The sequence below is a fragment of the Felis catus genome, chromosome C2, assembly GCF_018350175.1.
Source record: "Felis catus isolate Fca126 chromosome C2, F.catus_Fca126_mat1.0, whole genome shotgun sequence".
Taxonomy (NCBI): Eukaryota; Metazoa; Chordata; class Mammalia; order Carnivora; family Felidae; genus Felis; species Felis catus.
In genome coordinates this window covers 158424127-158496215 of record NC_058376.1, presented here as the reverse complement: position 1 = coordinate 158496215, position 72089 = coordinate 158424127, and the positions used below count along the sequence as shown (strand labels likewise).

Below are 72089 nucleotides of genomic sequence, written 5' to 3'. Positions count from 1 at the left end.
TCAAGGTTAAGCTTTTCAGCATACCACGCTAGAATCTTGTCACCTGCTCGCTACTGCCTCAGGTCTTAGACCCAGCTTCAGCCTCCTAGAGAGGAAAATGATGATAATCTGCAGTAGGAAAAAGAGTAGAGTGAAGATCTGTTATCTCAGGTGAAGCTGTTATAACCATTAAATTCACTATCCCTTTAAGGTACTGTTATCAATAACATTTGCCTTTATTCCAACATAAAGGGAAGAACACAATATAATTCTGAGGTCAAAAATTAAAAAAAAAAAAGAAAGAAAACCTACTTTCAAAAAGTCAAAAATATTGAAGCACAAAATTTCTTTCTAATTTGCAAATTTTTCAAACTCTACATCTTCTTAATCTATTAGAAAACTACTTAGGATCTTCCTGCAATTAAAATTCATTTGCTATTTACTTGGAAATAGTTACCTAACACAGAAAGGATGTAGTAGATCACAGTAACATATGAGAACTGCAGATGAAAGGTACTCAACACCAGTAAAGTAACATGTGAGATGCAAAAAAAGTCATGAACTCCATGATTCAGTGAGAACATATCAAGAACATTCATCACGAACATATCCAAATTTAATTAAGTGTATTCACTTGGAAGTTGCCAATAAAAAGGTATATAATATACATGTGTGTATATATTGTGCAAAAAAGTGAACATTCTGATTCTTCAAAATGTGTTGAAATAGTTTTAATCTCGATATTATGACAGAAGTGCAATTCGAAAAACGGTAACTTTTTAAAACTATTACAAAAATAATAGAAGCTGAAGGTCTGCATGATCTAAGTGGGGTTGGAGGAAGCAACCAGCACAATTAAGAGATTAGAACACAATTCTAGAAATGACACCTGTCCCTAACTGGGTATGTATGCCAATGTCACCTTGCACAGCACCTCTAGAAAGCTCATCTACATATTTTGAGGTCCAAGGTGGCAAGCTGTACAAATCTCGAGGGCCAAGGGTGTCAAAATTTGTAGAAGGAGAACAGAATAAAAGTAATACTGTTCTCAGGAGTCTCAGAGTGAAAAGATGCCCTGATGGAAAAAGTGCTGTCTACCTCAAGGCTGTAAGCTTCCCCAGATGTTTCCTTGAGTCCCAATTTAGCCCCAGACTTTGAGCAAATCGAGTTAGAGTCAATTCAGATTCCATGGACCTAAGTTGCCATGAAATCCATCCAGGATACAGACAACAAATTCTCTTGATGTTTCCAATGTTTCTTATGTGAATTTCCTTCACAGCAAACTTTACAAGACTCAGCCTGTTTCACTACTATCCTGCCACCCATGGGTCTGTGCTGGGGCTTGGGGATGCTGGCCTGCACCTAGGTTGTAACTCAAGGACTCTGAGGTCTATTACTGTTTTCATTGGCAGGACAGTAGTGGTGATTGTGGTCGGAATCACACCTCTGGCCCTTTCACACACATGGCTGCCTGCAGCATGGGAATTTGTGTTTACCTGGGGTGTGCCCTAGAACACCCCACACTACCTGCTCCTTCCACAGCACCATCAGTACTTGTTTCTTTATCATTACTCCCTGCTCAGCCTCCAGATCACCTCTCCTACTGGCTGACCAACTGAGAATATTGTGTACGTTGACAGGAGTATAGGTTACATAGGTGTATGCGTTTGTCAAAATGCACTGAACTATATATTTGAGATCATTGTCCATGTTCAATCAACAGTTAATGTATACATAATTCTATGCATTTTCCAGAACTTATAAAACTGTATACAACAAAGATGGAATATTACAGTGTTAGAAAATAGAAAAAAAATTCCATTTAGTGTGGTGAATGCAAAATGGAATACATACAAAATAAACCTAGCTGTATGACAAATGAACATAACTATATAGGAGGTAAAGAGAAACCCAAATTTACTTTGGAAAACTATATTTTGAACAAGTAAGGCTGAATTTTTAAAAAAATTCTTTTCTACACTATTTCAAAGATGTGTTCTTCATAAGGGTATTGATTACCAGTTCTGAAACTATGTTATGTGTATACTAAGGTTGATAAACTATATAAAATGTAATGAAAGCCAGTTTCTAAAATCAAATAAATATAGTACACCAAGGAAAGAGAGAAGAGTAGCATGAACATTGTTGTATTGGATTGGAATCCAAGGTATCAGTATAAATTTGTGCTTTCTGATGGATGGACAGATATAAAGACAGTGATAACATGATTGATAAATGATAAACACATACATACATACATACATAGATGTGTGTGTGTGTGTGTGCATAGGATTGCATGTTTTGAAGGCCAGTCAGTGCACAAAACCTAGAAATAATGACACTTCAGTAGCAATATGTATTGCCTTATAGATAATGGCAGTTCAGTAGCAATAAGAATATGTATTGCCTTACCAGATCTTGGTTTTTAAACAAATTTATTTTTTTTCTTAATTTTTTTTAATGTTTATGTTTTTTGAAACAGAGAGAGAAAGAGAAACTGACTGTGAACAGAAAAGGGGGAGACACAGAATCTGAAGCAGGTTCCAGACTCCAGGCTGTCAGTACAGAGCCTGATGTGGGGCTTGAACTCATGGACCATGAGATCATGACCTGAGCTTAAGTTGGACACTCAAACAACTGAACCACCCACCCCTTAAAATTTTTTTTTTTTTTTTTTTTAATGAACCAGTATTCTTTGGAGAAACAGTTGATGCTAGGGTTAGAGTAGGGAAAATACAACCTGATCCTGAAATATCTCAGGAGAAATTTCTAATGTAAGATAAAAATTCACAATGAAGAATCATTTAGAATATGCTTAAAAGTTCTCCTCAGGTCCTTACAGAACACCTAAGGTGTGTGTGGGGAACGACTAAGAAGCTTAGAAGAGGGGGGAGGAGTTAAGATGGTGGAGGAGCAAGGAGAGCTCCTAAGCTTGTCTCATCCCTTGAATACAGCTAGTTATCAAACCATTCTGAACACCACTCTGGCAAAGACAGGGGCCTCGAGAGGGGTGATTAATTGCTCTTTTGTGAGGTTTCCTTTAAGAGTGGGTGGGTCGGGGGCGAACATTTAGCTCCTTGGCTGTGGAGTGGGGAGCAGCCATATTCATTCTACCCTTCAGAGCTGAAAGCCTTCTGGGAGCAAAACAGCACCACCTAGTATAGACTGGAGCCACTTACACCAAGCCCCACCCTCTTCACTCCAGAGGTGCATTTCCACCAAAAGTCAGCCTGAGAATCAGCACAGCAAGCTCCTCCCCCAAAAGACCAGCATAAACAACTCCTTTGCACCAAGTCTGTGGATCGAAGTGTCACAAAGCTTCAACTCTAGGGGAAATAGGACCTAAATTCCGTTTTAGTTTTATTCTTTATTTCTTATTTTTTATTTTATTTTGTTCAAAACCTTTCCTTTTTACTGCTGTATGTTTTATTTTTACATATACACTTTTAAAAGAATAAGCAATAGAACTCGTAGTCAGGGATTTAATCAGACATAAGATGTCAGAACTAGAATTTAAAACCACGATTATAAGAACACTAGCTGGGCTTGGGGAGGAGGGGGGAGCATACAAGACCCCAGAAAATCCCTTTCTGCAGAGATAAAAGAACTACAGTGTAAGTGAAACAAAATTGAAAATGTTATAAACAAGATGCAACCTTGAATGGATGCCATAACTGCAAGGATGGATGAAGCAGAGGAGCGAATCAGTGATACGGAAGATAAAATTATGGAAAATAATGAAGCTGGAAAGAAAAGAGATACAAAGGCCAAAGATCATGATACAAGACTTAGAGAACTCAGTGACTTACTAAAGAAGAATAACATTTGTATCACAGGAGTCCCAGAAGATGAAGAGAAAAAAGGGAGCAGAAGGTTTATGTGAGCAAATTATAGCTGAAAAATCCCCATCTAGGGAGGGCACAGACATTAAAATCCAAGAAGCACAGAGAACTTGCCATTAAATTCAACAGCAGCTGTCCATCACCAAGGCTTTTCATGGTCAAGCTCACAAAATACTCAGACGAAAGAATCCTGAAAGTGACAAGGAAAAAAAAAAAAAAAAAAGGTCCTTAACCTACAAGGAAGAGAAATCAGGTTTGCAGCAGATCTGTCCACAGAAACTGGACAGGCCAGAAGGGAGTGGCAGGAAATAGTCAATGTGCTGAATGGGAAAAATGTGTAACCAAGAATTCTTTATCTAGCAAGGCTGTCATTCAGAATAGGAGAGAGAAAGCATTTCCCAAACAAAAAATAGAGCAGTTAATGACCACTAAACCAGACTGCAAGACATTAAAAAAAATTTTTTTAATGTTTATTTTTGAGACAGAGAGAGACAGAGCATGAACGGGGGAGGGTCAGAGACAGAGGGGGACAAAGAATCCAAAGCAGGCTCCAGGCTCTGAGCTGTCAGCACAGAGCCCAACGCGGGGCTCAAACTCATGGACCATGAGATCATGACCTGAGCTGAAGTCGGACGCTTAACCAAATGAGGCACCCAGGTGCCCTGTTTTTTAACTGGGACTCTATGAGTGGAGAAAAAACAAAACAAAAGACCAAAAGCAACAAGACTAGAAAGGACCAGAGAACATCCCCAGAAACACCAACTCTACAGGCAACACAATGGCACTTAATTCATATCTTTCAATAATCATCAGAATGTAAATGGACTAAATACTCCAATCAAAAGACACAGGGTATCAGAATGCAAAAAAAAAGCAAGATCCATCTATATATTGCCTACAGAAGATTCATCTTAGATATAAAGACATCAGCAGATTGAGAGTGAGGGGATGGAGAACCACCTATCATGGTTTTGCCAAAAGAAAGCTGAAGTAGCCATACATATATCAGACAAACTTGATTTTAACCCAAAGATTGCAATAAGAGATGAAGAAGGGCATTATATCATAATTAAGGGGCTTATCCACCAAGATCTAACAATTGTAAATATTCATGTGCCAAATTTGGGAGTACCCAAATATATAAATCAATTAATAACAAACATAAAGAAACTCGTTGATAATAGTACACTAATTGTAGGGGACTTTAACACCCCACTTACAACAATGGAAACAGAACATCAACAAGGAAAATCAACAAGGAAACAATGGTTTTAAATGACATGCTGGACCAGATGGACTTAACAAATACCTTCAGAACATTTCATCCTAAAGCAGCAGAATACACATTCTCTTTTCAAGTGAACACGGAACATTCTCCAGAATAGATCAAATACTGGATCACAAATCAGCCCTCAACAAGTACAAAAAGACTGAGATCATACCATGCATACTTTCAGACCAACATGCTTTGAAACTTGAAGTCCACAAGAAAAATTTTAGAAAGACCACAATTACGTTGAGGTTAAAGAGTGTCCTACTGAAAAACGAACGGGTTAACCAGAAAATTAAAGATGAAATTTAAAAGTACATGAAATAAAATGAAAATACAACAGTCCAAACCCTTTGGGATGCAGCAAAGGCAGTCCTAAGATGAAACTCTATTACAATTCAGGCCTATCTCAAGAAGCAAGAATGGTCCCAAATACACAACTTAATTTTACTCCTAGAGGAGTTAGAAAAGGAACAGCAAATAAAGCCTAAAGTCAGAAGAAGGGAAATAATGAAGATTAGAGCAAAAATAAATGATATAGAAACAACAACAAACCTGAGAACAGATCAATGAAAGTAAGAGATGGGTTTTTTGAAAGAATAAGCAAAATTGACAACCTCCTAGCCAGACTTATCAAAAAGAAAAGAGAAAGGACCCAAATGAATGAAAGGGAAGTGATCACACCAAAACCACAGACATAAAAAACATTTATAACAGAATATTATGAAAAGCTATATGCCAAAAAACTGGGCAATCTGGAAGCAATAGATAAAAAATTCCTAAAACATACAACTACCAAAACTGATACAAGGAGAAATGGAAAATTTGAACAGATCTATAACCAGAAAATATACTGAAACAGTAATCAAAAATCTCCCAACAAACAAAACTCAAGGCCAGATGGCTTCCCAAGGGAATTCCACCAGACATTTAAAGAGTTAATACCTCTTCCCAAACTGTTCCAAAAATAGAAATGAAAAAGAAAACTTCTAAATTCCTTCTATGAGGCATTACCTTGATTCCAAAACCAAAGACCCCACTAAAAAGGAGAATTACTGGTCAATAGCCCTGATGGACATAGATGCAATAATTTCAACAAGATACCAGCCAATGGAACTCAACAGTACATTAAAAGAATTATTCACCATGATCCAGTGACATTTATTCCTGAGCTGCAAGTCTGATTAAATATTCACAAATCAATCAACGTGATACCACATCAATAAAGGGTAAGAACCATGATTCTCTCGTTAGATTCAGAAAAAGCATTTGACAAAAAACAGCATCCATTCCTCATAAAAACCCTCAGAAAAGTAGGGATAGAAGAAACACACATCAACATCATAAAGGCCATATACAAAAGACCCACAGCTAATATCTTCCTCAATGGGGAAATCGGAGAGCATTTCCCCTATGTCAGGAACAGGACAAAGATGCCCACTCTCACCATCACTATTTAACATAGTACTGGATATCTTAGCCTCAGCACTCAGACAACAAAAAGAAATAAAAGGCATTCAAATCAGCAAGGAAGTCAAACTTTCACTAGTTGCAGATGACATGACACCATATGTAGAAAACCTGAAAGACTGTGGGGAATAAGCTTAGGAATTCCCTGAGACTGCACTGATGGGTTAACAAGGCAAAAAGAATTACAAAGCCATAGGATGATCACATCCAAGTTTGGGTAAACAAGACTAGGTAAATAAATATAGAGAGGGCAGGGCAAAGGCCCCAGTATAGAGAGGGCGGGGCAAAGGCCCCAATACAAAGGTATATGAGGTAAATAAGATTAGGTATTCAGGGTAGATATGCTCCCCAATGTAGTACTATAGCAGAAAGCTGCTTTCACAGGAAGGAAGGACCAAATTAGGTAAACAGGTAAACAGGGCTATAGACCACTGTGGGGTGAAGATGCCCAGAGTGGAGCTAATTAGCAAAAGAAAGTGCCTTGTTGACCCTGAGGTCACATGCTCTGTCTTATCCCCTAGACTAGCTAAGATAAACAGACCTGGTGCCTCACTGCCTCATGTCTGCTGTTAACATCCATCTGTCCGGCACCAGGATTTTGGTTTATACTGACCCAAACCCCTAACACCATGTATCTTCAAAACCACCTTTCCCTCATGCCCATGAGTTAAAGTTCACAGACTGTCTCTTTGTACATGCCCATCACGTTTGTAAACCTTCTGATTTTAATACATACGGAGGAAGAACCTTTATTCGTGGCTCTTGTCTTCTCCCAGACATTAGCCAGCCATCTCTCACATTTTAATCCTGCGTCCCTCTTTCTTGCTATATGAGAAAAAAACTCTAGACCCAAAGTCTATAACAAAAGACCACCAAAAAATTGCTAGAATACATGAATTCAGCATTGTCACAGGATATAAAATCAACCTAAAGAAATCTGTTGCATTTCTATACACCAATAATGAAGCAGCAGAAAGAAAAATGATGGAATCGATCCCATGTACAAGTGCACCAAAAAACAAGATACCTAGAACAGTTCATGCAATCCCTATCAAAATACCACCAACATTTTTCACAAAGCTAGAACAAACAATCCTAAAATTTGCATGGAACCACAAATGACCCTGAATAACAAAGGCAATCCTAAAAAAGAAAAGCTGGAGGCATCACAATTCCTGACTTCAAGCTATATTACAAAGATGTGTTCATCAAGACAGTATGGTCTGGCACAAAAATAGACACATAGAACAATGGAACAAAATAGAGAACGCAGAAATGGATCCAGACTTCTATGGTCAACTAATCTTCAATAAAGCAGGAAAAGAAAATCCAGTGGGAAAAAAGTCTCTGCAACAAATGGTGTTAAGAAAATCGGACAGCAATATGCAGAAGAATGAAACTGGATCACTTTCTTACACGATACACAAAAATAAACTCAAAATGGATAAACGTCCTAAATGTGAGACAGGAAACCATCAAAATCCTAGAGGAGAATATAGGCAGCCGCAGCAAGTTCTTACTAGATAAGTCTCCTGAAGAAAGGGAAACAAAAGCAAACATGAACTACTGGGACTTCATCAAGATAAAAAGCCTCTGCACAGCAAAGGAAACAATCAACAAAACTAAAAGGCAACCTATGGAATGAGAGAAGATACCTGCAAATGACATATCAGATAAAGGGCTAGTATCCAAAATCTATAAAGAATTTAACAAACTCAATACTTGAAAATAATAAAATAATAATAACCCAGTTATGAAATGGGCAGAAGACATGAACAGACATTTTTCCAAAGAGGACATACAGATGGATAACAGAAACATGAAAAGATGCTCAACATCACTTATAATCAGGGAAATACAAATCAAAATTATGATGAGATACCACCTCAAACCTATCAGAATGGCTAAAATTAAAACACAGGAAACAACAGATGTTGGAGAGGAAGCAAAGAGAAACTCTTTTACATTGTTGGTAGGAATGCAAACTGGCACAGCCACTCTGGAAAACAGTATTGATATTCCTCAAAAAGTTAAAAATAGATGACACAAATGGAAAGCTGTTTCATGCTCATGAATTGGAAGACTTAATATTCTTAAAGTGTCCATACTATCCCAAATAATCTACAGATTCAACGCAATTTCTATCAAAATACCAACAGTGTTTTTCACAAAACTAGTACAGATAATCCTAAAATTTGTATGGAACCTTAAAAAAAACAACAACAAACAAAAAACAAATCGACAAAACAATCTTGAGAAAAAAGAACAAAGCTGGAGGTATCACAATCCCATATTTTAAAATACACAAAACAATAATAATCAAAACAGTATGAGTATACTGGCACAAAATAGACACATATATTGATAGTACAGAACACAGATCCCAGAAATAAACCCACTTACATGGTCAATGAATCTATGACAAAGGAGGAAAGATATACAATCTTTGAAGACAGCCTCTCCAACAAATAATGCTGGGAAAACTAGACAGTTACATGAAAAAGAATGAAACTGTATCACTTTTTTTACACTATACACAAAAATAAACTCACAATAGATTAAAGACCTAAATGTGAATCTGGAACCAAAAAACTCCAAGAAGAAAATATAGGCAGTAATTTCTTTGACATCAGCCATAGAAAGACTTTTCTAGATATGTCTCCTCAGGCAAGGGAAACAAAAGCAAAAACAAACTACCAGGATTTCACCAAAGTAAAAAGCTTTTGCACAGCGAAGGAAACCATCAACAAAACAAAAAGGCAACCTCCTGAATGGGAAAAGATATTGGAAATGTTATGTCTGATAAGGAGTCAATATACAAAATATATAAAGAACTTATACAACTCAACACCAAAAATTCAAATAATACAATCAAAAAATAGGCAGAGGACCCAAGCAGCCCCCCCTCCCAAGTCCTTATGGCCAACAGACACACAAAGAGATGTTTCACATCGAATCATCAGGGAAATGCAAATGGAAACCACAAGATATCACCTCACACCTGTGCGAATGGCTAAAATCAACATAAGAACCAGCAGGTGTTGGTGAGGATGTGGAGGAAAAGGAACCCTCTTGCACTGATGGTAGAAATGCAAACTGGTGCAGCTACTGCGGAAAACAGTATGGAGGTTCCTCAAAAAGTTACAAATAGGACTACCCCATGATACAGAGATTTCACTAGTAGGTATTTACAAAAAAAAAAAAAAAAAAAAGAAAGAAAAGAAAAGAAAAAGAAAAAAAATACAAAAACACTAATTCAAAAGGATACATGCACCCTCATGTTTTTTGCAGCATTATAAATAACAGCCAAATTATTGAAGCAGCCCAAGTGTTCATCAACTGATGGACAAAGAAGGTATGTGTTATCTATATACATAATGGAATATTACTCAGCTTAAAAAAGAATGAAATCTTGCTATTTGCAACAGCATGGATGGAGCTAGAGAGTATAATACTAAGCAAAATAAGTCAGGGAAAGACAAATACCATATGATTTCACTCATATATGGAATTTAAGAAATAAACAAACAAAGGAGCAGGGGAAGAGAGGGAGAGAGAAACCAAGAAACAGACTCTTAACTATACAGAACAAACTGATGGTTACCAGAAGGGAGGCGGGAGGATGGGTGAAATAGGCAATGGGGATTAAGGAGTGCCCATGTCATGATGAGCACTGGATGATGTATGGGATGGTTGAATCACTATATTGGACACCTGAAACCAATATAACACTATATGTTAACTATACTGGCATAAATAAAATTAAAATTAAAAAGAGCATACAGGGCCAGACAGAAACACACATACATACATACATACACACACACACACAAAACCATCTTATCAGAAATTATTTTCTTCGTGCTCTTATAATAGCACACCTGGGCCCAACACTTATCTTCTTTCTCTTTTATTTTCTCCATAGTACCTATCACCATTTTACATATTACCTTTTCATTTGTTAGTCTGCCCAGTGCATTAGAAGTTAAGTTCAGGAGGGCAGAGACAGTTTTGCTTGTTGCTGTATCCCCAACACCTAGAATAATGCCTGGTATACAACAGGGGCTGAGATAGTTCTTGGATGATGGAAGTAGGAGTGTACTGAGAGAACTCAGAATCCATAAGAACCAGAACTCTCAGCACCCAAGACAAGACACACTCCCCAGTTCCAGTCCAACTCAACCTGGGATGCGTCCTTCCACCACTTGTGACATAGACTGTCACACTATGGGATCCAAGATTTAGCTTCCTCAACAACTGCCGAGAGACCAAGAAATAAAACCCTGCAGTGTGAGGGACTTGATGTCCCTTTGGTGAACTTCACTGAGAGACAAGAGCTAGCAGATAAACTCCATTCCTGTCTTCCCACCCCTACCGGACAGACTGTCCCAGACCTGGTAGTTCTGCAAGGTTCTTCTAAAAGTCTGTACAACCAGCTGGGTTTTCTTGGAGCCAGCTTACTAAAACATTACCTTGAATTTACTTTTTCTTCATCTCCACATGACTTACCTTTTTTCCTTTTCTCTTACTTCCCTGGGGTTGCATCTTCCAATGTAAGCTTTGCCTCAGACTCTTTTATAGGGAGCCTATGATAAGGCAAACCTGTAGAAACCAACCAAACTTTTTTCCCCAGCAATTCTTTATTCCCAGGAACAGAATTCTGATTGATCATATCTATGCACCACGCTACCCTATGAATCAAGTACAGTTGCCAAGAGAATGAGGTATTGCCACTGGCCAGAACAGGAGCATGTACCTCCCCCATGAGGAGGGTACAGAGTCTGTTACCAGAAGGGAATGAGAAAGTGCATTAGGCAAGAAAAACAATAGCTATATAGTCTACCGCAGATGGACAGGGGTCAGTGTCCACTCAGCCATGCCTTGGGTTTTGCTGGTTTGGATAAGGCTTACTTCCAGCAGTCCACAAAGGAATTTAGGAGAGGTTGGTTAAATATAATTAAAAACAAAACCAAAAAAAAAGGTAAAATCATTAAAGATTTTGTTCCACCTGCTAATAATGAGGGAACCAATATTACAACCAGTTCAAAGAAGTCAAAGAAGGACATAAGTACACTGCCTGAGTTCACACCCTGCCTTTAACTGATATGAATTGCCATCAAGGGCCGTAGATTAGGGCATGGTTTAGAGGCATGGGTTTCTTCAGTCACTCCTGGCATTAGTTCCTAGTTGTTGATATGACCTCTGAGGCTCTTAACAGCTCTCCCCGAACAATTCCTACCCTTCCCCTTGTTTAAAGAATGTGCACCATAGTAGGGGAGCAATGTGCAGAGGTGGTAGGCATGATAGTCAAGCACAGACCTGAACAGTGGAGGCAGCCATGGGAGAGACCCGCTGGAGGCACAGACCTGAACAGTGGAGGCAGCCATGGGAGAGACCCGCTGGAGGTGACCTGTGTGTCTATCAGAATATGACGACTAGTTGAGTGTGCAGAGCAAGGAGAGATAAGTGATTCCAGAAATCTTATCCCAAGTGCTTAGAGCACCACCACCATTAACCCAGAGGGGAAAGGAATATCTTGGGGAGGAAAACAGATCGGGATGTGGCAGAGGCAGGTGTTTGGGGGCTTTAGCCACATGAAATGCTAGCAATTCTTTCTCATGGAGCTTAACAGGCCATGGGAGATGTCAGACTGAAAGGACTAGAGATGGGGAACTAAATAGAGCCTCTTGAAAGACGGGAGTGTGAGGAATCAGTGAGAGTCCCAAAGAGACTGTGTGCTCTGGAAAGCACCAAGGACCTTTTTAAAAACTGTCCACATAGAGGGCACAGTTGCACAGGAAAATGTGCTTTCCACTCAAGGACCACCCCCCCCCCCCCCAATCCCCAGACATCCCCACCTCTGTTCACCAGGAGGACCTCAGGCACCCTCTCCAAACCAGGGATATTGGGATGTTTTGATTGTTGTTCTGCCTGACATTTCCCTCCTCACTGACTCACTCCAAAATGAGGCAAGTCCCCTCCTGGTGTCCAGAGCCCAGACTCTGGGCCTGGGTTTAGATCCCTTTTCATGCCATTGGAAGGCTTCTTCTATAATTCTTTCTACTCAGTGCTGCTTATTCTTATCTGTACCCCACATCCATCCTCTGCGTCTCTGCCCTGGGGCACAGGTCCCAGTAGATGGCATTAACCTGATTCCCTTTATCTTACCTCCAGCTTCCTGGTCCTGGTAGGAGGCACCACTAGGTCTGAGGGAGGGAGGAGAAAGGGATGGGGTACTCATGTCTGCTCCCTTCCTGCTCTGACACCATGACTCTGGTAGTGGCCATCCCCCTATAACCATAACTCCTGGGGAAGGGTTCTTTCCCCTGGCTCACACACATTTCTTCTCTAGTGCCTTCAAGCTAGGAGTGACACAGGCTCCAGCTGTTGCTGGCATCTGGTGTGTCACCATCCCCTGCCATGCCTCTGTAAATCAGCCTTTATTAAACTCCCTGCTGCCTGAAGGGCTCCATGATATTGCTGGCAACCAAAACATCAGGCATACTGGATTGTTTACTAGATTATGCACCATCAGCATTTCATGCTAAACACTGCTTAGTGACAGTGGAAGCACAGACACTTTCTTTGTCCATAAAACCTCCACACTACAAAAGGAGCTAATGCTGGAAAGGATTTCAGACTCCTAGACTCCAACTCACAAATAACAAGCATTTCCAAGCATCCAGAGCACAACTGACATGCCATCTTTGTGTCTCAAGCCAAGACCATACACAGCATCCCCACATACTCCTTGCTTTCCAACAAATCCTTCTAATAGGAACTCCTCCACCATCAAGTTTTGAAATCCTACCCACCCTTCAAGCCTGCTTTCTTCACACTCCACTCACCCCTCAACTTCCCACAATGATCCTTGGCTGTCCTGCCACCAGCATGTTCTGACTTGTGTTGTTCTTCCTTCCCCTGCGGGACTTCATTCTTAAGGACCAGGTCTCTCTCATGTGGATTCCTTAGCACACTCAGCTTAGGGCTGAAGGGACACTAACTAAAGAGAGAACTGGGAGCTCCTTCAGCCCAAACTAAACAGATTTCCCTTGCTGCCTTCCATGTGGTCCCCTTTTCCTCTTTTCTTAACCAGTCTACCCTGAGTCACCACCAGCTTTATCCTCCCCACACCTCCCTCTCCACTAGTCCCCATTCTGACAAACATTTCATACCTCTGGAAACCACAGATGTCAAAGTGAGAAGCTAGCTCAAAGCCCCTAGCATCCAACTCCTACATTGGGCCGTGGTAAATGATGCTCAGCCTCCTCAGTGGCTTGCACAAGGTCACACTGGTGTAGGAAGCCAAATCCTATGGGGAGGGGCTTGACCTTGCTTTGTACCATCCACACATCAGGGTTTTTGACCCGAGTCTTCCTACCTCCCCATATGCAACCAAGCTTGTCCCAGTAACCCCATATCCACCCACCCTGGGCTCCTCCCCATCAACCCAGTGCCAAACCCATTCTCCCATAAGGCTGCATCAGCACTCCCTCCATGTGGACCTTGATTTCTCGGCACACATCTCAGCATTTAATGATGTCTTGTTTCTAATGTCCTCCAGTGATTTCTGTTTATGTGTGTGTACATCCGTCTCCAAAAACAATGAAGGTCTTCATGGGATCCTGCCTCAGCCTTATTTGCAGCACCTGGCAAAAAGCAAGCCTGATGACAAGGGCTCCTCTTAGTTAGATCCAGTGTTGGACCTGAAACCTTGACTCCATCACACTGGGTAGGCTCTGACCAGGGAGGCTGGCTGGTGTTTCTTCTGGGCATGAGTAGTTTGTTGAAAGATGAGGTGGGAGCTCTGGCCAAAGGCCTTCCTTTACTGTGTGCATCATTAGGGCCTCTCACTTGTGTGGTGCACCAGGAGGTAGGAGCTGCAGGTGAAAGCCTTGCTGCACTCTGGGTACTCATAGGGCTTCCCCACCATGTGCATGCCCTGGTGCATGATGAGGCTTCAGCCCTGGCTTAAGGCCTTACTGCATGTTGCAGACAAGGGCTTCTCCCCCACGTGCACCTTCTGGTGGCTGGATATGGTGGGAGCTGCAAGCATAGGCCTTCCCATACTCCCTACACCTGTACTGCTTCTCCAGGTATAGATTCTCTGGTCTATAATTAGGGTGAAGCTCTAGCCAAATGCCTTGTCAAATTCAGCACATGAACAGAGATTTTTACTGGGGGCTGCCGGACTGGCACTGCAATCACATCCCCTGAGTCCCATATAGTTGCGGCCTCTCTCTCTCCTGGGAAGCATTTTCTCTTCTTTTGCTGGGGCCTGGCTGGTGCTTGGCTCATCTTGACTGACTTGCTTGTCTTCAGGCTGTTCAGAATGCTCTGCCCTCCTGCTGCTGCCTCCTCTGACTTCCCCAAATGCACAGACCTCTGGAAATTTCACCCTGGAATCTTCCAGAGAATTCTCCCTTTAGATTCACTGTGTTTCAGAACCACATTCTCCTTCTTAACTTTGGTCTCAATATCTGGACAAAACATAGAGGACAAAAATAAATAATCTATAACATAAACAAATAAAAATACAGCTTTATACTCAGGATAGGAAAGGAGACTATATTGGGACTTGAAGAAACCCAATAAATAACATCCCCCTTTAAGGGGCAATATAGTACTGAGTCCAACAGTGTGGTCTCTGAGGCCAGACTCCATGAAGATAATTCCTGCCTCAGCCATGACCATTTAGTTACTTGACCTCTCTGTGCCTATCTTTAGAATGGGTTAACGCTAATACCTCTTTCATGCCAACATTGTAAGAACTAAATTAATTAATGTGCTATATATTAGCTATTAATGTAATTTTCCACTAGAGAAATAAGATATGGGGAGACCAATATATAATCTTTACTACTGGAAAGCTGATATTGGCAAATGTGGCTGACAGCTGCCAGCAAGTGGGGTTACTAACACTAAATCCCAGGACTGGAGAGCATTAAGCACCCTGGACTACCATGGATTTGCTCCTATAACACCTGCAGCAAAGAGGATGAGGGCAAATGCACAGTCTCTGTGCACAGACTGGACAACGAGACAGAGAAAGGAAGAGGACTGGCCTTCTCAAAGTCAGTTTCTTTTCCAAACTCAGCAATCAAATCCAATCCGTGTTTGTCCTGGGACAAGAATGAATGTCAAGCCAGAGAAAGGCCACAAGTATTACACCAGTGAGCCTCCTGAAACACCGAAAGTGGGGGAGCAGAGTACTTAAATTCGTAATTTTCTTATACATGCACCATGGTTTTGGAGTATGGGTAAAGAAAAATGAGAAAAAAAGGGCAGTAAAGGAAAGCATGCATTCTGGGGAAGAGGCAGGAATAGTACTGCCACTAGACATTTGCTGAGGGAAGGCAATGCCTACAACTATAGACTGCTAAGCCAGGAGAAGAGACACAGAGTGTCTTGGGAACTGGCCAAAGCAGCAAGTGGGTGGTCAGAGAAGGGCTTGGATATGGAAAATAGGTTTCTGGAGGTCAAGGAGCTTGGCCAGGTCCCCTTGCTAGCCAAAGAGACAGGAAAAGAACTCCTGAGAGAAAACTCAGGGACCCATGAGATCAAGGAGACAAGGGAGAACAAGGGTGCTACATGGAGGGAAGGGTACTATGTGAAGGAAGGGTGCTGAGGCCTAGCAATGGAAGAGGCAGAGAGGTGTAGATCCCCAGCCTCACAACCCATAGGCTTAGTCTAGGGAGGAAGAGACAGAAGAGAATCTGATCCTCCAAAGTGTTGGGCAGGTACACACAAAGCTCCTTTTCTACCCCAAAACTACAGGAAATGAGAAGTCCAGAAGGCACACAAGCTTATGCTTCCAAAATGGCTAGAGAAGCAAGGGGATGTGAAAATGCTAAGGAAGCTCCTTAGGAGAGCAGCCAATGCTCCTCTCTTTGGGCATAGGAGAGCATGAAGGGAAAGACTCAAGCACAACACCCAGAAAGGTGCGACCTGTTTTGAGCATAGTCTCAAAGAGCAGATAACTGTTCCAAGGACAGAGATGGCTAGGGTCTGCCTCATTCCAGTCCTAGCCCTCAGTTTGATCTTATATCCCATTCTCTATTCCCTTTATCAACTTCCCTGAGTTTTCTGGTCATACCCATGCTCTCCAAGAAAGATTTCCTGTATTTGTGTCTTTTCTTTCATATTCCTCATGGCCTGGAGCACCCAATCCTTGTCTACTTACCATAACTATTCATCCATCCATTCACCCACCCATCTATCCATCCATTAATCCACTCTCCACCCATCCACGATCCATTCACACACCCACCTAGCCATCTACCCACCCATCATCTGGCCCTGGCTCAGGTCACACCTCTTTCAGGGAGTCTTCATTGACCCCCATTCCCACAGTTCTCAGTGACTGCCCCCTCCTCTACTTTTGACCATCTCTGCCATACATCCCCATTCCTTTCACAGTGGCCTCAATATATTTTGGTGAACTAGGTTTCTCTTTCCCATGTGTCCATCCCAGGTTCCCAACTAGGCTGAGTTTCTGCAGGGCAGCAGCCTAATGCTATTACGCCTATACCTTTCTTTACCTGGTGTACTTGTGGCAAGTGTTTGTGAGAACACAATGCTGGGGGCACAGTCTCTGCCCTCAGAAGTGACAGGAGGTAAAGAGTGCTTCTGTCCTGCCTCCTTTGGGCCCCAGAAAACTCAATACTAGTGCACATCTGGTGAAATGCTCAGGAAGGCTCTGAATGACCAGCCTTGGAGTGAAAGTCATCCTGGGGGCCACTATGCCTGCCAGGCTGTCACAACTAAGCAAGGGGTGAAAAACTGTTGTAACAGATTCTTTGTTTACTGGGGTTATTATAAAGCATTTGGGTTTGTGGCCCAGGTGTGAAATCATGATGCCATAATGGGCTGATAGCATCTGGTAAACACAAGTCCTGTGGCCTCCAGCCTGGACTGGCTTCTAGAGCCAGGTCTGCTCACAGAGCTGTGGGCCACATTCTCTGGTACTTTCTTCCACTGACAGCTCAGCACATTCATGTAATTCTCAAAAAGATATTTGCTAACTGGCCAGGGGGGAAACAGCCTTTCTGGTGACACATGCACCCTGTTTGGCAGCTTTTTGGAAAGGCCAGGCCGTGAAGCCTGAGTCCCAAGAGGCCCACACAGTTAAGAGTATCAGAGTACCACACTCATTTCAGAGAGGTGGTGGCCAACGCCAGTGGAAAGCAGCCTTACCCAGCCTAACATTCCCCACTTCAGTCCCAGCAGCACTACCCCAGCAGTGGCCCTCAGCGCAGGAACCAGATGGGTCCCAGGCAGGGCAGCAGGTGGCCTCAGAAGGCTCAAGGCAGAGGCGGCCTTGCTCTTGGGTGGCTTTCTCCGAGATCTTATGCTACTGTTGCCAGGCTGGGTCTGAGACCTGGAAAGAAATGCCAGAGAAAAGCCTACATTTGGCATAAAAGTTAAGGCTAAATATGAAATGTTCTCCCCTTCCCTGGCTGGGCAATGGGACATGGTAAACTTTCTGGGAAGGTTTGGGACTCGAAGGCAAAAAAGACATATACCAAAGAGTCATCTCCAGGAGGGGATACAAGCACCATACAGCTCACTGATGCATCCCTCCCAAAGAGCATACCTCCTATTCTTGGACAAGGAGTTCAGCCTACTTAATACTCACAGCAATACTATATATGACTGAACAGTTTAGAGCCCTATCCTGGTGCAGTCTCCTTTGATGCACACCACCCTGTGAAGCTAGCAGGGTAGGAAATGCTGCTTCATCAAGACAGGTGAGAAAACTGACTCAAAAGTTTTGTGACTTCCCTGAGGTGACTCAACTGGTCAGAGGCAGAGCAGGTCCTGAAAGGACCCTCATAGATGCTTGGTGCACGGCTTTTGATACTAACTAGCCACTTGGACAATAAGTTAATAAAAAACTGAGCCCCATGCATCTGGGCTTACATATCAAGGGTCCAGGCCCCACCAGGAAACAAAGAATGGCTTATGAGAAGACCAGATGAGTCTCACCCATACCCCAGCAGCCCCTGATCCTTTAACCGCCCTCTTTTAGGGCAAGCCCATCTTTCTACTTCTCACTTTCAGTTGTGGACAACTTAACTCCATTGAAAAATGTCCACCCTCAGCTGTGGTGGTGGTGTTCTTAAGTCCAGAGCCATGGGCCCAGCACTCCTCCACGTTCAGGTTGTCCTCATTTGTGTGTATTACATTCTTTCAACCCCAAGTGACAGCAGAGAAGCCCTGATTTGTTCCTGATGGTAGTTTCTTTGGGCTCAGAGAGTGTCACCTAAAAGGACAATAAACATTCTTCACCAGAGATGTGGCCCATCCCAGGAGGGTCATCTGCCTGAACACAGCCTATGACAGTGGGCACCTATTATTCCAAAGGCCCGGTGGTGCCCAGGAAGATGTTAGGAAAGAAAGGTGCTCTAGCCTACCCCAACCTCTGGAAGCCACTTCAGCCCCATAGTTGTCAGGGACCAGGGACCATCATTCTGCTCTTGCTTAAGGTCCAGACCCTGCCAGACTTACTTCCTGAGCTATCTATCTTCTTATAGCTCCTTCTGGCCTCAAAACCATCTGGCTTCTTCCTCAGCAGAGAGTGGCACCTTGGACTCCACTGTACTTCTTTTCTGGTACCTGAGTTAGGACTTCACATCTTTCCTCATTTTCTGTCCTCTCATCAACCAAGGTCTCTGCTTATTACTCTCTAAGCTTTGCTAAATTTGGAACAACTCTTCCAGCAGCAGTGATGGGGAATCCGGCTCAGCTCCAAGGGCCAGATTATGCTTGGCTGAGCACTTTGCTGGCTCTAGTCTCTGCCTAGCTCAGGGCCCACCACTACCAGGAAGCAACAACAACAAAAAAAGACTGCTCAAGGACTCCTCGCATTGACACCTATGCAAAAGGCTGTCAGTGTGAACTGCATCCTATGCTTAACTATTAAAGTAAAATTGTTTGGCCACTCAGGTAAGGCTTGTTTTTTCCATGCCATGCTGTCCTCCAACAGGAACATGCCAGGCTTGTGCAGCCAAGCAACCTTCTACTGGTTACAATGCCTTTTCAAATCCCTCATTTACCCCAGCCTCACACTCATCTTGGAAGAAGTGGAGGGAAGACTTATGTTGGGAGAGGTTAGGAATTTGTCCTGGGTTCCAGGTAAGTGAGAGGCATTCTAGAGAATGCATTTGAGAGAATCATCTTGTCCCCAGTGGTATGGCCTGATTCCTGCCCCACCCACCCAAGGCCAGAGAAATCAACTTCGCTTGCCCTGGACTGAGCCTCTCTTTTTTCCAACCACCCACCCCCGAACCCCCACGCCACCTCTTTCCCTGCCCACCACCTCCTCCATGTCTTTGCTCTTTCCATCCATTGCTGATTCTCCCCAGCTGGCCCTCGCCTCCATTCTCCCCACCCCAGTTGCAGACTATTCTATCACCTTGATGACCTTAGGCTGCAGCCCACCCTTCACTTTCTCTTCAACATGCCCCTCCCAGCGCAGGACTACTGCAAGGTCCTTCCTCTCCCTTGCACATGAATATGGCCTCTCCTCCCCTACCTTCAGCACCTCCTCCCCATGCCACCCCCTCCCGTGACCTCTGCCCTCCATTAACCAGAGTGCAAGGAGGCAGCACCTTTGGACCCAGTGTGGACCTCAGGGCCGGGTCTCTGAAGTGTACCCTGGTGGGTAGAAGTATGGGGCTGTAGGCTTTCACCTAGCAGCTCTAAGAAAACAGGAGGGGTCTTCATCTTTATGGTTCTCCCAGCTGGTTCCTCCTGTTTGATCCAGAGGAAAAGGGACAGGGGGTGAGGCCAGAACCCAATTCAGTCCTGTTACTCCAAAATGAATTTCAAATGACCTAACTCAAAGGACTAGGCAAAATCATGGGAGAATGTAAAATTTAAAGAGGAGAAATCTATGATTTGACTTTACATCTTAAATATCCAAACCATAAAAATTAAAGGACTAACTATAAACTGGGTAATATCTGCAACACATATGGCAGTTAAGTAATTTCTTTACTACAGCAGAGTCTATATAAACCAATTCTTAAAAGGATCAACAACCCAACACAAAACTGTTAAAGAATATGAACAAGCAAATCACAGAAAAAAGAAAAACTTTTTAAACACCTAAAACGATATCCAGTTTCACTCATAACTGTGTGAAAAATAAAACATGAGAGCATCTTTCACTTACCAGACCAGAAAACAATACTTTTATATAAGACTCACAGAAATGGGCATTTTCATACACATCCTGGGAACCACATTTGTAATTTCTATCAAAATACCAAACGTACCTATACTCTTTACCAATTTACCTTGCAAACAAAGTCACACACAGAAGATGGTGTGCTGGGATAATCAGCATGGCATTGTTTGTAAAGCAAAAGATAGAAAAGAACCTACACGACTACCAACAGGACACTGCTACATGAGTCATGGTACAACCATACTATTCAGTATCATATGGCAAAGAAAAAAAGAATGAGGTAGATCTTATAGGCTAATATATAATCATCTCCACGACACACTAAATGAAAAAAGTGTGTATCCTAAGCTCCTGTTTGTGTGTTTCAGAGGGGGACACATATGATTGTTAATGCATGGACTCTGTATGAAGGGTCACGAAATTTTAAAGTTATCTCCAGGGTACTAATAACCTGGGGTACTCTGGGCTTGGAGGACTTACTCTTCATTGTTTGCTTTTGTACTTTTGATGAGAAGGGTCTCTGGAGGGACACTGAGAAAGCAGCTTGGGAGAAAGCGACACAGGGTTTGTTTGGCCTCAGAGCTATTCTAACCCTGACAGTGACTACTGGCTTTGAAAACGGGGATTATAAGAGAACTTCTCTCCTCAGGTAAGGACTAAATGAATTAAAGAACATCTGGCAGGAACCCCCACAGGAACCCCTCAACTAAGGAGGTGGTTACTACCTTACTACTAGCCTGCTAGGACTTAGGTTGCCTCCCCCAAATCCCCACCCAACACCACAGAAGTATTAACCACTGTGAACACACGGTGGCCCCAGAGGCACAAGGAAACCAGGGCTTCTCAAGTCTGGGTCAGGCCCCATTTGTCACAAGTCATGTTTCACCAGGGTGTGGAGGCTGATTTCTGGATTGGGGATTTGCTGCTTGATCTTTCATACCCCTAAGGCCTGCTTATTCCATCTGTCCCTTCTCCTCTGGCCCCCTGCCACTGCCTGGGTCAGAATCTCCCTTGGAGTCTGACAAAAGCTATCTGTATGGTCTCCAGGATTCCTTTCTCCCCTCACCGCCCTCCAGCCACAAGTGGCCGTCACAAACACTGAGGTTACATATATTCCCTGACTGAACTCCTTCACCTGGCATGAAGTCATCGGTAACTGGGCACTTTGTTCCCCAGTCCCTTATTCTGCTGCTCCCCACGATCACAGTCCCTCAAAATGCCTCACTACTCTGTACAAGCCATGATCTTTTTTATTTGCCTTTTCCCTCCTGGTGATAAGAGTAAGGGCTTATTATAGAAAATAGAGACAACATAGTAAGATTTAACCACTGTTAATCACCAGTGTACTTATTTTCTTTCAGTCTTTTCTATGCATGTATATTTAAGAAAACTGGGCTCTCTGTTTCCACCATTTAATTTGGTACTTAGCATTTTCCATTTAATATCATAAACATTTTATATCACTAAACCGTCTTTTGAATATTTTAGTGGGTGCATATTATTTCATCGTATCATAATTTAATCACTCCCCTATTGTTAGTCACTTGGGTTGTTTCCATTTTTTGTAAAATAATAACACTGACAAGTATATAAGTGTCAAAATATTCATTTTTCAGATAGCTAAGTGGTAGTATACTATAGCAAAGAATTTCAACATTCTTTTTAAATGGTTTAACTTCCCCTAAAATGATAATGGATTTAAATGGTTTAAAATGTATAAATAATGATGGGATAAGGCAAATAAATTTCTATAAGATGTAAAATGGATGAACTGGTAACTGAGAAAGTTGCATGGACAGATTAACAGCTTGAGATACTTGCTGAGGGCAATACAATGGAAGGAGGTAGCAGATCTACCCTGCCAAGCCCCAAAACAATCTGGGACTTGGAAATCTCAGGTACATTAAGGAGGAAGAAGTGAGCCTAAAAATAAGGGCATTAACTGAAGGTCTAGAATAACACTTGATTCTCTTCTCTCCCATTCCTAGAGAAACACTTATAGCATCCAAAACCCAGACAAAAATATCAGAGGATTTCCTGCTAAGGCAGCAGATGAGCCCCAGAAACAAGATTTCAGCATTCTGGAATTTAGAGGTTTCCAGGGAAAGAGCTCGCTCTCCACTCGAACACACAGAGGTCTCAATTGGACTTTTGATACTTTTGTGTGTGTCATTAAGGAGCACAACATATTTGAGGAAAGTCTCCAATGAGAGTAAATAAGAGAAACAAAGAAAAAAGGACCCAGGGTCAAGGGCATGAAAGGGTGAGATACCAGATGACAGAGAAACCTTTAATTAGAAACCTTCTCATCAGAACAGATTTGAGAGGTATCTCTAAAATGAGAACAGTATGCTACAAAAAAAGAACAGAAAAGACTTTTTAGAAATTAATTATTGCCAAAATAAGAAATTCGCTAGGCAGGTTGAAAAATAATGAAGGTACTCTCCAAGAAAATAGCACAAAACAAGGAAATGGAAATAACACAGAAAATAGTTTAGGATCAACCCACAAGGTCCTACATTTGATTGACAGGAATTCCAGAAAGAGTAAAAACAGGAAAAATAAATACATGGAAAGGGGTAACACAAGAACATTTCCAAGAATAAAAATACCTGAGTTGCTAGATTGAAAAATTCCACTGAGTACATTGGGGAATTGAGTGCACCAAGAATAAAGAGGAGACTTTAAAAGCTTCCGGACATGGGGGTAGGGGAACAGACCACAGTAATACAAATAGTATTTATTGATTGTCAAAGAAATAAGAATCTGACAGGAATAAGACTCCACAAACTTGTGGGGAAATTTTTCCATGTAGAATTTCAGAGCCAAAGCACCAATCAAACTTGAGGGCAGAGAAAGATGTTTACGATATATTAAGCACTCAACATTTTGTCTTTCATATACTCTTTCTTGGCAAATGACCTGAAGATACACTGCAGTGAAATGAGAAAGTAAATGAACAAACAGCAACATGTACAATTCAGAACTCAATGAAGCCTAGTATAACAAGAAAACAGTGGGCAGGAAAACATCAAGGACAGACCAGAGCAGGAGGCTGGAGGTTTCTTAAATAAAAAATGGGGATTCTACAGAGTATCGAACTGGATGGAGAATCTGAAAATAACTGAGTGTGCTAAAAGCAATCAGTACAAGAGGAAAAGAAGGGCAAATAGAAACTCCAGTAAAACACAATGCTGTTTCAAAACATACATAGTCGTAGGAAGCTACTTAGATCTGCAGTGAACATTTACATGGTCAGAATAACATTCATGCTGTTTATTTTAAACTTTTGAAATAAATCAATAAACAAAGCATAGAAGACAGAATGGAGTTCAAGAATTATCAGACTTGACATTGTCAGAGGCAAAGACATGAGAATGGAAAGAGAAAGAAATGGCAGGGCATATCCCACACCTTAAATACGGAAATGAAGTACTGTTTATAGTTAATACATTCAAACTAAATATGTAAATATAATAATTTTTTTCTGATTATAAAATTCTTGTTCCTTGTAGAAAACATGGAAATTAGTTAAAAAGAAAAAAAAAGATTTTTAATCACCCATAATTTTATAATCTATATGGACCAGGTTTGAGCCTAAGCTCTGCAAGTTACTATCTGTATGGCTGTGAACAAGCCACTTAACCACTTATATCATTTTCTTACATTTCATTCAGGTAATTTATTTATTATTTAATAGCATATGTATGTCACAATAGTATATGTAACATCAAATGAGAACTGTACTATATACATAATTATGAATCCAGGGTTGTTGTTGTTTTTCACTTTAAAACACAGAGTGGATACATATCATATGCTCTTTGTACTTCTAAATGTATCCTTGCTGTAGGGGTCAGAGGGTTCTCAGAGATGGGACTGGAATCAATGTAAAAGAAACCTAAAGTTTGGTAAATTAGACAGAGGTAGGGTAGGAAGTGGTAGTAATAAGCACCAGGGACAGTGTGAGAAAGGCACACAGAAGAGCAAGCACATGCCTTCAGGTTGCAGTAAAAGGTGCATGGGAAGTGAAGAGCTTAATAAATCATGTGAAGGAATCCAGAGGTTTCTGAGGAGACATCAGAAGAGACTCTGATAGACCTTGTCTGCCTCTGCACTCCAGGAACTAGCACCATGTTTGCCACAAAGAGAGTGAATAGTAAGTACTGTTATAATAAGAGAATGACACGTGGGAACCAGAAATATCATGGGTTTCCAGTTGGGGTGCTGCATAATGCTGCCATCTGTTGAAGGAGGAATCCAGGAAAAGCAAGATTTAAAAAGTTGGGCAACATCGAGAGATTGACTTTTTTTTTTTTTTTTTGAAAGCATACACCAGTGGGCAAGGGGCAGAGGGAGAAAGAGAATCTTAAGCAGGCACCATGCCCAGTGCAGAGCCCCATCTCATGACTGTGATTAGTACCTGAGCCAAAATCAGGAATCAGAGGCTTAACTGACTGAGCCACCCAGGCACCCCCAACCTCATTTTTTAAAAATGTCACTGGTAATGGGGCACTTGGGTGACTCAGTTAAGTGACTGAATCTTGGATCTCAGCTCAGGTCTTAATTTCAGGGTTCAAGCCCCACGTTGGGCTCCATGCTGGGTGTAGAGCCCATTTAAAAAGAATAAAATAAAATAAGTTAAAAATAAAAGTCAATGGCAATTATCCCAAGTGTGACTTTACACCCTAAAGGAGCCAATAACTGGCCTTAGGAAGCTTATCTGCACCCCCACAAATGAGTGCAAAACTGAATGTGCTATCTGCATTTCTCTGGAAGAGTATCTTCAACCTCCATTAGATCCTCAAGGGGCTGTGAAAGATTGAGCACAGAATGGAGCAAGTGAAGTGACAGATGTGGGAGGACAACTACCTAGGCAAGGAAGGGAGGGGACCCAGAACATAGAAGAATATTAGCCTTGCCCCAAACACCTCTTCCTGAGCCTAGAGGAATTCACGGGCAAATGTTTGAGGGACGTAGGGGTGTGCGTCTGTGTGTGTGTCTCAATGAAGAGTCTCTCACCTGTGCCCCGCAAAATACAAGATTTCATTATCACTTTTACATCATTGTGCTCCACCTGATACATAACTGTTGGTCTCATTTGAGACTTCTTGGCTCAGCTGGTCTGGCTCCTTGATAGCTCCTGGCAACTTAAGAAGCAGGGCTTCAGAGTTCCCATCCACTTCTAGAAATAACAGCAAAAGGAGAAAGGAGCTGACCTCTGGGAAAAGGAAAAGCTAAGCCAAATCTGACAATAAGGAGCAGTCCCTTGTCATTTATCAGGAACCATACAGAAAAAGGAGGGCTGTAATTTATTTTGAGGGCTGGCGTTGAACTGGAAGCAAGAGTTGTTAGTTGGGTAAGGATCTGGTCTATCTAGTAATCCATTAGGTTCCCATGATTTGTGAAGGATTGGAGGTCCTGAACATGGGTGAAGGTTTGTGGAAACCCAGACCCTGAAATGAAATACAGTAGAAATGTAAAAAGTCATTTTGTTGAATGAGGAATATAAAAGTATGTTATGTAAAACGTGGCTTGCTCATATAAATAAAAAGTGTGGTGTATCACTTAAAATACAAACAGTCAGTCACAGAATCCTCACAGCCAAGGTACAGGACACCCAGTACAGCCAATGTCGTTAGCATCTTGTTTTGCTGAAACCACACAGAACACTCTACACACACACATCCAGATCTTTATTCTAGGGCTTCCCCACTCCACCTTTGATCACATGTATTTGTGGCCTGCAGACTTTATTTGACTACAGTGGCCATTACCTTGGTTACACACTGGGTTCCCTCCAGAACTAAAAAAAATACTGGGCCCTGGGACTGGAAATTTTCTTAAGCACACTAGGTGATTTTAACATGCAGCTAAGTGAAAACCACTGTTTCACTGAGAAGTTGGGTCTGATTCCCAAATCAAGCTTCACCTTTACCTTCACATCACAATCACCTGAGTAGCCTTTTCTGAATTGTCTATGAATAGCAACCTTTAGCCAGGAAATCACAATCATCCATGATGAGCATCCAATTATGAGGATGAACACACAATGTGGAACTAAAACAATTTAACTGCCCCAATGGTCATAAGTCCCAGCTGGTACCTTTCAGGAAAGTACTTTTGGTCTCTTGATAGGTCTAGATCACCAATTTATCCCAAATCATCAGACCTGCTCTCCCTCTCTTCTGGGCTTCCTGATCCTGCAGAGGGAAAAACCTAAGCTTGTTCCTATTCTCAGCATGAGGTCTTATCTTTGGGTCTCTCCACTGCTAGCTAGGAGACAGGAATAGGGACTGTCAGGGTCAGTGAGGACATGAGCATTTTTGATTCTCACTTTTGAATTCTACTGACTTCTTACAGTTGTGTATGACTGACAATGCAACTGGGAAAAGAAGGTGCACATGCCTGGATAAAACACCACGGTTGAAGAGAAGGGGGAAGAGAAAATAAACAAGCTTTCCTGTTTATACATATGCCTTCTGTACATTAAAACTGCTCTGTAAAATACAAATGAGCCAGTATGAGTCCCAATGGTGGGACTTCTACTGACAGTCACACCAGATCGCTTATCAACAGGTAGGGCACTTACGATATGCACCTGCTTGCTGAATGGGAGAGAGAGATCCAGAATTTGGGAAACTCAAATTAGTCTCAGATTTGCTGCTTACTGGTTACTCTGCCTAAGGCACATCCCCAAATCTGTCACTCAGCTTCCTCACCTGAAAATGAGACCATATACCCCTTTCTCAGGCTCTGCACAGACCCAGGTGAGGATTACAGGTGGGTAGACACACAGCATGGCAGAACAAAGAGAACCCGGATTTAAGTCCTGGATTTGAATGTAGGCTGTTATTTGCTGTTTGACCACTCTCAGATAAATGGGGCAAACAGCTCTTTCAGTGTTCTAAAGATTAAGGTAAGGATCTCTGTGAAAGCATGAGAGAAGTGCTGGGAATCTTGTTTTTATACATGAAGGTGCATAATCAAATTTAAACAAAGAATTAAGTTCTATATAAATACAAGGCAATGTTACATAACTACCTATTGCATAGTTTTATAAATCATTTTACTAAGAATAAAGGCTCAATGGTAACAAAGGTTCTTACCTTAGCCAGTTTCTTCATCCTTCTAAGTTTTCATATTCCAATACCTTTGAACTTCTCAAAAAAAAAAAACCAAATTAAGACCTAAGGAGTCCCATTCTTCCTCCTCCCTCTCAGAATTAGGACTCCATTAGTTCTTCTAAAGACCAGCCAGAAAGTGAGAATAACACCCAAATTGAGCTCCCTGGCTGAGCCTAAGCAGAATGAGCATAGACAACGTGGCTATGCCTCTCGGCAAGCTTTATTCTTTGACTCCTCTATCTGGGGAGTGTCACAGGCATCTTACTCCGATGGGAGTACAATGGGAGTTAGGGTCACTTAGAGTTGTTGATCTTAGCAAATGAATACAGGCCAGCACATTTGTGGCCCCAGCGTGTTGTCTCCATCAACCCTCCAGTGTTTGGCCCTGCACACTGGGAAGAAAAGACTCATCAGAGGTCCCCAGAGCTTTACTACACCAAGGTTCACGAGTCACAGATAATAAGAGAAACAGCTGTTTCCTACTTCTATCCATTTTAGGACCAGGAGACAGTTAATAGGGTGTTTTTTGTTTAAATTACCTAAGGAATGGAAAGCTAATCAATGTTCATAGGTGAGTTGTTGGTGAATTGCTACCCCAAGTGATTTCCTTAATTAATCACTGCTTAACCCAAATACTAGAATACAAGGTTCAAAGCTCCAGAATTGCACCAGGCAGACCTATACCAACAACCTGCCTGTTGCTCAAGAAATTACCAGGCTCAAAAAACAAAATTAAGCTAAAAATACCTTTCCTCAAACAGGATCTTTATCACTTAGCTTTGCATGACCCATTTTAAAGAAAGCCACATTTCATTTCAAACAGGACTACTGAGGGCACAGTTTAAAACACAGTCCTTGCCTTTAGATGCTTTCACTTTCTTTAAGTCAGCCTCTGAAATGCTTGTCTTGTGTTCTGTGCTGATTCTTGAAAACTGTTACTTGTAACATGGCGGGCCTCATTTTTACAAACAAAAACAGCAAAGACGTGTCCAATTAGGGGGCAGTGGATTATGATCAATGCCTGGAGTAACAAGTACTTGTCACTCAACAAGATGAGTTCTGTGGTGTCGCATGAGGTGCGAGTTAGAAATGAAAGCCGCACCACACTTGGCACACTCGTAGGGCTTCTCCCCAGTGTGGGTTCTCTGGTGCACAGTGAGACTCGACCTCTGCCGGAAGGCCTTGCCACACTCATTGCATGTGTAAGGTTTCTCCCCATTATGAATTCTCTGATGAATAAGCAGGTATGAGCTACACGTGAAGGCCTTCCCACACTCATTACACACATAAGGGAGATCTCCACTGTGAATCCTCTGATGCACAATAAGGCAAGAGAGCTGACTGAAGGCTTTTCCACACTCACTGCAATCATAAGGTTTCTCTGCAGTGTGAATTCTCTGGTGCACAATAAGGTGCGAAAAACAACTAAAGGCTTTTCCACATTCTTTACACTCATATGGCTTCTCACCAGTATGGCTTCGCTGATGCACAATAAGGTTTGCACTCTGGGTGAAGGCTTTGCCACAATCGTTACAGGCAAAGGGCTTCTCCCCAGTGTGGATCCTCTGGTGGACAATGAGGTTTGAGCTCCGAGTAAATGTTTTCCCACACTCATTACATTCATAGCATTTTTCTGTAATGTGGACTTTCTGGTGCCGAGCAAGTTGTGAGCTATAACTGAAGGCTTTCTCACATTCACTACACTTAAAGGTTTTTTCTAAGGAGTGGATTTTTTGATGTACGGTCAGATTTGAACTCTGAGTGAAGGCTTTCCCACATTTTGAACAAACATACGGCTTCTGTCCAGTGTGGATTCGCTGATGCACAACAAGGTTTGCACTCTGAATGAAGGCCTTCCCACACTCATGACATTCAAAGGGCTTCTCCCCTGTGTGGATTCGCTGATGCACTACGAGGTTTGCACTCTGACTAAAGCCTTTTCCACACACACTACATGTAAAAGGCTTCTGTCCAGGCTGGCTTTTCTGATTTTTAACAGAGCTAGAACTAAGGCTATACCTTTCCCCAGATTCCTGACATTTCTGGTTTTCCTCTACTTTGAAGCTTTCAGGTACATGACAGTCCTTCACTGTCACTTGTCTGAAATCTTTCTTTTCCCTCTTGATTCTCTGCTTCTTTAACAGGTTCCCTTTTTCACAGGCTTCTCCTAACTCAGGTTCTGGAGGATTAACTTTCTGGATTCTTCCTGGCATTATGCAGGGTTTTTCTGCTTCATCACATATCTCAGTTTTTGGAACCAGTAACTGTGGGTTCTTGGTTTCAGCACCTGAAACAATAAACAGAAAGTACAAATGTCAGCTTATTCTGGCCCATAAAAAGAACAGGATCACGAAGTGATAAACGTCAGGAAGTATGTGACTTCAGCATATGTAAAATGGCTTCATCAAAGGAAAAGTATTCCCCCACGCATCACCTCTCCTCTGTAGGTTCTTTTGCCAGGTCTATGCCCTCTCCCACACCTAGAGCAGAATTTACTAATTCATGGTCTTTCCAGCACTTCCACTTACCTTAACTAGACATCTAATCCAGTGCCTCATGCCAGGAAAGTCATCTTCAGACATGTCTCCTGGCTGTCTTAATTGTAAGACCAGTTATGAACAACACTATTTTCTCCCCAGGCCTTCTTAGGTAAGGTAAGGCCTTCTTACCTTAGCCAATTAGTGTGAATTTGCTTACAACCCACCAATTAATTAGGAAAAGTCCCTCCCTGGGAATGAAGATCTATGCAACTTAGATTTCTGTGTCAGAGGAAGCTAGATATCAAAGAAAGGATAAGCATGGACAGAGAGGGTCACGCTGGATGCCAAAAGGACCAGCGCAGCTAAGAGCACCCAAAACATTAAGGGTTTATGCAGCTCAGAGGTTAAGAACATGGATTCTGGAGCCAGACTGCCTGGTTTCAAATCCCTGCTCTGCCACTTACCAGCTGCAGGACTTTGGGCTGGTAACTTCTCTGTGCCTCAGTTTCCTTATCTCTAAAATAGGGACACTAACAGTATCTACCTCATAAGACCATGAGATTAACTGAGTTACTCTATGGTAATGGCTGAAAACAGCCATGGAGCATAGGAAGTGGCTCTGTGAGAGTCTGCAGTGACTCTGAGCCTGACTAGTAGTGCTGTGAGTCTAAGTGTTGGGGCCCAGGAGCAAAGATGAACCTTAGAGGAGAGGAGTTGTTATGGTGACAGATGGCAACATTAGAAGGGACTAAAGAACAATGTGAACAGTAACAGCTGAATCCTTGTGTTAAACAAACAGCTTATGTCTTATGTCATATGAAAGCCTTATGTCAAGGAAAGCTGACCTTCCTAAGATTGAGTCATGGTATAGCCTGCTCCATTATGCCATTATCATGAAAACACCAAAACTTCCTGAAGTTTTTTTTTTTTTTTCAACGTTTATTTATTTTTGGGACAGAGAGAGACAGAGCATGAACTGGGGAGGGGCAGAGAGAGAGGGAGACACAGAATCAGAAACAGGCTCCAGGCTCTGAGCCATCAGCCCAGAGCCTGACGCGGGGCTCGAACTCAACGGACTGCGAGATCATGACCTGGCTGAAGTCGGACGCAAAACTTCCTGAAGTTTTAAAACTCTGACTAGTTTCTGGCTGCTCCACATTGCCTCAGAACCCTAATGGTGTCAAAAAGAAGTCCTGCAGTCAGCAACACCATAATTCTTTGTCTCCTCTCCACCCCTACCACTCTTGGTCCTGGAATGTCCATCCATGCATCCATACCTAGTGTTGGTAAAGGGAACCCTTCACAGAACTTTAAATATACCAAACTCAGAAACACCACCCAGACAAGGCACATGAAACCAGGGCAAACAGCAGTGGGAGGCAAGCCTGCAGTGGAGGGAAGTACTCCCACTGGTGCTGTCAGCCTAGAAGTGAGCAGGAAAGCTGTGAGCTGCAGCTCATGAAGCAACTGCAGCTGGTCAATCCTGCATCTACACAACATCCCACAAGCAGAGACCAGTGCAACTCTCTAATCTATGAGATGAGTGACTGGGACAGGCACGCTGAGGTACAAAGCAACATGGGGGGGGGGGGGGGGCAGGGAAACAGTCCAGTTTGGCTGCCTGCTTAAGACAACACTAATATGACATTCCCATCACAATCATTCAGATAAGATGGGCAGTGTTGGAAAAAGGGAATGCCTGAGGGCTGCATATAGCAGAGCACCGAATGTAACAACAAATTCAGAAATGCTAGCCTTTTTCCAGTTATTTCTATTCCTACTGTTCTGATGTCTTTCTTAAATCTATTTTTCTCCCTGTAGATTTACTGCCCTTACATCATTTTCTTTTTTTCTCTTTTTTTTAACTGAAATATAATTAACATAGTTTGATATATTAGTTTCAAGTGTATTAACATAGTGATTCAACAATTCCATACACAACTCAGCGCTCACCACCCTTAGTCACATTTGTCACCATATCTTTTTTCTTATTTTACTTTTTTTCCCATTACCCCTTTCCCCTACTGCCTCTTCATCTGTCCTCTCTTGGTTTTTATTTTTAAAATTTGTGTGTGAAATATTCTGATTTTTTTTTCCCCTGTATGGTTTCATGTCTTTTCTGCTCTTCTTTTGTCCATTACTTTCTTCCATGTTCTCTACTTTTCTTTATCCCATACATCTCACCTAATCTTCCCTCCTAATGTCTCCCACTCGGCTTTTTTTCCATCTCCTTCTTCTCTCCTTTAGCACCAGCCATCACTGACACTGGGGGCCTCCCATCCCCACCAAGCATCTCTCCAACAAAAACCAAGTCTAAGAATACTTCAGTCTATGACCTCACTTCCCCTAACCTCACTCTACCCTTTTTACCATGATATTTAGAACACGAGAAAGACATGAAAGATTAAGATGGATGGGGACTACTGGACCAATTAGAATAACAGAAACAAGTCTTTATATGTACATCATGCTTTATGTCAAAATTATTACAGAAGCGGATACAACTTAGGCCTACAAGGTCTTCACGTAGTGGCTACCTGACAGTTTCATCACAGGGATAAAGTAAGAGCTAGGATCTAGGCCAATGCCCAGGGTCTAAGAAAAGGAAAGAAGGCCCATTCTGTGTACTCAAGCTCAAATCCCCTTGGGTTAATTAATTAGCCATCGGCTGAGAACCTGTACCCCTGGCTTGTTTGAGATGCTATTTTTCCTCTTTTGGATCTTGAAAGATTACTGTAATCCTAGTACAGAAATAAGTATAGAAATAAACTAAAAACATACTTGTGATCAACTAGAGCACAAAGTAATAAGTTTTGAAATCAATACTTTTCTTTCATTTTTTTTTTATTTTTTTTTTTAACGTTTATTTATTTTTGAGACAGAGAGAGACAGAGCATGAACAGGGGAGGCTCAGAGAGAGGGAGACACAGCATCCGAAACGGGCTCCAGGCTCTGAGCTGTCAGCACAGAGCCCGACGCGGGGCTCGAACTCACGGACCGTGAGATCATGACCTGAGCCGAAGTCAGACGCTTAACCGACTGAGCCACCTAGGTGCCCCTCTTTCATTTTTTTAAAAAGAAGAGTTATGAAATGCTATATAAGCCTGCCATCTTAGCTGGTGGATGTGTTCTGACATATGAAAGATAATTTACTAATTTTATATGTCATTACAAACTCATTAGACTTACAAAAGCCATGTGCTTATCTAGGTTATAAGTGTAATATTTGTAAATCTAGCTACTTAGGTGTTTGAAATGTTTTAAAAAATTGGATATATTAAATTTGAAATTTAATACATTTTATATATTTTTAAGAAAATAGAAATAAGGAAATTTTTGTATTAAAAAAAATGATATGTAGGTGGAACAAATCTTTTAAAAAGTACAAAATTTTCTTTTTTTTAATTTTGAGAGAGAGAGAGAGAGAGAGAGAGAGAGAGAGAGGGAGAGAGGTGTGCACGTGAGCAGGAGAGGGGCAGAGAGAAAGGAAAAGAGAGAGGGAGAAAGAACCCCAAGCAGGCTCTGCACTGTCAGTGGAGAGCCCGGCAGGGGGCTAGAACTCATGAACCATGAGGTCACGGCCTGAGCTGACATCAAGAGTCAGACACTCAACAGACTGAGCTACCTAGGTGCCCTGTTTTAAAAAGGTTAAAAATTTAATCTGTAAAACTTGAAGCTTAACTAAACATGAATTAAAGAAAAAGTACAAATATTCTCATTTTTATAAAAAAATTTTCTAGATGTAGAAGTGAAATAAAAATGAGTTAGGTTTAAATGCTTAAAAACTTGGCTTTAAATGTATAAACTTTAATGAAGTCAATATTAGTTAATACATAGGAAACTGTAGATAAAACTCTCTCAGATATTAATAGCTCAGTAACACATCAAAGTTTCCAAAGCACATTCATGTATATTATACAATTTTGTCATCAAGATGAAACTATTCTTTCACCTGTGTAGGAGCTTAAAAAAAAAAATAGTAAAATTTTAAAAAGGGCAAGACTGTGTCTCATTCAGTGTATCCCCAACACCCAACACACTACCCAGCACATAGTAAGCATGCCCCCAACAAATCCTGTATCTACTGAATCAGTACACCCAAGTTGACAGAACAGGAAAAGGAGGTCCAGAGAGAAAAGACTCATTCAAGGTCACAGAGTTATCAAAAGCAGGAGAGCAACTACACTCATATCTCTCTCTCAATTCCTAGAGCTCATATCCCTGCTGTTACCTACAACTATGCAAACGTCTGGCAGCACAAAGAAAGGTAAATCTTGGCTGGGAACAGGGTCTTGAGGTAAGAGGCAGAGAAGGAACAAAGTCACCATTCCTAGTATATGGGTGCCACTGCTGGAGTTCAGACATTGAATGACTGATAAAGCAAGGAAACAGGAAAGAAGGGATGATACATCAGAGTGAATGGAACAGACAGCAGAAAGTGGGCAATAGAAGCTGCTGAGAGTTAGGGGGAAAGATTAAGGAACAGATAAGAAAATGAAAGTGGTAATTTTAACCTTCCCCACAACAGTGGTTTAAGAAAGTGAGTAACTTGGTCAGCCTGAGGAATGGGCTAGGGACCAGAGTGGATTCAAAATATTCAGGCATAACCCTGTACCCAGCTGACATAGAATGTGAGTGCCAGAGGGGCCTTGGCAGTCATGCAGGGATTACTTCTACAACACAGGACCCACAGCTACCATATTCTTGGCCCACAGTTACACGTCACTTTTTCATAGATAAGTTTCTTCCACTGCTTGTCAGATATATCCTGAGTCCCAGCTTAGAGAGAAAACCAGGTGATAAAACCATGAAGACCTAGCTTTGAACATCAATATGGCTGACACAACTGTTCAAAATCCTCTGGAATCTGCATAAAGATCTATAAAAACAAAACATCTCCAGGGCATTTCCTCAAAATCACCACAAAAATTGACCCTTCCTACTTTAGCTAGCTTTTCTTGCAGGCTCACTGACCTATGATAAACACAAAGCATATGAACAGGATGTGTCTCCATGTATGAATAGATATGAAACAATAAATGGGATTAAAAGGTGAATTTGGAGTTTGCCTGTGTTTGTCTGGTGTCTTAAGACCGTGTGCAAAATATGGCATTTCCCGTGACAAATGCATAGGCATCTTTCACCATTCTATTATCCAGCTTTCCCTGATGGTTTCAATACCTCAATACTCTTATGTTTTTCACGCTGGGAGACAAGACCACCAGTCTCTGGATTCTGAGAAACCCCAATGGTCAGATTCTGAATCAGGGGTTGAACCTTACCTAGAGAGGTCATGTTCCCATGTGTCTCCAGTATCTCACTCTTGGCCAGAGTCCCTGATAATGAGCAGGTGCCAAGGGCTGAGGCAGGAGGTGCCTCCTGTGTTGCTTTCAGGACTACAGCCATGTTCCAGAACATGTTTGGATCCTAGAGACAAGTAAGCACAGGTGGATTTCTGAGAAAATTGTCAATGGGAAGCAGTATGATTAGTTTTAAAGATGAGAACATAAAAGTACCTATTCCTGGACACCATAAAAGATTTTTTTTTTTTTACATTTTTTAAACTTTTTTTTTTTTTTAATAAAACAACAAAAACAGAAAATAAAGGCAGTCTTCTCTGATCCCCAAGGTGAGTTAGGCAGAGAATCAAGCCTGTGACTTTCTTCTCTATCTCTTTGATTTCACTTCACTGGCCACTCTGGCATCCAAGCCTGACTTGCTAGTGGGTGCATGACGAAAGAGCAACACATGGGGAGATGTTCCAGGGTAGAGTTTTCTCAGGTCTAAAGACCAAAGAAGCAAGGTTATGATCTCTGGGGAACCTCAGCTCATCTGGCTAGTGATAGTAAGGAATGTTTCTGAAAACATCAAAGGCCACTGTATAGTGTATAGCCCCACTACTCAAAGTGTGATCCATAGACCACTATCATCTGGGAGCTTGTGACAAGTGTAGAATCTTAACCCAGACCTCCTGAATCAGAATCTGCATTTTAACAAGACCTCCTGGTGATTCCTATGCATATTAAAATTTGAGAAGCATACGTTAGAGCTATCAAACCTTGACTAGAGTCACCTGAAGAGGGTTTTGTTTTTTGTTTTTTTAAATCTCAGATGTCTGGGTCCCAGACCAAGATTCTCCTTTAACTGGAATCAAGTATGGCATGAGCATCACGATTTTATAAAAAGCTCCCCAGGTAATTCTGTGCAGCAAAATTTGAGAACCACTGATTTACAGAAAGCAATAAATGTCCCATCAGTTAGATGAAACTGTTTCTATTACATACCAAAGGACAACAGACTTGAGCCCTACCCTGAAAATAATACTCCAGGTGGAAGCAGAGGAACATAGTTCCCTCTGAAACCACTTGAGGTGTTCGGGTCTCTCTTTCCTCCCTCCTCCAAGACTATTATTTACCTTTTCCTCCTGTACTGATATGACAAGGCCTGTCTGGGGACTTTCCCCAGGAGCCCAGACTTTGATGTTCTCCGAGTGCACTTGTTGGCTAGATGCCTGACCTAGGAAGTTTTCTTCCTCTTCCTCCTCCTTTTTCACTGTCACTGAGCCCCAGGGGGCTAAGGCCATGGCCTCTCTCAGTTCTGCAGTCATCGTCTCTGCTCAGGAGGGGAACTCTTATAGCTGGGGGCTGCCCAGCAGAGGTCAAGCCCCATCTAATCTTTAAGTTTCTTCTTGAGTTTCTTCTCAGGGCCAGGATGATACTGTCTACTGAAAACCAGAAAACATTGTTAGCATCAAGGAGAGGTGTGCCTGGATGCCATTAAGCCTACTGTTGCCCAGTGCCTACACAGTAGCCACAGCAGCAAGAGTCTGCTCTGCTCTTCCCTCATAGGATAAAAAGGGTTCAATGGCAAACATGTAATTTGTTCCCATCATAATCACATTACAAACAGCTTTATTTAATGTTTACTGATTTTTCCCCTGATTATAGAGTTAACGTATTTTTATTATAAAACTTGAAAAATACAGAAAATAACGAAAAAAAATTAACCCTACTCCACCTCCAAAAAGGTAACCACTGTATAGCACAGAATTTAAGACACTTCTTTTAAGGGAAAACCTTCAACCACACTAACAATTATGACTTAATAAACTTCTTGTTTTTAACTATGGGCATATATATATTTTCACAATTATCGCCATGGGTTTTTTTTTTTTTTTTAAGTAGGCTTCACACCCAATGCAGAACCCAATGCAGGGCTTGAACTCATGACCTGAACTGAGATCAAAAGCGGGACGCTTAACTGACTGGACCAACCAGGCACCCCACCATCATTGTTTTGTTGTTTTTCTTAAGAAGGACTATTACAACACAAAGAACTTTTTTAATTGCCAAAGATACACAAAAGAATGAACTAAAGAAACTCAAGAAAAAGTTTGACAGTCTAGACACCAACATTTAGAGACAGATGGTCACCTCTGGGTGATGTAATTACAGATAGTTTTGAGATTCTTGTTTGATGTTTACTTTTTCCATTTCTTCCAAATGTCTTGTATTACTCTTAAGATTTTTTAAAAAAAAGATGTTTTGGGACACCTGGGTGGCTCAGTCGGTTGAGCATCCAACTTCAGCTTGGGTCATGATCTTGTGGTTCATGAGTTTGAGCCCCGTGTTGGGCTGTGCTGACAGCTCAGAACCTGAAGCCTGCTTCAGATCTTGCCTCCCTTTCTCTCCACCACCCCACCCCACCCCACCCCCGCCCCGCTCACACTCTCTCTCAAAAATAAATAAAAACATTAAAAAAAAAAAAAGACGTTTTATGTTGCCAGTCTTCATACTTATCACTTTTAGTAGGTATACAATAACCTACTGGTGTTAATTCTATTGTTCTCATCCAAAAAGAGTCAAGAAAGAGAAAAATACATAGAATCAAATATATGCCCTACATAGAATCAAATACATGCCCTACATACACACACGCACACGGTAGTTATCAGTGGTTTCTCTGCATTTCCAGATATGCACACCTTTACACATACTGCTTATTTTCCCAAAACAGAAATTAGAACACACTTGTACATTTTTCAGCAACTTGCATTTTGTTTTTTGAACTCAATGTCTTTATTTCACATAGTATTCCACAGTGTTAGACCTTTCAATATATGTACATACAGAGTTACTTCATTCTGGCATAGCATTCTAAATATAACTTCCTTAACCAATACTATTTATAAGCCATTACTTTGGTAAAAGGAATTCTGATCGTTTCCAATTTATTTGCTTAATAATAAATGTTAAATTTTTTTCTGTGCAAATACCCTTTTCTTCTGCTGAATTATTCCTTTAGAATTGAGGGATACTAGTTCAAGCATTGACATATAGCGATAAACTGCTTTCTAAAAGGACCACATCAAATCACACCACCACCAACTTAACCATACCCCTTTATCACACCCAAGCCAGCGGTCTTTGCTGAACATGTGAGAAAAACAATCTTACTAGTTTAGTTTATTACGAATAGATTAAAATTTGTCTATTCCCCTTCAGATGTTTTACTGGGGGGGGGGGGGGGGAATGCCAAATTTTACTAAGTCTCCTTTTGCTACTATTGAAGTGATCACATACTTTCTCCTATGTCAACTTATTAGCAATGTAGTGTGCACAATTTCCTGAATAAAGCAATAGTACTTTCACTCCTGTAACAAATCTCGATCTGGATGATTATTTTTCCTATGACTAGCTGAATTCCACCAGGCGGAAAGGCCCTTAACATTCATTTCACCTGTGTATAAGCAAGACCGCCTACTGTATTCTTACCGGCCTGCTGACCAAACTCAAATCCGCCTCCAGCCCCACACAGCAGAGTCCCTTATCGAGGGATTCCGTTTCAGTGTCCTTTCCCTCTTTCCCAACGTGGCAACCTACCTCCCCCACCTCCATACCGTAAGCCCTATTCCCGGAGTAAGCCTGGCCCCTGGGGCTGTCCGTGTCCAAGCTCCCCCAGGCCAGACCCCCGGTAGGCTGCAGCCGTGTTCCCGAAGTAGAGGGACGCGAAGCCCGCCGGGGATAGACAGGCCTAGGCCCCAAGGGAAGGTCGCGGCGGTGCGCCCCTCTAATGGCCCCTTCCGCGCCTGCAAGGTCCGTGCCCAATCCCGCCGACCCCACTCACCGTGCACCGCGGAAAGGCCGGGCCAGAGCTCGCGGGCTCTGCAGCAGAACATAGGCTAGATCATGCGCCCCGCGCCTACCGGTGCGAGAACAATGACCGGACAGGAAGTGCCTGGAGACGGGCTTCCGGCTTCCCAAGTCCCCAGGTCGGCCTCTCTAGGAATGTCGGAGGTGCTGTCTTCTCGATAGGTGTCCAATATCTCTGCGGACCAGGGATGGGAATAAAAGTGCGTAGGAGGGTGCAGGTGGACTGTGGCCCTAAAGCCTCAGGAAAGGGGACATCCCCTGGCTCGGCAGTGGTTGGGCGAGGCGTGTACGCAGGAGCCTGAAGCTACAAAGCATTCGTCTGTAGAACGCCCTGATAATTTTGCCCCAAACGTTTTATTTTGAAAATATCAACAGTACAGAAAAGTTTAAAGAATGGTACAATGAGTACCTGTATCCTCCATCTGGACTCAACACTTGCCTACGTTTGCCTGATCTCTCTGTATATACTGAAAAAATTTTTTGAAAGTTGTAAACATCAAAACACTTCATTCCAAATACTTCAATATTCATTCTTTCATAATATTCTCCAAACGTTATACCGCCATTACATAATGGTAAGAAAACTAACAATTCCCTAATATCATCTAATATCCAATCATATTAAAATCTCCCAACCACTCTAAAATATATATTTCATAATTTTGTTCTTCCAAATCAGTGTCACACAGTGCATTTGGTCATGGTTTTTTAGGGTCTTGTTTTACCTTTCATTTTGAGTTCAACTCACAGCAAGTTGGAAAAATAATACCCTTCCCCCAGTTTCCCTCAACAAGTACAACTTACATAAGTAGTTTAGTATAAAAATCAGGAAATTGACACTTGTACATTGTGTATACTTCTACTTTTTATCACGTGTATATTTGTGTAACCACTACCACAATCAAGATATACTCTTTCAACACCACAAAGACCTTCCTAAGTGTTACCCTTCCCTCTCCCTGATGTCCCTTCCCACCATCCCCAACCTCTGGCAACCACTAATCTTTCATCTCTATATAGTTTTGTCATTTTAGATTATATAAATAGAATCATACAGAATACCTTTTGAGATTGGATTTTTTTTTTCACTCAGCATAATTTTGAGATTCACTTGTCATTGCAGCATTAGGTCATCCCATCTTATTGTAGAGTAATAAGTATTCATGGTATAGATATAATACTGTTTTAGCCACTTGTTGAGGCTATTTGGGTTACTTACAGATGTTGACTATTACAAATAAAACTGCTATGAAGTTGTATACATGTTTTTCTGAACATAAGTTTTCATTTCTCTGGGATAAATGCTCAGGAGTACAAATACTGGGTTATACCGTAAATGCATGTTTGGGTTTTTAAGAAACTGCCAAACGGGGTGCTGACTGAGCATCTGACTCTTGACTGACTCAGGTCATGATCTCAGGATGATGGGATTGAGCCCTGCATCAGGCTCTACACTGAGCATGAAGCCTGCTTAAGATTCTCTCTGTCTGTCTCTCTCTCTCTCTGTCTCTCCCCACCCCCCCCCAACCTCTCCCCCGCTCAACATGCTAGCTCTTAAAAAAAAGGCAGGGGGCGGGGGGGGGGGGGAGGCTTAAAAAAAAAAAACAACTGCCAAACTGTTTCCAAGAGTGTCTGTACCATTTAACAATCCCAGCAACATATGAGATCCAGTTACTCTGCATCATTGCCAAAATGTAGTAATATTATTTTGTCCCCTTTTTCTAAGCTATTCTGATAGGTGTACAGTGATTTTTAACTTTTATTTTCCTAATGGCTAATGATAGTGAACAACTTTTCATTTATTTGCTACCTATTCTTTGGTGAAATCTTTACATGTCTTTTGCCCACTTTCTATTTGAATCTATTTATTATTGGTGGGTTTTGAGATTTTTTATACAGCCTAAAAACAACTCCTGTTGGATATATGGTTTGCAATTATTCCCCCCAAGTCCGTTATGTCTTGGCACTCTTAAAGTTTCTTTGCAGAGCAAATTAATTGTGATGAGGTCTAATTTATCATTTTCTTCTTATGGACCCTGTTTTTGATATAAGTCTAAGAGTTCTTTGCTTAGTCATAGTTCCAATGTACGTATGTATGTATTTTTGCCTATGGATATCTAATTGCACCAGCAGCATTTGTTGAAAACGCTCTCTCTCCTCTACTAAACTGCTCTTCTACCTTTGCCAAAAATCAACTGGGCATTTGTAGGAGTCTCTTTCTGTCTTATGGCTCTTTAATACCTTTTAAAAACAACCTCCCTTGGGGTGCCTGGGTGGCTCAGTTGGTTAAGCAACCGACTTCGGCTCAGGTCATGATCTTGTAGTTTGAGTTTGAGCCCCGTGTAGGGCTCTGTGCTGACAGCTCAGAGCCTGGAGCCTACTTCAGATTCTATGTCTCCCCCTCTCTCTACCCCTCCCCTGCTCATGCTCTGTGTCTGTCTCTCAGTCTCTCAATAATAAATAAACGTTAAAAAAAAGTTAAAAAAAAAAACCTCCCTTGTCCACTTTTATACTTTTCATTCTGGAAATGTTAATATATATACAAAAGCAGACATCAGTACAATGAACTCCCAATACTCATTCAGCTTCAACAATTATCACCTCCTGCCTTTTTCATCATATTTTTGAAGAATCCAGTGCAGTTTTCTTATACAATATCCTGTGTTCTAAATTTTCTTGTGGTGCCATTTATCTTGTCCTCTGCCTCCTTTATTTCCTGTAAACTGGCAATAGGTCTAAGAAGCTTGATAAATCCAGGTTACACTTTTGGCTTACTGCATCACATGAGGAGGCACATTATGTAGTTTGCCTCAGTCTTAATGATGTTGTATTTTAAGTGGTTAAGAGGTGAATGCCAGCTTCTCCATTGTTAAAAGTACCTCTTTCCCTTTGTAATTATTATACAATCAGTAGTGATTCTCCTGTAGCACAAATAGAAAGCAGCTTTATATTCACTACCTCATAACAACTTTGTGAGGTAGATTTTCACCTTCCTGTTTAACAGATAAATCAAGGCTCAAGAAATGAAGGCATTTGTCCAAGGCAAGTGACAGAAACTGACTTGTATCCAGGCCTTACGACTTTAAATCTTGCACTCCTTCCACTTTTCACTCCTGTGTACCTTTCAGTCTAATGGGGAACCAGACCTCAAGGAACTCTGGGGCTGAATTAGTATCATTTATCAACACGCCACTTTAATACTACTAGTATTAGAAACACAATCTTGATATTAAGGTTTTTTTATAGACCAGTTACAGAATTGGGAATTTTGAAAATTACAGTATAAAATGAGCAATTCAAGAATACAGGATGAATTAGATCTAAGATTGGTTCATAAGGAGTGATGGGCCTGATTACTCAGAGGTAGATTCTGAATTGATTTAGTTAGAGCTTTAAGAACTCGGCTCTTTGTGAACCTTATGTAGTAAACTGAGTACTGGAACAGGATGTTGTTTCTTGAGTAACAACCTTTCATATGTCAGCAATGGTGAAATGTTGATCAGAACTGAGAATAAAGTGGCAGGGATCATTAGCTCAGGGGTTGGGGTTAAGGATTTTTCCCTATGAACAAGGAAAGCAACATAAGACTGTCCTTCCATTTTGAAATTCACCTTCTGCTAGGTTTCAAATTTGAAGGTCGAAAAATACTTTTCCTTGGCTTCAGTGTTAACAGCTGAACAGAATATTGCTTTTCCATAATACGCCAATACTTTGCTATCAAAACAAACTACGCATATTATCTATTAACTCATTCTGAAAGCTGTATTTTTAAAAAGTCTTCTTAGACTATTAAAATCCAAAGTTAGCCATCTACCACCATACTTCCTCTTACTGTAAAAATGAGTGTTTTTGAGGCTCCTGGATTCAATTGTTCATTGATGTAATGAACAAACATTACATTATGCCATGTTCTGTATTTTGACCATACCTCTTTTATCCAACTTTATTGACAACTAAATTATTTCACAAAGTACATTCACAAACATCCTTTACTTAATCCTCAAACCTTGTGAGGTAGGCATTATATCAACATTTCACTCACAGAGAAACTGAGGCCTAGAAACTGACTTAACAACATCACATAGCTAGTAAGAGAAAGAGCCAGGACCTAAAACTAGGTCTTCTAATTCCAAATACAGCACTCTTCTTAAGTTGCCCTCAAACAGCAGACTCTTGCCCACCCACATCCATGTCTGACATGTCTCGATCATACTGTCCACAGAGACTTTCTGTAGCAGTGATGCAATTTTTAAAATGTACAATTTACACACTTTCAGAAACAATGTCCATTTTTTAATACAAAAATATTTTTGCTATCATTTACAACTACATCATTACATCTCATAAATTTTTTTCAGAGTCTAATTGCTCTAAGGTCCCTTTCTAGAGTCATAACAAATGGCCTGGAACAAAGTATTCTTTAACTAGAATTTGGTTTACGTTGTTGCAGTCTTGAAAGTCTACATTAGCTTTCTTCCACATGCAAATCACTGGTTTACAAAAGAGTCAATCATGATTTTTTTTCCTTGCAAGAATGATATACTGCCATTTGTCTAACAGTTACTTAGGTAGGTTGGAATTCTATCCCATTTTACATATGACACTAGATTTTCTGAATCTCTGTCTTAGACTCATTGGCATTTTGGAGCCAAGAGAATCCCTCCACAGCATGGATTTCTTGTTGAAGGTGAAGGTTTGAAGTCTGAGAGAATTCCTTTTCAGACTCATCACATTCACAGAGTTTTCCATCTGTATGAATTTTCTGATGTACAGTAAGGTTTTTTCTCTGCCTAAAAACTTTACTACAATCATTACACCCATATGGTTTCTCCCCTGTATGGATTCTCTGGTGGCCAACCAAATTCCTCTTAGAAGTAAAAGATTTTCTACACTTCTCACACTCATATGGTTTTTCCCCGGTGTGCATCCTCTGATGTACAACAAGGTTTTTATTCTGACTAAAGTCTTTTCCACACTCATTACATTTATATGGCTTCTCTCCAGTGTGGATTCTTTGATGTACCATAAGATTTCTACTAGAGGTAAGAACTTTTCTACATATATGACATTCATAGGTTTTTTCCCCACTGTGAATTCTTTGATGTTCAATAAGGTTTCTGTTGTAAGTAAAGCCCTTCCCACATTCATTACATGCATAGGGCTTCTCACCAGTATGGATTCTCTGATGGGCTATAAGGTTTGAGCGGTAACTGAAGACTTTCCCACAGTCACTGCATTTATAAGATTTTTCCCTTGTGTGAATCCTCTGATGTCCAATGAGGCTTTTCTTCAAAATGAAGCACTTACCACACTCATTACACTCATAGGGTTTCTCACCACTGTGGATTCTCTTATGTTCAATGAGGTTTCTGTTTGAACTGAAAGCTCTTCCACACTCATTGCATTCAAAGGGCTTTTCCCCAGTGTGGATTCTCCGATGTACGAGCAGACTTGAATTGTAACTAAAAGCCTTCCCACAATCCTCACATTTGTAGGATTTCTCCTGTGTATGTAGTTTCTGATGGACCATGAAACTTTTGCTCATAATGAAAGTTTTCCCACACTCTCGACATTCATAGGGCTTCTCCCCATTGTGGAGTCTCTCATGGTCAGTGAGGTTTCTGTTAGAACCAAAGACCTTGCCACAGTCTTTACACTCATAGAGATTCTCTCCAGTGTGAAACCTCTGATGTAATATGAGGCTCTTCTTTAAAATAAAAACTTTCCCACATTCATTACATTCATAGGGTTTCTCTCCATTGTGGAGTCTCTGATGGTCAAAAAGGTAAGCACTCTGAGTAAAGGCTTTCCCACATTCAGTACATTTATATGGTTTCTCTCTGCTGTGCATCCTCTTATGGTCAATGAGGTTTGACTTTGAATTGAAAATCTTCCCACATTTTTTACAACCAAAAGTCTTCTTTTCTGTGTGTACTCTCTGGTGTAAGAGAAGGCTTTTGCTTCGAATGAAAACTTTTCCACATTCTTTACATTTGTACGGGTTCTCCGCACTGTGGAGTCGCTGATGGTCAACAAGGTAAGTGGTCTGAGCAAAGGTTTTCCCACATTCATCACACTTATAGGGTTTTTCCCCAGAGTGGATTCTCTGGTGTAGAATGAGGCTCTTCTTCAGAACGAAAGCTTTCTGACACTTGTTACATTTATAAGGCTCTTCCCCTTTGTGGAGCCTCTGATGATCAATGAGGTAAGCATTCTGAGAGAAAACTTTCCCACACTCGTTACATTTGTAAGGTCTCTCCCCAGAATGGCGCCTTAGATGTATAATAAGGCCTGAGTGCCTATAGAAGCCCTTTCCACACTCCTTACATTTATAAGGCTTCTCTCCAGTGTGGATTCTTTGATGGTTTAGAAGGTAAGCACTTTGAGAGAAGGCTTTCCCACATTCATTACATTTATAAGGTTTCTCTCCAGAATGGTTGCGTAAATGCATTAGAAGGCTTGAGCGCTGAATAAAGCCTTTTCCACACTCCTTACATTTATGAGGCTTCTCACCAGTGTGGATTCTCCGATGGTTTATAAGATGGGAGATTTTATTGAAATGTTTACAACATATATCACATTTATAAAACTTCTTTCCTTCATTACCTATTAAACTTTCAGAAAGAGCTGAACCTAGAGTCAAGCTTTCTCCAAATTCCTTCCACTTTTGGCCTTGTTTTTCTGGTAGAGCCCTTTTCTTTGTATCTCGTTCACAGAGGGGACCTTTCTTCAGCGTATCTCTTTCCCCTGTTTCAGTCCCCCACTGACTTGCCACAATTTGCCATTCACATTCCTCCTCAAAATCAAGGGTCTGGGGAACACTTCCTTGAAGTCTTTTGGATGTTCCTTTCTGAGAATCTGCTCTTTGAGAAATGCTTGGCTTTGGTGTCACCTCCTCATTCTCAGTCATGGTCTCCCATTCTGGTAAAAGGAATTAAAAACGCAAATGTTACCACATCCCTACGTTAGTAAGAACAAGATCTTCAAATGATTTTCAAACAAGCCAGGAGGTACACTTTTATATGGATACAAAAAGAACTTTTCATGAGATGAAGGTACGAGGCAGAATACTACCCTGACAAGGCTGACACAGTGGATTAACACAGAACTCAGATACTTCTAAGCATTTTGTCTTCAGGGAGCAGATGGAGAAATATAAATGATGTTGAGTAAATAGATGCAAGAAAAAAACAAAGAGATAACATGAGATCATGTGTAGGCAGTTCAGACATGAGGCTCAGGAAGTCAGATTGAACAGGGAGAATCATTTGGCTTATAAAGAATTATTTTTTTATTTTCTTCATGCTAGGAAGATGGAAACTCTAACGGAGAGAAAATATACCTAAGAACCCTAAAGGCAATCTTTAATTTTTGAAGAGTCAAGGGCATAAACATTTTTTAATTGTTTGAAAGCAAGTAAACTACAGGGAAAAAAATCCACTAAAAAGCAACTTAATGCTTAGAATTCATATATAACTCCCACTATTCCTTTTAAAATTGAGAAATGGAAATTTTAAAATTTCACAGAAACATCAGGTCTGATTAAGACTCATATTAGAAGAAATACAGAATGAAAAGAAAAAAACATAGAGACATTTTAAAAACATAAACGTATCTACAAAATGATGCAGCTGAACTAGTAAACTGCCAAAGTCCCTTTCTACTCTGATGTTCTCAAATGTTATAAAATGTGAACTTATATTTTTGAAAATGTTTTTACAAACATTTTTCCTCACAAACGTGAGGAAAAAATATGAACTAGTTCCCCAAATTACCTAATAAGTAAAGTAATGTGAATAATAGTAATATTATCTTCTACTAGAGTAGAACAACACTCTTCTTCTACCTAAATAGAGAGAAAAGACATAGGAAAGGAGTAGCCATTTTATTTCATTATAAACTTCTTTAATTTATGAGATGGTAAAGATAGAAAATATTCAATAAATGTTAACTTAAATTACATCCTTAGGTCAGGTTTTCCTATCTCATCTCGACTGCCCCTTTCTCCAGGATTCAGGCAGGGCTGTCAATCAAACTATTTCATCTGGCTATAGGGATGAGCATGTGTCCTATCCAGTATTGGTACTCCAGTTTCCTTATCCACAGTGATTGGATGAAGGAATGGTTTCACAGTTTAAGCAGGATGCTGGTCTCAGGAAGATTCTCTTTAAGTGGAAGTAGAAGTGTTTTAAAGGAGTAGAAGTGCTTTTAGGGAGTAGAAGTGTTGTAAGTGGTTAACTGAGATGAAAAATTGTTTAAGAAATTAGCAATTCTTGGGGCGTCTGGCTGGCTCAGTCAGTGAAGCATGCAAGTCTTTTTTTTTTTAAGTTTATTTATTTATTTTGAGAGAGAGCTAGTGGGAAGGGGCAGAGAGAGAGAGAGAGAGAGAGAGAGAGAGAGAGAGAGAGAATTCCAAGCAGGTTCCACACTGTCAGCGCAGTCAGAGGAGGGCTTGAACTCACGAACTGCGAGATCATGACCTGAACCAAAACCAAGAGTCGGTCGCTTAACCAACTGAGCCACCCAGGCACCCCAAGCATGCAACTCTTGATCTTGGGGTTATGAATTTGAGCCCCACTTTGGGCATAGTGTTTACTTGAAAACAAAAAGACAGAAATGCCTTAAAATTCATATTCAATATTCCAAATGTCTTGAAAGGAAAAAAATGATTAAAATTCTTAAAAAAAAAAAAAAGGGAAATCAGCCAATTCTTGTATACACAGTAATTTGCTAGTTAAACTATCTGAAATTTCAGTATGGAAATCACACAACCTGTAGGCCTATTGAGCTTTAGAGGACTTGGTAGAAAAATGTCAGATTGATAGAGGAATCTGATTACTTTCTGCAATCTTGAATGAAGTCTACAAGAAACAGACAGGCTTCTCTACTTCCAAGCCTCCCCTCTTTAATCCATGTCCACTCCATCGCCAATTATCTTTCCAATAAGTAAATCTGACCGTGTCACTCACCTGTTCAAAACAAATGATTCTTAACTACCTACAGGATAAAGCACAAATAACCAGCATAGCCCAAGAGATGCCCTCATCTACTTCCTGCCTATCTTTCTGGCTTTATTTTTTACCAGTACTCTTTATGCCCCTAGACTCTAGCCAGAAAGAACTACATGCAGATGCCCAAACATGTCATGTTTTTGCTTTCCTATCAGTGCCCATGCTTTTTTCTCTTCCTGAATTGTCGTTCTTCCTCTTCTCAATTCACTACAAGCCCAATACCTACACCCTTAAGCTCAAAAATCACCCTCTCTGGACATTACCAAATATTACAGAAATAAAAAGGATTATAAGGGAATACTAGAAATGCTTAAATTGAACAATTTAAGATGCAATAGGCAAATTCCTAGAAAGACACAAATTACTAAAAGGGACTCAAAAAGAAACAGAAAATCTGAATAGATCTATAAAAAGAGATTGACTCCATAATAATAATAATAAAAAACAAAAAAAACAAAAAAAAAACAAAAACCTGCAAAGAAAAGCCCAGGCCCAGAATGTTTCACTGATGAATTCTTTTTTTTTTTTTTTCTTTTTTTTTTCACGTTTATTTATTTTTGAGACAGAGAGAGACAGAGAATGAACAGGGGAGGGGCAGAGAGAGAGGGAGACACAGAATCTGAAACAGGCTGCAGGCTCTGCGCGGTCAGCACAGAGCCCGACGCAGGGCTCGAACTCACGGACCGTGAGATCATGACCTGAGCCGAAGTCAGACGCTTAACCGACCAAGCCACCCAGGCGTCCCTTCACTGATGAATTCTAACAACCTTTAAAAAAAATTAACACCAAAAAAAAAAAAAAATTAATACCAATTTTTCACAAACTCTTCCAAGAAAGAGAAGAGTTGGGACCACTTTACAATTCATTCTATGAGATCAGTATTACCCTGATGCCAAAACCAGAAAAAGATATCACAAAAAAAAGAAAAAGGAAAAGAAAGAAACCTACAAATATATGAATATAGACCTAAAAATTCTCAACAGAATATTAGCCAACTTAATCCAGCAACACATGAAAAAAATTATACACCATGACCAAGTGGGATTTATCACAGGAAAGCAGTGTTGGTATAATTTTGGAAAATCAATTAATGTAATACATCATATCAGTGGATTGAAGGACAAAAATCACATAATCATCTCAACAGATGCAGAAAAAGCATCTGGTAAAAATCCAACAACCCTTCATGAATAACAAAGTAGGAATATAAGGGAAGTTCAGAGACCTACAAAAAAATCGAAAGCTAACATTATAATGATGAACGACTGATGCTTTCTCTCTAAGAACAGTAACAAGAAAAGGATTTCTGCTCTTGCCACTTCTATGCAATATATACTGCAGGTTTTAGCAAGGGAATGAGGCAAGAGAAAAAAATAAAAGTCATCCAGATTGAAAAGGAACAAGTAAAACTATTCTCTTTGCAGATGACAAGATCTTACATGTAGAATCCTAAAGGGGCACCTGGGTAGCTCAGTCAGTTAAGCATCTAACTCTTCATTTCCGGTCGGGTCATGATCTCATAGTTAGTGAGATTGAGTCCCATGTAGGGCTCTACACAGACAGCGCGGAGCCTGCTTAGGATTCTCTCTCTCCCTCTCTCTCTCTCTGCTCCTCCCCTGCTCACGATCTATCTCTCACAAAATAAACATTTAAAAAAGAAAAAAAAAAAAAAGAAAATCCTAAAGAATCTACCAAAAAACACTGTTAGAACTAAATAAGTACAGAAAGATTTCAGGATACAAGATCAATAAACAAAAATCAGTGGGATTTCTACATGCTAGTACTGAACGATCCTAAAGGGAAATCAAGAAAAACAGCCTAAGAAAGAGTAAAAGACTTAGGAATAAACTGATTGATTGATTGACTGATTTGGGGGAAGGGTGCAAAAAGGTGATTTTATTAGGCAGAAAGAGCTGCACGAGAGTTGTGAAGAGTGACTGGTTATATACTCTGGAGTTGGGGAAGGTAAAGACAAAAGGGAGGCCTCCAGAAGGACTTTCATATGCTAAAGAGGACTCATAAGCTACTGGAGGTCTAGCTATTGTCAAACTAAGGTTGGTTTTCCTCCAGTAAGGCATTAACATTAAGACAGTAGGGAGTTCTTGGAGAAATGTTATATTCCGTATTTGCCTCAAGTATCTGTCAACAGGCTGCAGGTTATAAGGAAATTTAATCTTATCTGCCATTTCCTTCTTGCCTTCGATCCCCACACCACTATTGGAGGGAAGGGTGATGTTAGGGAAACTGAGGCTATGGTTTCTGGAGATTAGGCTATTAATAAGATTGCCTTTTTCTTATAATTTACTAAGACATTCATAAACTGATGAAGACTCATATCCTACATGACTGGTCTCTATCAGTTAACCATTATTTTTCCCTTTCCAGGTAGCCTGAATGCCTGAGGAATGTCACACATTATCTCACCTGGGGTAAGGGTGTTTGCAGGGTATCAGCTTGTCTTATGCTCCCTCATCATATAACCCTGAAAAATTTTGCCCCTTAAATCTTTAAGGCTGCTGAAGGAGAAAGGCATAAATTTTAAAAAATACAAAACTTATACTCTGAAAACTACAAAACACTGTTTAAAGAAGTTAAAGACTACATAAATGAAAACATATCAACATATCAACATATCCCATGTTCATGGACTGGAAGACTTAACATTGTTAAAACAGCAATAATCTCCACATTGATCTAAAAATTCAGTGCAATCCCTATCATAATCCCAGATGGCTTCTTCACAGAAATTGACAAACTAATCCTAAAATCAATATGGAAACTCAACAGGCCAAGAACAGCTAAAACAATATTGAAAAAGAAGAACACAGTTGAAAGGCTCATAATTCCCAATTTTATTATCTAAATGTTTATTTATTTTGAGAAACAGCGAGTGAGCGGTAGAGGGACAGAGAGAGGGAGAGAGAGAATCCCAAGCAGGCTCTGTACCATCAGTGCACAGTCCAACGTGGGGCTCGAACTCACGAACCGTGAGATCATGACCTGAGCCAAAACCAGGAGTTGGACACTTAACCAACTGAGCCACCCAGGTGGCCCTCATACTTCCTAATTTTAAAATGTACTTCAAGGGCACCTGGGTGGCTCGGTAGGTTAAGGGTTGGACTCTTGATTTTGGCTTAGGTCATGATGTGAGATAACAAGCGCTGCATCAGGCTCTGCACTGATATTGGGATTCTCACTCTCCCTCTCTCTCTGCCCCTCCCCCACTAACACACACATTCATTCTCTCTCTCTCTCTCAAAATAAATAAATAAACTTTAAAAAAAAATATACTTCAAAACAACAGTAATAAGACAGGGTGCCACTGACATAAGATGGACATACCATCAAAGGAATAGAACTGAGAGTCCAGAAATAAGCTGGACTGATTTATGGTTAACTGATCCTAAAAAAGGGTACCAGGGGCGCCTGGGTGGCGCAGTCGGTTAAGCGTCCGACTTCAACCAGGTCACGATCTCGCGGTCCGTGAGTTCGAGCCCCGCGTCAGGCTCTGGGCTGATGGCTCGGAGCCTGGAGCCTGTTTCCGATTCTGTGTCTCCCTCTCTCTCTGCCCCTCCCCCGTTCATGCTCTGTCTCTCTCTGTCCCAAAAATAAATAAACATTGAAAAAAAAAATTAAAAAAAAAAAAAAAAAAAAAAGGGTACCAAAACAATTCAATGGGGAAAAATGGTCCTGAGATAATGAAATAGGCACATGGAAAGAATGAAGTTGGACCTTAATCACACCATATACAAAAATTACTCAAAATGGATCAAAGAGACCTAAACATAAGAACTAAAACTATAAAACTGTTAGAAGAAAACATAGACATAAATTTTAATGACCTTGGATTAGGCAATAGTTTCTTAGATGATACCAAAACATAAGCAACAAAAGAAAAAGTAAACTGAAAGTCATCATAATCAGTAACGTTTGTGTTTCAAAGGACACCACTGAGAAAGTGAAAAGACAACTCACAGAATGGGAGAAAATACTTGAAAGTCCCATATCTGGTAAGGTATTTGTATCTAAAATATAAAAACTCCTACAAATCAACAATAAAAAGACAACCCAATTAAAATATAGGCAAAGAATAATGAAAAGACATTGCATCAAAGACACACAAACAGCCCATAAGCACGTGAAAAGTTGCACAACATCTTTAGCCATCAGGGAAATGCAAATGAAAACCACAATGAGATCTTTTTAGACCTACTAAGATGGCTAAATCAGAAAGTGTGATAATAAAGCTGGGAAAGATCTGGAGAAATTGGAACCCTTATACACTACTGGTGAGAGTGTAAAATGGTGCAGCAACTTTGGAAGTGTCAGCTCCTTATATGATTAAACATAGAGTTACCATATGACCCAGAAATTCCACTCCCTGGTATACTTCCAAGAGAAATAAAAATATACACATCCACAGAAAAACTTGTACACAAATATTTACAGCAGTGTTGTTTATACAACAGCTCAAAGGTGGAACAACATTTTTCAATGACCATCAACTGATGAATGAATCAAGAAAATGTGATATATACACACAAGAGAATATCATTAAAAGGAATAAAGTAGGGGTGCGTGGGTGGCTCAGTCAGTTGAGTGTCCGACTTTGGCTCAGGTCATGATCTCGCGGTTCACCAGTTCAAGCCCATGTTGGGCTCTGTGCTGACAGCTCAGAGCCCAGAGCCTGCTTTGGCTTCTGTGTCTCCCTCTCTCTCTGTCTCCCACTCATGCTCGGTCTCTCCGTCTCTCAAAAATAAATAAAAACATTCAAAAATAATAATAAATAAACAGATAAAAGGAATAAAGTATTAATACATGCTATAACATGGATGAACCTTGAGAACATTACGCCAAGCAGCTGCAGAAGACCTGTGTGATTTCATTTACATAAAATGTCCATAGAACAGGCAAATCTAGAGAGACAGAAAGCAGATCAGTGGTTGCCTAGGGCTGGGTTGGAGGGGCAGTTGGGTGAAATGAATATGACTGCTATATGATATAAGGTTTCTTTTGGAGTGATGAACTGTTATAAAATTAATTGTGGTGAGGGTCGCACAGCTCTGTGTGTATACTAATTAAAGCACTGTAACCTTTAATTGGGTGAGCCACATGGTACGTACATTGTATCTCAATAAAACTGTTATTAAAATAAAAAGTCACCCCCTCTATAAATCTTTCCCTGAGCCACCCACCCCTGCCCCCACTCTCCCAGTCCCTCCACCATCCCAAGCTCCTATGGGCTCCCACGCTTGTGCACATTTTATTATATAGCATCTGCTACAGGGTATTGTAATTATTAGTGTAAATGTCTACCAATCCAATTTGAATGTTTGAAGGCAGGGGCTAACTTTGACACAGGAAGTACTATTTCTTTAATTTCCTTCAAATTCTATTCCAATCTCTTAAATAAACGTATACAAATCTTTTACATATTGAAGCAGTGTATGCAAGCCATCTGAGAATCTGCTTTTCTACCAGTTTATCCATGCATGGAAACTGAGTGCACAGAATTGTCATATTTGATAATGTCATAGTATAATGCCAAGTCAAAACACCACAGTTTGCTTAGTACTTTCTCTATCTTGGTGAATTTGCTTGTGCTCAACTTTTAACCATTATAAATACTTTACTGGCACTATTAGACATATTATTTATTTTCCTCTTTCTGAACAATCTCCTTAAGGTATCCTCCTCAAATGAAAATCACTAGGTCAAAGGGCATAAACACCTGGGTATCTGCTTGCTAAAGCCCCAACAACACTGCAGTTAAAGAGTATCTTATTTAATAAAGTTGATTCAAACTTCTCTTTCCTCAAAGAGCTAGAATAAGCAATTCCATTTCCTCCTCCTCCTCCCTTTCCTCCTCCTCCTCTCCTCCTCCTCCTCCTTCTTCTTTAGTTTAACTCTTAGACTAATCGAGAATTTATTTTGGCTTACAGCATGAGTTATACGGATCCATGGTGAGTGTTCATAAAATTCACCAATTTACTCATAAAACATTTAAAAAACTCTTAGAAAAGATGGATTATTGAGTAAATAGCATTGCAACTACTAAAAGTCATTTGGGTTAAAAAAAAAACTGGGTTCCTATGTCATTCTGTAGACCAAGATAAATTTTAGATCATGTAAAGCTTAAATGTAAAAATGAAACAGTAGGGGCACCTGGGTGGCTCAGTTAGTTAAGTGTCCGAATGGCTCAGGTCATGATCTCACGGTTTGAGAGTTCAAGCCCTGTATTGGGATCTCTGCTGTCAGTGCAGAACCTGCTTTGGATGCTCTGTCCCCCTCTCTCTGTCCCTCTCCTGCTTGTACCCTCTCTCTCTCAAAAATAACATTATTAAAAATAAACATTAACAAATGTTTAAATTAAACATTAAAAAAAAATGAAACAGTACAAGTATCCGAAAAAAATATGAGTGATTTTTTAAAAAACAATTTTACTGAGAAGACAACAAAGACTATAAAGGAAAACACTGCTAAGTTTAATGCTACCATAAAAGATTTTCTAGGTCTTAAAAAAAAAACAACTCATAAATAACATTAAAAGGCAAAAAAATGGGAAAAATATACGCAATACTTGACAAAGGGTCAGCAGTTTAATAAATAAAAGAAATATGTAGAAAGTATACGAATAGGAGTGAAACCAATAAACATGTGAAAGGATTTCCCCACACAATAATCAAAGAAATGACAACCAGAAAAATAGTATGTCATCTACCCAGCAGAGATTTAAAACAATGATCAAATCATAAGCACGTATAAGAGAAATGGGCCCTCTTTTACTCTTTTCATGGGAATGTAAATTGGTACATCACTGGTAGAAAGCAGTTTGGTAACATGTAATATAAAATCTAGGGGTGCCTGGGTGGCTCAGCCAGTTAAGCATCAGACTTCAGCTCAGGTCATGATCTTATGGTCTGTGAGTTTGAGCCCCATGTTGGGCTCTGTGCTGACAGCTTGGAGCCTGGAGCCTGCTTCACATTCTGTGTCTCCCTCTCTCTCTGCCCCTCCCCTGCTCACACTCTGTCTGTCTCTATCTCTCAAAAATAAATAAACATTTAAAAAAAAATTTACTGGGACTTAGGGTACCTGGGTGGCTTGGTCTGTTAAACATCCAACTTGATCTCACAGTTCATGGGTTCGAGCCCCACATCAGGCTCTCTGCCATCAGCGCGGAGCCCACTTTAGATGCTCTGTTTCCCTCTCTCTCTGCCCCTTCCCCCCAAAATAAATAATAATAAAACATTAAAAAAATAAAATTTATAAAAAATAAATAAAATCTACAGAATGTTGGGCCCACTATCGGTACATCTGAGATCATAAAAGATATATCCTCATTAATTGTAAAAATATACAGTATAAATTACTGTAGACAATAAAATAGTAAGGTTGAGACATGGCAAAAAAAAAAAAATCAGTATTTTCACATATGTAAACCATAGTTAATTAGAAAACATCAGAAAAGACTCCAATTTCGAAGAACCAATGTAACCTGAAATATACAAGATCTAGATGAAGACAATTTTAAACAGGCCTGAAACATAAAGGCAGTGCTTAACCAATAGAAAAGCATGTAATGTTCTTAAACAGAAATTCAGTATCATAAAGCTGTCAAGGTAAAGCATGATACATAAACAATGGAATACTACATACTATGCAGCTATTTAAACTGATATTATGAATCTGTATTTCAGTATAAATTCGATCAGTGCATTAGTTGATTCCTCAATTTTTTTTTTTTAATTTTTTTAACACTTATTTATTTTTGAGACAGAGAGAGACAGAGCATGAACAGGGGAGGGTCAGAGAGAGAGGGAGACACAGAATCTGAAACAGGCTCCAGGCTCTGAGCACTCAGCACAGAGCCCGACGCGGGGCTCGAACTCACATACCGCGAGATCGTGACCTGGGCCGAAGTCAGACGCTTAACCGACTGAGCCACCCAGGCGCCCCTGATTCCTCAATTTTTAATGTCTATTTTTCCAAACAAAATCTTACCTTTTTCTTCAAAGTCCAGCACAAAGCTACTTTTTTTTTTTTTTTTAACATTTATTTATTGTTGAGAGACAGAAAGAGAAAGAGCACAAGCAAGATAGGGGCAGAGGGAGAGGGAGACACAGAATGTGAAGCAGGCTCCAGGCTCTGAGCTGTCAGCACAGAGCCTGATGCAGGGCTTGAACCCACGAACCATGAGATTGTGACCTGAGCCAAAGCTGGATGCTTAACCAACTGAGCCACCCAGGCACCCCCAAAGCTACCTCTTTTATGGCCTTTCCTAATCCCAGAAACGGTAATGGTTGCTTTGTCCCCTTCATTTCCATCTGAAAAGATTTATCACACTCTTATACTCTGCTTTGTTTATTCTTATTTTACTCTGCTTTGTTTATTCTTTCTATGCTCATTTCCCAAACCACGATAAGCTAATGACAGAATCACATCATTTCCACCACATGATAGATATTTTAATGTCTATTGGAAGCACAAATGCCTACTAAGTACTTTTAAATGTTCTTACTTTATTAATAGTCAGAAAAATCCACTAGAGTATAAAGATATAACTTTAGAAAATCCTACCAGCGACAATTTAAAAGAATGGGATTACACAGTACCAATAAAGGCAGAGCAAAAGAAGCGTTCTTATGTAACACTCCGCGGGGATCCCAGAAATCACTATGGAAAGGAATTTGGCAGTATGAGGCAAGAACTGTATAACAATTCAAACTTAAGCCTAGTAATTCTACTTCTAAAAAATAATGAGAAACAAAGAAAGACCCTAGGTATAGAGATAGACTATTAGAGAATTATCTAGAATAAGGAAATGGCTGAATTATGGCACAAATTATGTAGCCAATAAAAAAACTCATATAGAAAAAAAACAAAGGTAATATGTCAAAATTTTGATAGTAGTTGTCTACAGTGGGTTTAAGAAAGTTATATTTTCTTCTTTCTAATATTCTATGTATTCCAAAATATACTACTTTCATAATCAGAGAACAAAGACTAATGAAATAAAGGTAAGAATGATGGGAAGAAAGAGTCCTTACCTAGGGAGGTCACATTTCCATAATTCTCCAGCATCACATCCCAGTACAAGGCCCTCTGAATTGGGCCCAGACACTCCCATTCCTCTGAAGTGAAGCATACTGACACCTCCTCAAACATCACCAACTCCTGAAATAACAGGAGTATGTGAGATTCTCCGTGCCTTGGAGCTCCCCTACTGAGATGAACAAGAACAATCAAAGAGTCCTAATGAAACCCCACATAAAGTCTACCCTCCAAACGCTTGGACTGTGATTTAGAGACAAGAACTGACTGGGCCCCAAACATTAGGATGACAGAGGGCACCTCAGCCAGTTTGGTAGTGCAGAGAGGACCTTAGGAAGGAAAGAGAATGCAAACCTTACCTGGGGCTGGGCTGTTAGGAGCATGAGGGCCATTAATTGATTTCTTGGATTCTCTTCCTGGGAAAGGGCAGAAGCTTCAGGGGCAGGAGAATCTGAGGAAGGAGAAAAAGCTACATGTGAAGTTACTGCTGTTCCTGCCCACTACTCCAAGTCCTGTATCTTCGACAAACAAAGAATTCAGAAAGACCCAGAACTCCCAGGTCTAGACAATGATGGCTATAAAATGACTTACAAACCTTTTGAGTGACCCTGTGTCTCCCTCTCTCTCTCTGCCCCTCCCCTGCTTGCACTCTGTCTCTCTCCCTCTCTCAAAAAAAATAAACATTAAAAAAAAAAATTAAAGGTAAGAGGGACCCAGGAAAGGGCAGGTAGGGAAGAGCAGAAAGAACTTGGTACCACAAGGGTTTCATATACAAGACAGGAGAGGAAGCAACTAACTGGGAGTACAGGGATGAGCCATAATAAAGATTCTGAGAAAGTCCAAAGCCAGGGCCACCAAGTACCATGTTGAGGATCCTGGAGATTGAACACCACTGGGTCAGTAAAAGGATTTTGGCAAATTTCAGCTATGTGGCTGCCACTGGGTGCATGAGGAACTGCTGCTCCTGGAGTACTCATCCCCTCCTGGAGAATGTCCTGGTCCTGAACAAGAACTGGAACCTGAGAATAAGCAAAACAAAATAAGCCAACTCTTCTTGTACCTCCAGAAAATGGACTCACCTAACCACCATGGACCTCTTTCTGCCCACAGTCTAGAAAGAACTATGAGATCAGAGACCCACCTCAAGTACGGAGCATCAAAACAGCAGTAAAGTTTTGCCTTGAGAACAATGGAGCTGGCCCTCTAGCTCCACTCATGGCACTGGTGACCTCTCCCCCACTGAGACTGAACAGAGTGGTGGAAACAAAGCCACACCTGGGTGTGGGCTAAGAATCAAATGGGAAGTAACAAGTCACAAAGGAATGGGTTTTGGCTCTAGACCTGGTTTTAGATCAGACTTAGGTTCAATATACTCTTCTACCTATTTACCCCTTTGTTATCCCTTCTTGCCCCAAGAGAAGGAACACTAGAGTCGACACATGGTTTTGTTGCTAGCTAGCTATCTGACATAATGCAATCGAGTGAAACTTTTTCTGTCTCCATTTTTTTATCTCTTAAATGAGGATGGATTAGTGCTTTATAATGAAATATTTAGCTCTAAAATTCTTCATTTTTATGATTAAAATAAACAAGCCCATCCCTGGCGCCATTCCCAAGTTTAAGTTAACTTAAGTCTGAACTTAAGTTCAGACTTCCTTACGTACAAATGTTTCTAGTGGACTACAGATCGACAGAAAGAGATCTAACACACACTAGGAAATATATTAAGATTCCAATTTAATGGTCAAGAATATAAAATCTTTCCAGAAGTAAGATTCCCTGGGTCAGAGAATCCCTAGGGGCACACATAGGGAGATCCTGCCAGATTAAGAAAGCTTCAGTCTTGCTCCCCCTTGCCTTTCCAGACTTAATACAAACAATACATATGCTTCTGTTTAGGGAAATACTTAGAAACATTATGTTTTTCAGATTACTGAACCAAACCTCAGCATTAGCAAGCATCACCCAGAAGGACAAAGCACAGTTAATGCCTTTGTGCTACTTCTGAATTGGGCCCAAGGCCCCAGTCATAAATCCACTTCTCTGCAGATATGCCATGATGTGAAATAGCTCATGAACCTGCTGTAATAAGCATTAGGGTGGCTAATGTGCTATTAATTATTCATGAAAATCACAGGATCACCCTCCGGCACAGCTTGCCCTGGCTCAATTCTCTCCTGCCTTCCATCCCAAACTCTCTCCCCTCCCCCCTTCTCACTTTCAGTGCTGGTCCATCGAGGTCTTGCTGTAGCTCCTCTACCAGGGCCACGGCCTCCTCACCACTCCCAGGGCGATGGATCTGCACCCAGGTCCGAATCTCCCCAGGCAAGATGCTCAGGAACTGCTCCAGGACCAGCAGCTCCAGGATCTGGGCCTTGGTACGTGCTTCTGGCCTCAGCCACCGGCGACAGAGCTCCCGGAGCCGGATCAGCGCCTCCTGGGGTCCAGATGTCTCATGGTAACGTAACTGTCTAAAGTGCAGGTGGGAGGTCTCCCAAACAGAGGAGCTGCTTCCTTGGAAGCTGGTTCCCCATTTCCAAGTATCATCCTTCCCTTTAACAAGACCCTCTTGTCTCAGAGCATTGTGGCCCCAATTTTCTCTTGTCATTGTTGTCATTTAAGAAAGGCTCCTCTCCGGGTCCCCTCGATCCTTGCTTGATTTCTTCCTTAAAGCTTGGAGAACATCATCTAGAAGACCTCAAGAAGTCATTGATAACATTAACCCAAAGGAACAACCAAGTTTTCGAGCCCCCAGTTTCTAGTGATGAAGAGAACCTCCCTGAACACAAGTTTCTAGGTGCTGAGCAGTGCTTCCTCTGACAGAAGCCCCTGCCCAAGGCTCTGAAGACATAGACACTCATGTTACCCAGACCACTGCTACAACCAAAGATATGAAATTCCTTTAGTCTTTTTTTTAATGTTTATTTATTTATTTTGAGAGAGAGAACGCGTGCGCGCACACACGAGCAGGGGAAGAGCAGAGAGGGAGAAAGAGAATCCCAAGCAGGCTCTGCTTACAGTGCAGAACTCCATGTGGGGCTTGAACTCACAAACCCTGAGATCATGACTTGAGTCCAGATGCTTAACCGAATGAGCCACCCACATGCCCCCAAATTCCTTTAGTCTGCATTCACAGTGTCTCCTCCACCTAATTACAGTAAATCCTTTATCTACCACTCTAACAATGGGCATCCTGGCTACTCCTGTGTGACCCTGAATAAGTTACCTCATTTCCGAGTTTTAGTTCTTTTTTTTTTTTTTTAAGCTTATTTATTTTGAGAGAGAGCGAGCGAGAGAGAGGACGCACAAGCAGGTGAGGGGCAAAGAGAGATGGAGAGAAAATCCCAAGGAGGCTCCACACTGTCAGCACGGAGCCCGACACAGGGCTTAAGCCTACGAACCTTGAGATCATGACCCGAGCTGAAACCAAGAGTCAGACGCTTAACCAACTGAGTCACCCAGGCGCCCCTTTGAGTCTCAGTTTCTTAACCAGCAAAATAGGGGTAATAACAGTTCCTATCTCAGAGGCTTGTGTGAGAATTTGATATCTACATGCATTTCAAGTTTTGGACAGTGCCTGGTATATGGACTCAAAAATTAGTTACTATCCTTCTTTAATTAGCACTCTTTCCTATGTTCTGTGCAGTCAACAAGTATGGTCTTCTTTTTTTTTTTTTTTTTTTTTTAAATGTTTATTTTGAGACAGAGAGAGCACAAGTAGGGGAGGGCGCAGAGAGAAGGAGACACAGAATCTAAAGCAGGCTCCAGGCTCTGAGCTGTCAGCACAGAGCCCAATGCAGGGCTTGAACCCACAAACCACAAGATCATGACCTGAGCAGAAGGTGGACGTTCAACCAACTGAGCCACCCAGGCGCCCCTAACAAGTATGGTCTTAATCCTGATACACAGAAGACAAAACCCTAACACCTTCTCAATTAACAAAGAAAAGCTGAACTAAGTTAGCTTTACTGTACATACTTTGGATTCTCTGAAAATTGTTTATCCATTAATCAAAATATTTGGATACATTTGACTTTTATTATACAAAACTTAGGCTTGCTGCTCTCTAAAAATCTTCTTTTTTTAGAAATAACATTTATTGTTCTCATTACAAAACATAAAATTTGTAAAATCAGAAAAGACACACAAAACCAGAGAATAATCACTGCTATTGTTTTGTACTATATTCTTCTGATCATTTCTCCCTGTACCAATTTGGATCACATGATTGGAACCAATAGTACAGCTCTGTAACTTGCTTCTCACATGTTATCTCATGAACATAACATCACATAGTCTTTATCATTATTTTAGGAGCACATGAGACGATGCATACTTAAGTAGTCCCCTATTGTTAAACAATTAAATTATTTATAATTTCCTCTTATTATAAATTAGGCCACAATGAACATCTTTGCTGATGAATTTTTGGTTCTACCTCTGCTTATTTTTTCAGGAAAAATTCCCAGAAACAAAAAACTGTTGGGCTGGAAGATGAGAATAGTTTTAAGCTTTTAAAGTCATAACGGTTAAAACACTATCAATGACATACGAATGCACTCTCACTAATTTTATTTAACACTCGGACCCTTAAGGAGCATGTATATAACTGAACAGAGGAGGCAGAAATGTAAACACAATTTCAATATAATGTATAAGTAAAATTAATAGGAGGTCATACAAGTACAGAAAGAATTCATGGAAGGTAATTTTGGATTGGGCTTTAAAGAAAAATAAAGACCACTGGAGTATTAGGCAAGCCATTCCAGGAATAAAGAAACTATATTTTCAAAAGCATGGGGATGACAGTATAGCTCTATTACAAATGTGCTTTGAAAAAAAAAGAAAAAAGAAAGAGGAAAAACAAAACAAAACAAAACAAAAAATGTACTTTGCAAACCAGAGAAGTAAAGTAAACTCTGGAGGTAAGGCCATGGGAGTAGAGTCGAGAAGTAAACAGAAGTCAAATTCTAAAGGCTCTTAAGAGGCAGTACAAAGAGGTGATCACATACTATATGTGATAAGCAACCAATAGAGATTTTACTTTATATTTTTTGTTATTTTTTAAAATAGGTAATACTGATTCAAAGTTTTAAATTATAAAATGCATACTGTGTAAAGTTTCCCTCTTCCCATTAGTTTCTTATTTATCTTATGTATCTTTACAGTTATTATGTGTGTATGTGCATATATATATAAAACAATGTATAATATATATATTTTTTCATAAATGATAGGACACCATGAGTCATGTACTACATCTTCCTTTTCTCAATTAACAATGTATCTTAGGGATGCCTGGCTGCCTCAGTCAGTGCAGCATGCAACTCTTGATCTTGGGGTTGTGAGTTCAAGCCCTAGGTTGGATGTAGATTACCTAAGATTACTTAAAAATAAAATCTGTTTAAAAAAAAAAAAATGTATCCTAGAGATCTTTCCTATCACACATAGCTCCTCCTGTCTTTTTACCGATGCATAGTATTGCTGTATGGGTGTATCATAATTTATTTACCCACTCTATCACAGATGGGCAGTTTTTAATCTTTTCTAACTAACAATATTCTCATGAAAAACTCTGGGCATCTATCAATTTGCATGTGGGTAGGCATACACATGAAAAGTTCCTCGAAGCAGAATTGCTGGATCAAAATTTATGTGACTTTATAATTTTGATATTGCCAATTAGTCCTTCATTGGGCCTGGACTAATTTACAATTTACACTTCCAGCATGAGCAATATGGGAGTACCTTTTTCCTCACTCCTTCACCAAATCTAACTTGCATTTTGAGTAAATGAGTGTATTTTTAAAAGGAAAATTAGTCCTTTGTTACGATAGGAGTGGCAAGTTTTTCCTTTGTCATGTCTTTGCCATATATCTCATGTGACTTTCTTTATATTTGTTTCACCATGCAATCATTCTTTTTTTTTTTTTTTTTTATGGCTCTGGGTTTTGTGTCAGAGTTAGGATTTTCCCACTCGAAGTGTGAAGGAAGTACTAACTAACAAGGTCAGAAATCTATATAGGAGGAATGATGGGGGAGGGAGGACTGGATCTTAGGAAGGCCAGTAAAGTTTTTGCAATAGTCTAAACAAATGATGAAATTCTACACTAATCAGCAGTAAGGATAAAACAATTGAGAAAAACTGAGCAGTTCTTGGCAATTGATCTGGGTGTGGGTAATGGAAAGGAACTTTCAAAAAGGATTTCTATTCCATGTTCACAGACCGAAAGATTCAATATTGCCAAAGTGCCAGTTGTTTCCAATTTATCTACAGATTCAATGCAATGCCAATCAAAATCTCAGCAAGTTATTTTGTGGACACCAACAAACTCACTCTGAAGTTTATACAAGAAGCAAAAGACCCAGAATAGCCAACAAAACATTCAAAAAAAGGACAAAGTAGAAGGACTGACACCATACAACATGAAGTAATGAAGACAGTGTGGTATTGGTGAAAGAACAAATTAATGGAACAGAATAGAGAGCCCATAAATAGATCCACATAAATATAGTCAACTGTTATTTGATAAAGGAGCAAAGGAAATACAATGGAATAAAGAGTCTTTTCAACAAATGGTACCAAGACAACTGGACATCCACATACTTACTTACTGACTTACTAAATAAATAAATAAGTAAATAAATAAATCACTTAGACACAAATCTTACACCCTTCACAAAAATAACTCAAAACGGATCTAAATGTGAAATGCAAGAGGCACCTGGGTGGCTCAGTTGGTTAAGCATCTGACTTCAGCTCAAGTCATGATCTCACAGTTCGTGAGTTCGAGCCCCATGTCAGGCTCTCTGCTGAAAGTTGGGGGCCTGGAGCTTTCTTTGGATTCTGTGTCTCCCTCTCTCTCTGCCCCTCCCTTGCTCGTGCTCTGTCTCTCCCTCTCTCTCAAAAATAAATAAACATCCAAAAAAAAATTTTTTTAATGTGAAATGCAAAACTATGAAACTCCTAGAAGATAACAGAAGAAAACCTAAATGATCTTGGGTATAGTGATGACTCTTTAGATGCAACACAAAAGTGTGATTCGTGAAAAAAAATAATAAACTGAACTTTGATAAAATTTAAAAACTTCTGCACTGTGAAAGACAATGTCAAGAGAGTGAGATAACAAGCCATAGACTGGGAAAAATATTTGCAAAAGACACACTTAATCTGATAAAGGACTGTTAACCTTTTTATACATTATACAAAGAACTCTTAAAACTCAACAATAAGAAAACAAACAACTCAATTAAAAAATGGCCCAAAGACCTTAACCAACACTTCACCAAAGAAGATATACACATTCTTGGGGCGCCTGGGTGGCTCAGTCGGTTAAGCGGCCGACTTCGGCTCAGGTCATGATCTCGCGGTCCGTGGGTTCGAGCCCCGCGTCAGGCTCTGTGCTGACAGCTCAGAGCCTGGAGCCTGTTTCAGATTCTGTGTCTCCCTCTCTCTGACCCTCCCCTGTTCGTGCTCTGTCTCTCCCTGTCTCAAAAATAAATAAAATGTTAAAAAAAAAAATTTTAAGAAGATATACACATTCTAAACAAGAATATACAAAGATGCTCCACATCATACGCCACCAGGGAAATGAAAGTCAAAACAACAGTGAAATACCATTACACACCTATTAACACGGCCAAATCCAGAATACTAACCCCACCAAAAGCTGGTGAGGATGTGAAGTAACAGGAATTCTCATTCATTACTGGTGGGAATGCAAAATGGTACAGCCAACTTTGGAAGACTGTTTTGGCAGTTTCTTGCAAAACTAAACATACTCTTTAACATACAATCCAGCAGTCATGCCCTTTGGTATTTATTGAAAGGAGTTAAAAACATATGTCCACACAAAAATCTGCACACAAATGTTTATAGCAGCATTATAAATAATTGCCAAAATCTGGAAGCAACTGAGATGTCCTTCACATGGTGAATGGATAAATGTGATACATTCCAACAACGGAATATTATTCAGCACCAAAAAGAAATGAGCTATCGAGCCATGAAAAGATGTGGAGGAATCTTAAAATGCCCATTACTAAGTGAAAGAAACCAGTCTGAAGAGACAATCTACTGTACAATTCCAAATACATGGCATTCAAAAAAAGGTAAAACTACAGAGTCAGTAAAAATATCAATGGTTGCCAGGGGGTGGGAAAAGAGAGGGATGAACAGGCAGAGCAGAGAGGATTTTTAGGGCAGTTAAACCACTCTGCATGATACCATAATGGTGGATACATTATATATGTCATTTTACATTTGTCCAAACCCATAGAATGTATACCACCAAGAGTGAACCCTAATGTAATGACTATAGAATTTGGGTGATTATGACATGACAACGTAGTTTCATCGATTTTAACAAATGTACCAGTCTATGGGGGATGTTATAAGTGGGGGAAGCTGTGCATGAATGAGGGAAGTATATGGAAAATCTCTGTGCTTTCTGCTCACTTTTGGTGTGAAACTAAAACTGCTCTAAAAACTAAAGTTTATTTTGAGAAAAATAAATAAAAGGGGAGAAAAGGATCTTCTATGGTAAATTATTAGAACTCTACTCTTCCTTCACAGATATAAATAAATCTTACAACATACATTTTGTTTACTTCCCACAAAACATTTGTGAGCTCTGAGTTAAAAAAGAATAAGAGAAGGCTCAGAAGAGCTAAGTAATTCACTCAAGGCCATTTGACTGGTTATATGTGGGAGTAAATTCTGAAATCAGGGATTTTAATTCCAAAAGTCCAAAATACTTCCATCTAAAAGACTTCTGAAAGCCAAACAACATCCATTCTAAAGCAAAAGTTTCCAAACACCAGTTCATTACAAAGATTTAATCTGGCAAACTGTAAAACAAAAAATACAGTAACTATACACAGTGACTAACAGAGGTTGGCAATGACCTTTCTTGCAAAGGATGGCATTTACTCCGAGCTTACAGTGTCAGTACTTAGCTTTAAAATATATTCCTTTGGGGCACCTGGGTGGCTCAGTGGGCTAGCCAACAGACTCCTGATTTCATTTAAGGTCATGATCTCACTCACGGTTGTTGAGATGGAGCACTGCATCCGGCTCTGCGCTGACAACGCAGAGCAGAGCCTGCTTGGGATTCTCTCTCTTTCTCTCAAAATAAATGAATGAATATATATATTAAATAATGGCGGCATGGGTGGTGTAAGTATGCTTTTTAAACACCATTATAACACAAAATTAAAAGATAAAAATTAATCCATCCCTACCAAAAAACAAAAAACAAAAAGGTCCCCAGGAGTCTGGTTGCCACGGCTCTAGGAACTCCCAAGCTGTCTCTACCAGCCTCAGAAAAGACTGGGGAAAAGCAGAAAGGCCCGGCTACTGAGGCAGCTGTCCTCATTGTTTGACTCGAGCACCACAGACACACAAAGACTCACAGGTGCTGTCTTCACTACCTTCCCCACGCCGCCATCTGCCCAGTCCAAGCCACGGCGTCCACGCCAACACGGAACTGAGTAGGGGCCGTGCTGGGGGCCAGTGGCCAGGAGGGGGGCCGGCTAGGTGTGCGCTGCCCTAGGGAGCTCATGCCCGCTTCTCCGGCCGCCCACCCGACCCCAGCTTACCCCGCTCACCCGGGATTCCCGCTGCGCTTCCGGCCTTAGGTACCGCCGCCCGGGCACCAGAACTCCAAGAGATGACACGGGAACAGGACGCAACTGCGGCCGAGGACCAGAATAATGGCTGACCCGCTCGTACCGCTACTTCCGGTTCCTCACCAGCCCCTCCCATCCCTGGCTCTCTGGCAAGCCATATCTCTATGATTCGTTTTCGCCAGAGTAGAAGAGGCCGGCCGAGCTTCCGGCGCTTGGGTTTCCATTACTCCGAACGAACTGATGATGGAAGCTGTTGCATCCCACACGTAAAGGATGCGACGGTGAATAATATGGCCCAGGCCCTCGGGACACTTGTTGGCTCCTAAAGGAGCTGAACCTACTATCTTAGCTTATACCACCTGGACTTGTATAAAGAAGGTCATAGCTCTTGAAATACACTGTGCTTTGGAGAGACCCAAAAGCGGTAGTCCTGAAATCAATCTAGTGTCTCCTAGCCTTAGAAATGACTGGGGAGGGGCTCCAGGGTGGCTCAGTCGGTTAAGCGTCAGACTTCGGCTCAGGTAATGATCTCGGAGTTCATGGGTTCCAGGCCAGAGTGGGGCTCTGTGCTGACAGCTCAGAGCCTGAAGCTGGCTTTGAATTCTGTGTCTCCCTCTCTCTGTGCCCCTCTCCCGCTTGCACTCTCCCTCTCAAAAATAAACATTAAAGAGGCACCTGGGTGGCTCAGTCGGTTAAGCGTCCGACTTCAGCTCAGGTCACGATCTCACGGTCCGTGAGTTCGAGCCCCGCGTCGGGCTCTGTGCTGATGGCTCGGAGCCTGAAGCCTGCTTCCGATTCTGTGTCTCCCTCTCTCTCTGCCCCTCCCGTTCATGCTCTGTCTCTCTCTGTCTCAAAAATAAATAAAAACGTTAAAAAAAAATAAATAAATAAATAAATAAACATTAAAAAAATTAAAAAAAAAAAAGTGGCTGGGGAGCAGAACAAAATGTAACTCGGGCCCTTCCCAGTCCAAGAGATTGTGCAGATACTTTTGGGTACTGAAAAATGTTAGTAGTTACTACACAGATGAAGAGATTATTTCTACATACTAAATTATTTGAGTCAGCTATTAAAAGCACCTTCTGCTTGTGACCTGCAGTATATGCCATCTCTATATACCATAATCACTTTGGCCTACCTGTGAATTTTGTGCAACTCTTGAGGAATGGTTCTATCCATCTTAACATTCTTCCATCTCCAGTGGGCACCATGACATCTCCGGTTATTTTGCCTCAGGGCTTTCTCTTCCAGCCCGTCTCAGGTACTGCCTGGAAGAAGTGGTGAGAATAACAGCCCCAAGGGCAACCCAGAAGAATGACAAATAAGAATTGGTGCATAAATACCCAAGCTTCCTGTGCTTTGACAAAAAAACTCTCAGCTATGTCCCACATGGGTTCTTAGGGGGCCCCAAGTGAGATTGAGCCTTAGTTGCTCAGACTGGAACCACTCAATATCTCACACTTTATTGGCTTTTCCTCTATTGTCTGTCTTATTCTCCCTGCTTCTCTCTTCTGCTCCTTGGGATCACCCCCCCCCCCCCCCCCCCCCCCCCAGTTATCTACCTATCCCTAAGTCCTTATCTCAAGTTATGCTATTGGAGAAACCTAAACTTATAATCAACAATTTAGATTCAAATAAAAATGTGCCTTCATCAATGCCCAATTTTGTGAAAACCCATGTATCAGTCTGGCTGGAGACTAATTATCTTGTTCCAGAGGATCCAGGAGCTAATTCTTTAACTTCTAGGTTAGATAGGACTTTTATAGGGACATGGATTAGCAAGCTTTAACACATCTCATCCTCCTGAATGGTACAGTAATGAGGAAAAGAAAGCATCCCTGGTTAAAGAGGGGTCTATGGTTAAATCTCTTACCACATGGAAAGGGATCCAAGCCCAACTAGCTAGAAGAGACTATGAGAAACAGGTCCTCATGGAGAATGTACCTTGATGGATGACAGTCTGGGAGCCTCAACAACAAAAATAAATGAATCTTTACCCTAGTGTTTCACTGTGAATGTAACTCAGTTGCTTCCTGTATATCTGTTTTCTCTCTACTGTTTCCACTGCTGCTCAGCTGTGAAGAAGAATCATCTGTCCCCCTTATAGCTTCTTCATTTTAGTTTCTGTTCTCTCATACTTTATTTGCTGTGGCTCCTAATGCTCTTTCCATACATCATTTCATCTTCAGTTCCTGCTTTTAATTGCCTTATTTTTGTCCTGTTTCCAATTGAAAATTTCCATAGAGAGGTATTCCAGTTGGATCAGCCATTAAATATCATCTCTGTTTGGGCAGAGCTTTTGCCTCACCCAAGTCATAGCAGAGGTTGATAATTAACCTAGAGATAAGTTTCACATGGGTCAAGTGCCTGACCCTGGTCCAATCACCTGTAGTCCATTATGGACTAAGTAGCGTCACTTGGAACAAAATATGGTTACCTCAGCTTCCCTCTCAACCAAAACTGGATCAGGGAAGCCTCCTGGAAGATGATTTTGGCAAGGCAGGTTCTGTGATTGACTAGGCTAGGACAGTAGTCAACTATGGAAAAGGTGGGCTTAAAAGTCAGGAACTCTGACATCTTCAACGTCTCATATACTAAAATGGCATGATAGTTTGTGGCCCTGGTTACAACTTGATTGAAAGTAATCAACATTTTCATGTTTAGCAATCATGATCATGATTATTCCGTCTTCTCCCATATTTGATTTGAGGTGCTTGCCACCTCTTTGTCTCCTCAACATCTTCTCCACGAGCCATGGTACCAAACAATGTGATGGTTGGAAAGGACCTTAGAGTTAATCATTTTACTAAGGATCTTACTTCTGTAAGATCATACCACAAAGTTGTCTGCTTTTCAACTGCCCTTCTAACTTGACTATAATGGTTCACCATTTGTCTGTCCTGGTATCTCTTCTACTCTCCTGAATTTATCAACTTCCTCTTCTCTATTTTTTTTTCTGTCCCTGAAGAAAAAAAAATGAGCTATTTCCAATTTCCCCTCCTGTTTTCAATGTGTCACCTCATTCCTTACCCATATGTGAAGGGTTTGTTGTTTTTGTTTTTGTTTTGAGGTATAGGTTTCTTAGAGATTCTGTTTCAACCACAGGAAAATAAACTAGTAAAATCAGTTTTCTTCTTTATTTTGGCAGACGATAAGAACAGGGATGCAGAGTTCAGAGTTGACTCCAAAGAAGGAAATTTCTAAAAGGTCAGAATCATCGAATGGGACATCAGGAGGATCCTGTGTGGTGGTTCCTGAGGGATCAGAAGCTATTGGTCTGTAAAGATACTTCAGAGGAACTAAAAGGCCAACCCTCACATGGAGAAGGAGGTAAATTGGAAAGTGATTTCTTGGGATTAATAAACAAGGAATGTTTAAAACACACAAAAAAGATGGATATGCTGAACATAAGGAACATCCTAATATGTCCTTCTGAACATCAAGGAGTTCTGAAGGAACAGAAATTCTATCAATGTGGTAAATGTGGCAGATCTGTCAATCAGAGCTCATCCCTCAATGGGCATCAGAGAATCCACACTGGAGAGAAGCCTTAAGAGTGTAATGAGTGTGGTAAAACTGTCAGGCAGAACTTTCCATCCAATATATATTTTGTCTCAGACATTATAATTTTAGAGGTTCAATTTGGGTGGTTTTATTTCTTCCATGTCTGAAAGTTCAATCTTTCCTCTAAGTTTTTGATTATGTGATATATAGTTATAATAATTGTTTTAATATCCTTGTTGGTTAATTCTAATATCTATATCAGTTCTGGGTCAGTTTTGATTGACTGATCGTGTATATCTATAAATACAGGTTGTAATTCCTGTTTGTTTGCATGCCTGATAGTAAGTGTATGCCAGATATTTTGATTTTTACTTTTTGGGGTCTGGATATATTTTGTTCCTATGAATATTCTTGAGCTTTTTTTAGAGAGTTATACAGGTAATTACATTATGGTCAGAGAACATGCTTTGCATTCTTTCAATCCTTTTAAAAGTACTGAGGTTTGTTTTATCATCTACTATATGGTCTATCCTGGAGAATATTCCATATGCACTTGAAAGAAATGTATATTATGCTGTTCTTAGGTTCAGTGTCCTAGAGATGTACATTAGGTCTCTTTGGTTAAAAGTGTTCAAGTCCTCTATTTCTTTGTTAATCTCTGATTTTTCTATTTTTTTTTTAATTTTTAATGTTTATTTATTTTTGAGAGAGAGAGAGAAAGCATGAGCAGGGGTAGGGCAGAGATAGAGGGAGAGAAAAAGAGAATCCCAAGCAGGCTCCACACTGTCAGCCCAATGCAGGGCTCGAACTCACGAACCATGAGATCATGACCTGAGCCAAAACAAAGAGTCGGACACTTAACCGACTGAACCACCCAGGCAACCCTAATTTATCTATCTATTCTTGAAAATAGGGTATTGATGTTTCCAACTATTGTTAAAATGTCTATTTCTCCTTTCATTCCTGTTGTTTTTTTCCTTCATATATTTTGGGGGTCTTTTTTTAAGTTTGTTTGTTTGTTTATTTATTTATTTTGAGAGAGAGAGAGAGAGAGAGAGAGAGAGAGAGAGAGCGAGCACATAAGCAGGGGAGGGCCAGAGAGAGAGGGAGAGAGAATCCTAAGTAGGCCCACACTGTCAGCACAGAGCCCAATGCAGGGCTTGAACTCATCAACTGTGAGATTATAGACTGAGTCAAAACCAAGAGTCAGATGCTCAACCAACTTGGCCACCCAGGCATCCCTGGGGTGTTTGATTAGATGCATATATAATCGTTTCATCTTCCTGATGGATTAACTCATCCCATTTCATATCATTATGAGATGCACCTCTTTATTGCTAATGACTTTTTTCCTGTTTCAAAATCTATTTTGTCTGATA

The 72089-nt window shown here is 40.7% G+C and overlaps 2 protein-coding genes across 7 annotated transcripts; both read right to left on the bottom strand.

The window, feature by feature from the left end:
* Positions 1-28084: 28084 nt before the first annotated feature.
* Positions 28085-40966, bottom strand: ZNF35 (zinc finger protein 35). Of its 2 annotated transcripts, none has more exons than XM_011286320.4 (4): positions 39489-40966; positions 36778-37086; positions 35645-35789; positions 28085-30169 (listed from the first exon to the last, which is right to left on the bottom strand). In XM_011286320.4, the coding sequence occupies exons 2-4, from the start codon at positions 36967-36969 to the stop codon at positions 28923-28925; spliced, it is 1584 nt and encodes a 527-aa protein (XP_011284622.2). In that variant the 5' UTR covers positions 36970-37086; positions 39489-40966; the 3' UTR covers positions 28085-28922. The 2 variants fall into 2 exon arrangements, with proteins under 2 accessions (XP_011284622.2, XP_044893946.1); XM_045038011.1 differs by having other exon boundaries at positions 36778-37083.
* A 2457-nt stretch (positions 40967-43423) lies between these two features.
* On the bottom strand, positions 43424-67319 carry ZNF197 (zinc finger protein 197). 5 transcript variants are annotated; one of them, XM_019811046.3, is made up of 6 exons: positions 67177-67319; positions 59795-60273; positions 58439-58595; positions 57936-58045; positions 57573-57699; positions 43424-46435 (listed from the first exon to the last, which is right to left on the bottom strand). In XM_019811046.3, the coding sequence occupies exons 2-6, from the start codon at positions 60191-60193 to the stop codon at positions 44118-44120; spliced, it is 3111 nt and encodes a 1036-aa protein (XP_019666605.3). In that variant the 5' UTR covers positions 60194-60273; positions 67177-67319; the 3' UTR covers positions 43424-44117. The 5 variants fall into 5 exon arrangements, with proteins under 5 accessions (XP_019666605.3, XP_003992344.3, XP_019666608.3 ...); XM_003992295.6 differs by having other exon boundaries at positions 57936-58027; positions 67177-67318; XM_019811049.3 differs by having other exon boundaries at positions 59795-60264; positions 67186-67316.
* Positions 67320-72089: the final 4770 nt, after the last annotated feature.

Coding starts and splice junctions, on each gene's coding strand:
- ZNF35 (XM_011286320.4), bottom strand. CDS start 36,969: ATGACTGCAGAACTGAGAGAGGCCATGGCCTTAGCCCCCTGGGGCTCA. Junction 35,790..36,777: donor TATCAGTACAGGAGGAAAAG/GTAAATAATAGT, acceptor ACTTGTCTCTAG/GATCCAAACATGTTCTGGAA. Junction 30,170..35,644: donor TGGGAACATGACCTCTCTAG/GTAAGGTTCAAC, acceptor TTATTGTTTCAG/GTGCTGAAACCAAGAACCCA.
- ZNF197 (XM_019811046.3), bottom strand. CDS start 60,193: ATGACAACAATGACAAGAGAAAATTGGGGCCACAATGCTCTGAGACAA. Junction 58,046..58,438: donor TCTCCAGGATCCTCAACATG/GTACTTGGTGGC, acceptor CTTCACATGTAG/CTTTTTCTCCTTCCTCAGAT. Junction 57,700..57,935: donor TCCTAACAGCCCAGCCCCAG/GTAAGGTTTGCA, acceptor CTGTTATTTCAG/GAGTTGGTGATGTTTGAGGA.